This window comes from Oncorhynchus kisutch, linkage group LG30 (genome assembly GCF_002021735.2).
Source record: "Oncorhynchus kisutch isolate 150728-3 linkage group LG30, Okis_V2, whole genome shotgun sequence".
NCBI lineage: Eukaryota > Metazoa > Chordata > Actinopteri > Salmoniformes > Salmonidae > Oncorhynchus > Oncorhynchus kisutch.
The window spans coordinates 6511346-6583434 of NC_034203.2; the positions used below are offsets into that span (position 1 = coordinate 6511346).

General features: G+C 41.0%; 1 protein-coding gene and 1 pseudogene across 1 annotated transcript; both read left to right on the forward strand.

Moving 5' to 3' along the window:
• Positions 1–2843: 2843 nt before the first annotated feature.
• LOC109874504 (MAGUK p55 subfamily member 7-like) lies at positions 2844–57530 on the forward strand. Its single transcript, XM_031809667.1, has 16 exons — positions 2844–2886; positions 6791–6909; positions 7569–7646; positions 12493–12573; positions 15189–15340; positions 22156–22159; positions 22636–22832; positions 23337–23401; positions 25683–25694; positions 25893–25949; positions 30056–30226; positions 47151–47231; positions 49620–49713; positions 53266–53374; positions 53587–53730; positions 55384–57530. The coding sequence occupies exons 1-16, from the start codon at positions 2844–2846 to the stop codon at positions 55591–55593; spliced, it is 1617 nt and encodes a 538-aa protein (XP_031665527.1). The 3' UTR covers positions 55594–57530.
• A 5184-nt stretch (positions 57531–62714) lies between these two features.
• Positions 62715–72068, forward strand: LOC109875378 (homeobox protein Mohawk-like; annotated as a pseudogene).
• Positions 72069–72089: the final 21 nt, after the last annotated feature.

Genomic DNA, 72089 nt, shown 5'->3' on the forward strand with positions numbered 1-72089 from the left:
ATTTACTTTATTTTGATCCAATAGCTGTAGAGGATGGTTTGTAAAAAAATAAACAAACAAACTGTTAGGGATGGAAAAGCCATCTGTTCTTTTCATTAAGAATAAATTCAGCACTTTTGGTCACAAACAGTGTGCAGATTTCCTTAAATTCAACACAGTTCATCTGATTTATCAAGCACCATTTTTTGTTGTTTCCGTTCTCTTTAAAGTATTGAGTCATTTTCCACTCACACAGTACAATATTCATATTTTTATTGTCAACAAAAGTCACAAACTGACTCAGTTGCTTGCTAGTCAACTGCTTAGGAATATAGATCGCAGCCATATACTTGCTTTCACGTATCCCACAGATGCATTTGCTTGATCGGTTTCAGTGTACTTTCAATCGGTGTACATCAATCAATGATGTCACATGAAGGACAGAAAAGCTATGATTCTGTGGTGAGAGAGCATATACTTGTATAATTGGTTGGGAGAACTTACACTTCAATAACATGGCACTAGGTGGAGTGTAGAAAGAATGTGGACTATTGAAAGATTTGGTTTCAATGAGAGTCACAGATCTACAACTCACATTTCTATCTGAAATCAGTCTGGTCTTACACTGAACTACATAATAGATCTTCAAAAAAGGACATGTCAAATCTGCTAAATTGCAAACATTTGACCTATCTTATCCACTTGGTGGCAGTAATACCATATAACAGAACATGTTTTCAGACCATAGCGGTTTTCTTTTCTTTTTCTACAATTTTAAAGGCCCAATGCAGCCATTTTTTTAAAATCTCAATATCAAATAATTTCTGGGCACCTTACTGTGATTGGTTTCAATAAAAAAAAGTTTGAATAAAAAAAGAAACAAAATAGCTTCTTAGCAAGAGCAATTTCTCAAACAATAATTTTGTTAGGACTGTCTGGGATTTGTCTGAGTGGGGAGGGGAAACTGAAAACTAGCTGGTTTGGAGCTGTCTTTTTTATTGGTCCATTAGCTAATTTACTGCCTGGTGATGTCATAAGTCAGGCCACAACTCCTTCCCACCAAAACAGACTGAAATTTCAGGCGGTCTTTTCAAACAGCACTTACACCAAAAGGGCATTATCGTCAATTTCACAGTATTATTTCAACCTCATAGTGTGGAAATATATATAAAATACAGGAAATAACGTTTTTGACTGCACTGGGCCTTTAAGATTGTTGGACACTAGAATGAAATACTGAGAACAAGACATACAGAACTGTTTCAGTGTATGCTCCAGTAATTTTAGTCTCTTATACTAGGTGAGATCATAATTCTGTTGTCCTTTGTTTAGGATGTCGTGCCAGCCACTGCAACAGTCCAAGTTGGCAAACCAGTACATATTTAATACGTTTGTGAGGCAGCCAATTGATAATAAAAAAAAGGGCCTGCCTTGATAGAGAATTAATGGATGAGTGAATACAGGCCAATCTCACTACAGTATGCAGATATATACATTCTCACATTGCAGTGCTATTTTCCAATTATGGAAAAGTTATAGAATAATTTAACAACATTCTACCTGAAACTTGCAAATAATAAATATGGCAGAAAATACACTTACAAGATTCATAGAAGATTCTTGTATTCCTGACATAACAGAAATGTTGAATGTATTTTATATGCCTTCTAAGGTCTCACCAACATGAGACATACACATTTCAAGCACTTGGATCATAGTAATAGCAAGCTGTTGCATGTATTGTATGAAAAACATACAAGAGCCATGTAAGCTAAGCCATCTAAGGCAGAGGCGGCTCCAGGCACATGCGACATAAGCCATTTATTTTCGGAATTCAGTCTGGGCCTCAACTCACTGTTGAGAGTTAGAATAGTAGAATACACAGTGTGCATGTCAAAATACTGGGCTTGGTTAAAACCCTGGATGGGAGATCAAAGGCATAGCTGTAGATAAATCAACTGTCCAGTAGGAGGTGCTGCCCAGCCTTAACCATGGAAACTCATACCTAAAAATCTAAATGTATATGCAAATAATAAATTTTTCTTCGAGATATTGTCATGTTTCTTTTTATGTGTTGATTTATAAAAAACAATGTGAAACATATAAGGAATGCATTCCCAGAACATACTCAGTACATCAACTTTTCTTATAATATAGCCTTTTGGTGCCCTATGCGAGATTTGGTTGGGGGGCCACCCACCTTGTGACAAAACATTTTTGTGGCTGCCCTCTTGATGGTGGAGAGAAACATTTTAAGGTTAATATCCTGCAATTCCACACATTTTTCCATGGGGCGGAGAGAACATTTAGCAATATTATAACAAATTTCATGCAATTATACTAATTTTCCATGGGGCAGAGATAATGTTTTGCACTTTTAAAGCAAAACCTGTTTTGATTTTTGGGGGTAGATCAGCTTTAATATTGCAGATAGATTGTAGCTTCCATCAAAGTAATTGTCTGCATCATTTCTAATCCCCCATATACAGTATATTTTTTGTAAATATATGTCAGATAACAACACAAAACATTGTTACCTGACATGGCTAATTGAGTGACTGTGACAACAGAGAGAAACAGCTGATGAACAACCAAATTTCGCTGGTGTATTCTACTATTCCTACTCTCAATAGTAAGTTGTGAGTCCCCCCACCTTCTTATAATATTCATAAATTACTCATTTAATTAATATATTTTGTCTCAAATATGTCATATCATATCTTTGTAGGAATTGCACCACAATCATTCAATTGTGTATGTCATATAAGGTATACCTTTACATTTAAACACGTATACAGTGTACGTACTGAAAATGGCAGATTTGGGCACTAATAAGCTCCTATGTAGTGGCTGTACAGTATACTATGCATGACGTCAGAGCCCTGGCTCTGCGCTTCACAGCACCCTGTGGGTTTTGACTGACAGCTGATCGGAACTTGAGCACTGAGCGACAAGAAGTTGCCCCGATCCCTCCCGGTAATAAGGCAACTTTTGCAAATGTTTTGTTGTCTGAGTGAGGTAAATGCTGTAAATTAAGATGGCTCAATATATTTTGAAAGATAATATGTGGAGGATTATAATAAATACCGCTTGGATGTCATAAAAGAAAGCCAAACACCCATGAGTCCAAATGTGCTCTTCACATTTCCAAATCATAAAACTTGTGTCATATACAGTGTCAACATTTCTGACACTATGTTTGATGTACAGTTACAAGATTACATGTGGTCATACAGGTTGTTCTGAACAGAATGAGCATATGTTTGTTTATTGTGTCGATCAAAAAATTTGCTGCAGCACACACACTTGAATGCACTCATGACTCCTTTCTATGCGAACCCCAATTACGATCTGTTTCTCTGAATTGCCTTGTGAAAGCCTAACACTGTAATGTCGAATTTTGCAGAGATCTGTTTCCACTTGGCGACACCAAGACAAAAATATATATATATGTTTTGACTACCCCTCATTTTCCAGGAATAGTCATCATGTTACTGAATGTATGCAGAGTATATTTTTCAGATTTCGTTATCAACAAATGCGGCAAAGTACAGTAAATGTAAAATGCACATAAATCAACAGTGTAATGTTTGGATTCAGTCTTGTCAGGTGAACTGTTGTGTACTCACCTTTGGTCTAATATTTTTTCCCATTGTCTCCAAACCGTTCCCTTTCGATTGCTACCATGGTTGCGCATATGGTTTTCATATTTCCTCAGTAAGAATATATTTAATTTAGCCCTATACATATACAGTGCATTCGGAAAGAATTCAGACCCCTAGACTTTTGCCACATTTTGTTACATTACAGCCTTATTAAAAACATTTACACACAATACTCTAAAATGACAAAGCCAAAACAGGTTTCTATACATTTTTGCAAACGTAGAAAAATATATATACCTTATTTACATACGTTTTCAGAGCCTTTGCTATGAGACTCAAAATTGAGCTCAGGTGCATCATGTTTCCATTGATCATCATTGAGATGTTTCTACAACTTGATTGGAGTCTACCTGTGGTAAATTCAATTGATTGGATATCATTTGGAAGGCCTGTCTATATAGGTTCCCACAATTGACAGTGCATGTCAGAGTAAAAACCAAGACATGAGGTCGAAGGAATTGTCCATAGAGCTCAAAGACAGGATTGTGACGAGGCACAGATCTGGGGAAGGGTACCAAAGAATTACTGCAGCATTGAAGGTCTCTAAGAACACAGTGGCCTACATAATTCCTAAATGGAAGATGTTTGAAACCACCAAGACCCTTCCTAGAGCTGGCCGCCTGGCCAAACTGAGCAATCGGGGGAGAAGGACCTTGGTCAGGGAGGTGACCAAGAACCCTGTGGTCACTCTGACAGGGCTCTCTAGTTCCTCTGTGGAGATGGGGGAACCTTCCAGAAGGACAACCATCTCTGCAGCATTCCACCAATCAGGCCTTTATGGTAGAGTGTCCAGCCTGAATACCAAGAGACACTTCTGGAGGAGACCTGGCACCATCCCTACAATGAAGCACGATGGTGGCAGCAAAATGCTGTGAGGATACTTTTCATCAGCAGGGACTGGGACACTAGTCAGGATCGAAGGAAATATGAACGGAGCAAAGTACAGAGATCCTTGATTGAAAAACCTGCTCCAGAGCACACAGTACCTCAGACTGGGGTGAAGGTTCATCTTCCAACAGGACAACGACCCTAAGCACACAGCCTAGACATTACAAGTCTCTGAATGTCCTTAAGTGGCCCAGCCAGAGCCCGGACTTGAACCCAATCGAGCATCTCTGGGGAAAGCTGAAAATAGCTGTGCAGCGACATTCCCCATCAACCTGACAGAGCTTGAGAGGATCTGCAGAGAAGAATGGGAGAAACCCCCCAAATACAGGTGTGCCAAGCTTGTAGTGTCATACCCAGGAAGACTTGAGACTGGGATCACTGCCAAAGGTGCTTCAACAAAGTACTGAGTAAAGGGCCTGAATACTTATGAAAATGTGATATTTCAGTTTTACATTTTTTTTTATACATTTGCACAAATTTTGTGTTTGCTTTCTCATTATAGGGTGTAGATTGATTAGGGTAAAAAAAACTATCATCATTTCATAAGAAGGCTGTAACGTAACAATATGTGGAAAAAGTCAAGGGGTCTGAATACTTTCTGAATGCTCTGTAGGGCAATTCAGTGTATAGGGATAACACAAACATATACAAATACACAACTGAGATATAAGGAAAAACATACCAGATCCTTATTAGATTACTTCAATTTTAGTTTCATTATTCTTTTCGATATGGGTTTCCACAGACAAGGAGTATGCTGAGTCTTTCTTTTGGACCAGGAGGTAAGTTTGAAGGTGTGTGTTTGTCTGATGGAGCGACCTGCACATTATGAGTATTCTCCCAAAAAGTCAGGCCAGATCAGTGTTTGTGAAGGAAATGGAATAAAGGAAAGGAAGACATTGAAGACTATTTGGGCATACTGAAATGTAGATGTGGGAGAGTCTGTTTGGGAATACCTTATATGGGCTTCCCTATTTGATGTTTTCACCACACCCTTGGTTTGACCTTTGACACCTCTGACTCATCCCACATGACCCCTGACTTTGTCCTCTGACTGGCAATTTATGAACCTCCCACTGACCCTCTTGTAAATGGAGGGAGAGGAGTAGGTGGACAGCGTCTGTGTATCACGTCTACTCCCCTCCGGCGATCGACATCGCCGGTATACTAACCACCGGTCCTGGATTCATCATTACCCACACCTGGCATCAATCATTACACGCACCTGCACGTCATCGTGATACTCACCTGGACTCCATCATATTCCTGATTACCTCCCCTATACTGTATCTCACTCCCTTTTGGTTCTTTCCACAGTCAGTATTGTTTCTGTGTTTATGCTTAGACGCTACTGTTATGTTGTCTCGGTTCATGTTTGTTGTTTTATTAAACGTTTCCCCTGCACCTGCTTCTCGACTCTCAAGCATCTCCATTACAGAATACTGACTCACAACATAAGCAGCAGGAAAACAACATCTCCCAGACGGTCGATGAGCAGGGAAACCTAAGTCAACACCATGACCAGCTAGTCCAACTGGGGACAGCTATGGAAGAGGTTCTTCGCAGTGGGCAACATCGCAAAGAACACACTGGGTCGACTGGTTGTAGTGTCAGCACAACAGCCCATTCAGCAACCCGCTCAGGTCGGCGAAGCCTGCTTGTTCGTCCCGGATAAATATGATGGCACCCCATCTAAATGCTGGGGCTTTCTACTTCAGTGCTCCTTTACGCACAATATGGGAGCTCCCACCACCGAGAGGTCCAAGGTTGCCACAGTTATTTCTCTGCTGACTGGGCGGGTGTTGGAATGAGTTTGACAAAGAAAGAGTGTGATGGAGTGCTGCGTCAGATGACCTGGCCTCCACAATCACCGGACCTCAACCCATTTCAGATGGTTTGGGATGAGTTGGATCACAGAGTGAAGGAAAAGCAGCCAACAAGTGCCCAGCATATGTGGGAACTCCTTCAAGACTGTTGAAAAAGCATTCCTCATGAAGCTGGTTGAGAGAATGCCAAGAGTGTGCAAAGCTGGCATCAAGGCAAAGGGTGGCTACTTTGAATAATCTAAAATATTACATATATTTTGATTTGTTTCACTTTTTTGGTTACTGTATGATTCCATATGTGTTATTTCATAGTTTTGATGTCTTCATTATTATTCTACAATGTAAAAAATAAAAACCATTGAATGAGTAGGTGTGTCAACTTTTGATTGGTACAGTGCACATGTTTGTTAACTCCTTTCTCCTCTACTTCAGGTGTGTTTGAACTGATGTCCTTGGTGATCTCTGGGATGAAATCCATAATGGACAGAAATGAGGACTTTACATTTCTTAAAAGCATGATCATGGAAAGGAGATTCCATCTACTGGTCAAGGTGAAACTGGCTTTAACTACTGTGACGTAATGGCAATGCTACAGTTCTGTTATAGTAATGATATCTGAGAGTTTATCATGTACAATTACAGTATGTCATAGTGTGTAGCTATGGAAATGTACTGGGTAGTATTTACTAGGAACTAACCGGAAGCAAACGGTCCGAAACAGGGAGGGACTACCTGAACTTTTCAAAATCTAATTTTATTTGTCACATACACATGCAGATGTTATTGCGGTGTAGCGAAATGTGTTTGTCTCGAATTCCAACAGTGCAGTAATATCTAACAATGCACACAACCTAAAAGTAAAATAATGGAATTAAGGATTATAAAAATTAGGATGAGCAATGTCAGAGTGGCATAGACTAGAATACAGTATATACATATGAGATGAGTAAAGCAGTATGTAAACATGATTAAAGTGACTAGTGTTCCATTATTGAAGTGGCCAGTGATTTCAAGTCTATGTATATGGGGCAGAAGCCCCTGAGCCCCTCATATTCCTGAGTGGCCAAATTATAGTCGCCTTGTTTCCTCATTTTCCCTTGCAGAACGTTTGGCTGTGGTGTGCACTAATGAATACAACAGATGTACATCACCGGTGATGCACTGTAATAGTAACCCCCAGTGTCATAGCCTGACTCATTCTCTCTCTCAGATCCATGCGAGGTTGAGGCGGTTTGGATCAAGGAATCCTGTCCCGGTCCGCGATAACGCAAAGAGTCTGGCCTGTAACGTAAGTCTTTCTCTTTGCACTCTTCCTTAGGATGGATGGATGAATGGATGGCTGGATATAAATATAGATAAAGGAAGAGATATTTTGCACAAGTGTCCCTACATACAGTGCCTTGCTAAAGTATTCAGACCCCTTGGATTTCTTCACATTTTGTTGTGTTACAAAGTGCGATTTAAAATTGATTTAATTGTCAACTACACAAACTCTGTAATGTCAAATTGTATTTAAGGTTAATAACAAAGGAATTACTAAAACATAGTTGTTGCATACGTATTCAGCTCCTTGAGTCAATACATGTTAGACACCTTTTGGCATCAAATACAGTAAGTCTTCTTGGGTAGGCCACCTGGATTGTGCAATATCTGCCAAGATGTTGGGATTATGGCTAGACAGAAATGTTCATTTCTTGCCATAGATTTTCAAGCAGATTTAGTTCAAAACTGTAATTTGGCCACTCAGGAACATTCACTGTCTTCTTGGTAAGCCACTCCAGTGTAGATTTGGCCTTGAATTGTAGGTTATTGTCCTGCTGAATGGTAAATCCCTCTCTCAATCTCTGGTGTAAAGCAGGTTTTCCTCTAGGATTTTGCCTGTGCTTAGCTCTGACCCGTTTCTTTTTATCCTGAAAACCTCGCCGGTATTTGCCGATGTAAAGCATACCCATACCATGATGCAGCCGCCACATGCTTGAAAAAAAGGAGGCAGTTACTCAGTGACGTGTTGTGCTGCATTTTCCCCAAACATAAGGTTTAGCATTCATTTATTTATTCATTAATTTAGCATTTTCTTGCAGTATTACTTTAATGCCTTGTATCATTAAAGATACATGTTTTGGAATATGTTTTTATTCTGTATATTTGTATTTTCACTCTGTCATTGTGGAGTTACGACAATGTTGTTGATCCATCCTAAGTTTTCTCCCAATACAGCCATTGAACTCTGTAGCTGTCTTAAAATCACCAATGGCCTCATGGTAACATCCCTGAGCAGTTTATTTCCTGTCCTGTAGCTCAGTTCAGAACAAAGGGGCTGACACTATATTGTAGTTATGAATTTAGTGTTTTTTTTCTGTGTATTGTTCTGGCACTTTGACGTTAGTTTAATTTGAATCTATATAAAACACTGTCTTTTTTTGGTCAACAATCACACTTTGTAATAGTAAAGTGAATATTATTCATGACATCCATGGACTATGCAACTGAGGCAAAGCCTTGTTTTACAGTAATATTATTTTATCTCCTTTATACAGAGCGACATCATGGGACAGTTTTCAGCATTAAGGTGTTAAAATAATTTCACCCCAAGTGTAATGTTTCAGCCTTGAGAACTACCATTAATGTCAACTATATAAAGTGACACTGAGATTTGCCACTCTCCCATAATCCTCTACTTCACCCCTGCAATGACGAGACTGGTGACATCGTGTGGAAGCTGTAGGAATTGCACTCTCGGCCCCATTTAATTTAGTTTCCATTCAACAATATATGCAAGTGGCGCATTGATACTTTTTTCAGTTTTCAGTGACCAGATTTTCTTGCGCTTTTCGATGAAACACACACTCTGTTATAGTCACAGCCGTGATTTAACCAGTTTTAGAAACGTCAGAGTGTTTTCTATCCACACATACTAATCATATGCATATACTATATTCCTGGCATGAGTAGCAGGACGCTGAAATGTTGCGCGATTTTTAACAGAATGTTCGAAAAGGTAGGGGGTAGGCTTAACATTATTAAGTACTTCTTCTTATCTCACTCCCCTACCCCACTGTTCTGTAGTATGTCCAATGTGGGCATCCTTGTGTCTAACAGGCAGAGTTCAGTAAACCGGTGGAAAAGATACAGTTGTGGTCAGTGACTCCTCATTTAATTTCACTATAGTTCCAATACCCCCCCCCCGCCCCTTTTCCTCTTTCCTTATGCCCTGTCCTTGTTCCACCTCCCAGTCCCCTTACTCAAGGTCCTGTCTGAAAGCCACTCCAGGCCTGGTTTAAATCGTCAATGTCTACTGAAGGGGCCAAACCAAAGAGCTGTTTTTCTTCAACATGGCTTCTGTTTGCTCACAGCGGAAAGTAATGACCTTCAGGCAGATTTATGGATTCTTTGGTGTGTGTGCGTGCACATTACATCTTGAAGCACATTCTTAGAAAAGGGTTCCAAAACCGAAGGGTTCTTCGGTTGTCCCTATAGGACAGGCATTCCCTAACTGGGATATATGCGCAATGCCTTCAGGGCTATGCCAACATAAAAATGTGATTCACATTTGGGAAAAAAAAATATAATCTTTACATTTTCAAACAGTACATTTATATTTTCTAACTGGCTATATATATATATATATATATATATATATATATATATATATATGAGATTTTTTTCTCCTTGCCTGAACTGCCTCGTTTCACTGCCAAAAGTAAAATTAAACCACCTAGTGTTCAGCGAAATAACACAATGTCAAATAATTAACATCCAATCACATTAACCGTTACTCTCTCGCGGGAAACCTTAACTCATGCACAGACATTTAGAAACGAAACATGACCATTTAAAAAATAAGCCAAAGGAGTTTTTTGAGCGAGAATTAAGATGACTTTCGAGTAGTAAGACATGTATGAAAGCAACCGTTACCATTTAATAAGAAGGGGCTAGAAGCGTCTATCGTGAGCTACCGAGTGGCTAGGACAGGCAAGCCCCATACTATTGTGGAGGACTTAATTGTTCCTGCGGCTGAGGATATGGCTGGGACAATGCTGGGGGAAAAGGCCCAAAAAACTATACAGACAATGTCTTCATCAAACAACACTGTTTCACGATGCATCAATGACATGGCAGGAGTTGTTTTGAAACAATTACTGCTTCGCATACAAGCAAGTGAATTCTATGCGTTACAGCTGGATGAGTCAACAGACGTGCCTGGCACAGCTCCTGGTATATGTCCGTTATGTTTATCGGGGGTCAACTAAGGAAGACATCCTCTGTTGAAAACCACTAGAAACCAGGACATGAGAGGATATTTGTATAGTACTGGACAGCTTTGTGACATCAAATGGACTTTCCTGGTTAAGATGTGTTGGTATCTGTACAGATGGCGCAAAAGCCATGACAGGGAGACATAGTGGAGTGGTAACGCGCGTGCAGTTGCTCCCGATGCCACTTGGGTAGCATCTGTAGCACTGTGTGCATGTGTCTGTGTGTTCACCGAGGGGCTCTTGCTGACAAGGGGATGCCTGACAGCTTGAAAGATGTTTTGGACACAACAGTGAAAATGGTTAACTAAATGGTTAACTTTGTTAAAGCAAGGCCCCATGCACTCTCGTATTTTCTGCACTATATGGCAGCATTCATTATGGGCAGCAATCCTGTAACGCTTTTACAACGTACAGAAGTGCTGGTTATCAAGGGGCAAAGTATTGACACGTTTAAAAAAATTCAATAAGAGTCTAGCTTAATTTTCTTTACTGACTATTTTCACTTGTCTGACCGCGTGCATGATGAAGAGTTTCTCACAAGACTGGCCTATCTCGTGATGTTTTTTCTCACCTGAATGTTCTGAATCTAGGATTACAGGGACTCTCCGCAACTATATTCAATGTGCGGGACAAAATTGAGGCTATGATTAAGACGTTGGTGCTCTTTTCTGTCTGCATTAACAAGGACAACACACAGGTCTTTCCATCATTGTATGATTTAGTTTTTGTGCAAATGAACACAAGCTAATGGACATGTCAAGTGATATAGCGAAGCACCTGAGTGAGCTGGGTGCGCAATTACTCAGGTACTTTGCCGAAATGGACGACACAAACATTTGGATTCGTTATCCCTTTCATGCCCTGCCTCCAGTCCACTTGATCCACTGATCAAGAGAGCCTCATCGAAATTGCAACAAGCGGTTCTGTAAAAATGTTATTTAATCAGAAGCCCTGCAGATTTCTGGATAGGGCTGCGCTCAGAGTTTCTTGCCTTGGAAAATCGCGCTGTTTATACACGGATGCCCTTTGCAACCATGTACCTGTGTGAGAGTCGGTTCTCGGCCCTCACTAGCATGACATCTATGTATAGGCACAGACTGTGTGTGGAAAATTATTTAAGATTGAGGCTCTTTCCAATACAACCTGACATTGTAGAGTTATGTGCATCCTTTCAAGCACACCCTTATCATTAACCTGTGGTGAGTTATTCACAATTTTTGATGAACAAATAAGCTTTTCTATGTACGATGGCTGAATAACGAGCAACATGATTTATATTATTATTTGTGCCCTGGTCCTATAAGAGCTCTTTGTCACAACCCGGCTCGTGGGAAGTGACAAACTCACACTCATTCTTATGTTTAATAAATGTATCATATAGCAGGCTTACAATGAGGACAATGATGGCAAAAAACAACATTTGAGAGTGCGCTGACCCTGGTGCTAGAGGGGGTACGCAGCTGGAGGTTGAATGTTTGAAGGGGTACGGGACTATAAAAAGTTTAGGAACCACTGCTATAGGAGAACCCTTTTTGGTTCCAGGTAGAACCCTCTGTGTAAAGGGTTCAACATGGAACTCAAAAGGGTTCTACTTGGAACCAAAACGGTTTCTACCTGGAATCAAAAAGGGTTCTTCAAAGGGTTATCCTATGGGGACAGCCGAAGAACCCTTTTAGGTTCTAGATACACACCCCCCCCCCCCCCCCCCCCCCCCTGGAGGCTGTTCTTATCTGCTGTGGATGCATCTATGGGGAAACATTGCAACTGTCTTGAAGCAATAAGTTACAACAGTATCCCCCTAGACATCTTACCACAACATGCCATCCTCATTGTTATATCAGAGGCTGCATACTGTGTGCATGTGTCTGTGTGTCATAGTTGGCTGAGGAGCTGTGGACTCAAGTGGCTAGTGCTGAATGTTCAGAGTTGATCAGCCTGCTCTCCAACCCGCACATCAAGGTGAGTCTCCCATAAAGGATATGAAAGTAAATAATGTCAGACTGTCTCATTCAGTCAAACACACGCCTCATTCCGTTTCTTTTAGAGACACACATTAAGGCCAGGCACCACACCCTAATAAGGTATTTTTCCCCACCATAATCATTTCAAAATCAACTTTTACCAGAATGTGGACACAAATATAAACATTTTGGGGATTGCAATTCTTCTGAAATGTTGTATTAAAATGTGCAAAAATTGGTGATATCTGTATATACGGTATTTGCACATTACGCAAATACCTTTTTCTGGACACTAGATGAAGTCAGCCTAAATTTGTGTTTCATGTTGTCAAGACACTCCAGGACTGAACTTACACATAGCCGATTGTGGATAAGTAGGCCTACTTTTTTCAACTTTCTATCTGTATTTTAATTTTTTTAAGTTTAAATTGTGGGGAATGCAGATTCTTCTGAGGCTGAGAAAAATGAGTTGACATGAAAATTTGCTTTTAAATTATGTGTGATTCAATATAGCAAGCTTTGAAATGATGGATGTATGTCCATTTAAGTGGTTACAATTCATGACATTTTGATTTAATATGATAAACTAACAAAAGTATTAAAAAAGTTATCATTTTTACTTTTTGAAAATACACATTTTAATGGACCAATATAGAAAGAGTAAGTAGATGCAAAATATATAATTTTAGTCTGTGGTGCCTGGCCTTAAAGTAATCTGTTCCTCCTGCCAATGTTATTGCATGCATGGACACACCCACCCACCCACCCACCCACCCACCCACCCACCCACCCACACACACACACAACCTCTGCTGACTAATCAACAGGTGCTGTTGCAGTATAGCCTATAATTACTACTAACACAGCCCATTTAGTTCGTGAAAAATGTATCCAGGTGTGAAATGTAGTTTTGTTTCCCCCTCCCTTCATCTTCCCTTTACACACAGCTATTAACATCTTCAAATTAGCATCATTAGCAGCAAAGGTAACATAACCAATCATGTTCATTTTTGTCATTACAACTGCAGCCAGTCTGCATCGGGCAGAGAAAGAAACTGAGCGAATAAAGGGGCAATCTAGGATTGATGCAGCGATTTTTTGACTTTATTATATATACCTTTATATATAATATATACCAATTGATTCTTGAAAAATAACAACCTGTTTGAATCCCATATTGACCTTTTAATGCATGTGCTTCTATTCAATCCTATTGACAGTATCTCAGAAGCACTAATATTCTGGAACTGTTCAGTCTAATTAAAAAGCAGAGTGCCTGGTTTTCCAGGGCTGCAGTGGAGCTCCTTTATTAACGAGGGATTGTTGGCAGCCCAGGAATGCGTCCCAAATAGCACCCTACTCCCTATGGGCCCTGATCAAAAGTAGTGCACTATATAGGGCAAAAGGTGTCATTTGGGACAACCCAGGATTTCACTGCAGATTTATTTGGATAGCTTTAACGACCTGTTTGTTCCTGGCTCTCACTTGGTGGCTCACACGTATGCTTGTTACTGTTAACCTTACTGGATGTTGCTTTTATAAAACCTGTTATGAGCTGACCAGTATTGCATTGGCCTTTTTATTTTCAGACAGAGTGATAGATAGATATGTGTATTCTTTTCTTCCTACCTGGACCGACCGCCACTAATAGACACAGGGTGCAAAATGATTGACAGTGCAAAAATGAAAAGTATAAAATAAATCATTCAAATAATTGATGTGTGCTTAGGGTTATTGTCTTACTGGAAGATTCACTTGCGGACAAGTTTCAGCCATCTGGCAAAAGCAACCAGATTTTTGGCTAAAATGTCTTGGTACTATGTAAAGTTCTAGCCATTGATGCCGTTGACCTTAACAAGGGCCCCAGGAACAGTGGAAGTGAAATAGCCCAATAACATCAAAGATCCATCACCATATTTTACAGTAGGTATGGGGCTCTTTTCTGCTCATGCATTCTCATTTCCACACAAAATCCACCACTGGTGTGCGTGACTAAAGAGCTCTATTTTCATGTCATCTAACAAATGTAAACACCTGAAGTTTGCTAAACGGCATTTGCACTTGGATTATAAAGGGAAAGGTAAAGAGGGATACCTCGTCAGTTGTACAACTGAATGCATTCAACTGAAATGTTTGTTCCGCATTTAACCCACCCCCTTCTGAATCAGAGAGGTGCAGAGGGCTGCTTTCATCGACATCCACGTCTTCGGCGCCCAACTGGTGCTTTGGTCAGATGACATGAAAATAGAGCTCTTCGGCCACGCACACCAGTGGTGGGTTTGACTTCGAAATAAGAATGCATTATAGAAAAAGGCTCAGTGCCGTTAACCTCGCATGGTGAGGTATTGAAAACAAGGGTGTCAATCATTTTGACCCCTAAATGTTTGCGAAATACAAATATTACTTGTTAAACAAAATCTATTTCTCTGAGCAACTGTATTAGTATAAAATGATATGAATTCACATTTTTTTTTAACATGCATTATAGCTCAATATTTGACTTTTTTATTTTATGCAGTTCTTTTTGCTCATCTTTATCAAGGGTGTCAATAAATTCAGACTTCGCTGTATATGAAAAGCTACTCTTGATGTTTTCTAACGTCCTCTGTCCAGGGCCTTCTCTCTGTTCACGACATAGTAGCACAGAAAGGTTATGACCCCGAGCTGCCACCCCTACCTGATAACATCGAAGAAGAGGATGAGGACTCTGTGAAGATTATAAGCCTGTTCAAAAGCCAGGAGCCACTGGTGAGTGGATCATGGTCGTAGGGAAGAATCCTTAATTGAGATCTCTAGTTAGGATTGTGCTCATGCAGCCTGAAATCAGTGCCATACGTTGGATATTTGTGCACCTCCATTTAGTATGATGTATAAAAAATGTATTACGTTACAAATTAAATAAAAGGATGATGGTCGGGGATGATGGCTGGGAGTATAATGTGACTGTCTGGCAACACAAAGTTTGCGTGTTTGAATCTTGTCGGGGACAACTGTATGATCTGACCTAACCGTTTTCTAACCTTCCTTATTCTCCTAACCGATACGTGAATTCTCGCTACATTATCTGCTAACATTAGCCACAAATGCTAACAGCTAGCGGGATATACGCTGCACCAGCAAGATAGAATAGCACAGGGGGGGGGGGGGGGGGGGGGGGGGGGGGGCGCAGCGGTCGTCTGTGCATATTTGTAAGCAACAGCTGGTGCACAAAATCTTCGCCTGAAGTAGAGTATATTGTGTTAAATTGCAGGCCACACTACTTGCCTAGAGAGTTTCCAGCTATACTTTTTGTGGCTGTTTATTTACCACCACAGACAGATGCTGGCACTAAGATGCTGGCACTCAGTCAGCTGTATAAGGAAATAAGCAAACGGGAAACCGCTCACCCAGAGGCGGCGCTCCTAGTGGCCGGAGACTTTAATGCAGGGAAACTTACCAAATTTTTATCAACATGTTAAATGTGCAACCAGAGGGGAAAAAAAATCTAGATCACCTGTACTCCACACAGAGACGCGAACAAAGCTCTCCCTCGCCCTCCATTTGGTAAATCTGAACACAACTCTATCCTCATGTTTCCTGCTTACAAGCAAAAATTAAAGCAGGAAACACCAGTGACTCGGTCTATAAAAAAAGTGGTCAGATGAAGCAGATGCCAAACTACAGGACTGTTTTGCTAACATAGACTGGAACATGTTCCGGGATTCTTCCGATGGCATTGAGGAGTACACCACATCAGTCACTGGCTTCATCAATAAGTGCATTGAGGACGTTGTCCCAACAGTGACTGTACGTACATACCCCAACCAGAAGCCATGGATTACAGGCAACATTCACACTGAGCTAAAGGGTAAAGCTGCCGCTTTCAAGGTGCGGGACTCTAACCCGGAAGTTTACAAGAAATCCTGCTATGCCCTGCGATGAACCATCAAACAGGCAAAGCGTCAATACAGGGCTAAGATCGAATCATACTACACAGGCGCCGATGCTCGTCTTATGTGGCAGGGCTTGCAAACTATTACAGACTACAAAGGGAAGCACAGCCGCGAGCTGCCCAGTGACACAAGCCTACCAGACGAGCTAAACCACTTCTATGCACGCTTCGAGGTAAGCAACACTGAGGCATGCATGAGAGCATCAGCTGTTCTGGACGACTGTGTGATCACGCTCTCCGTAGCCGACCTGAGGAAGACTTTTAAACAGGTCCACATACACAAGGCTGCGGGGCTAGAAGGATAACCAGGACATGTGCTCCGGGCATGTGCTGACCAACTGGCAGGTGTCATCACTGACATTTTCATGTCCCTGACTTAAGCCTGTAATCAAATTGATTTATATAGCCCTTCGAACATCAGACTCTGATATCTCAAAGTGCTGTACAGAAACCAGGCCTAAAACCCCAAACAGCAAGCAACCAACATGTTTCAAGCAGACCAACCTGCCTAAATGACTACAGACCCGTAGCACTCATGTCCGTAGCAATGAAGTGCTTTGAAATGTTGGTAATGGCTCACATCAACACCATTAACCCAGAAACCCTAGACCCACTCCAATTTGCATACAGCCCAAACAGATCCACAGATGATGCCATCTCTATTGCACTCCACACTGCCCTTTCCCACCTGAACAAAAGGGACACTTATGTGAGAATGCTATTCATTGACTACAGCTCAGCGTTCAAGCTCATCACTTAGGTAAGGATCCTGGGACTAAACACCTCCCTCTGCAACTGGATCCTGGACTTCCTGACGGGCCGCTCCCAGGTGGTAAGGGTAGGTAACAACACATCTGCCACGCTGATCAGTCCCCTCCTGTACTCCCTGTTCACCCACAACTGCATGGCCAGGCACGACTCCAACACCATCATTAAGTTTGCAGACGACACAACAGTGGTAGGCCTGATCACCGACAACGATGAAACAGCCTATAGGGAGGAGGTCAGAGACCTGGCCGGGTGGTGCCAGGATAACAACCTATCCCTCAATATAACCAAGACTAAGGAGATGATTGTGGACTACAAGAAAAGGACCGAGCACGCCCCCATTCTCCTCAACGGGGCTGCAGTGGAGCAGGTTGAGAGCTTCAAGTTCCTTGGTGTCCACATCAACAACAAACTAGAATGGTCCAAACACACCAAGACAGTCATGAAGAGGGCACGACAAAGCTATTCCCCCTCAGGAAACTAAAAAGATTTGGCATGGGTCCTGAGATCCTCAAAAGGTTCTACAGCTGCAACATCAAGAGCATCAAGAACCTGACTGGTTGCATCACTGCCTGGTACGGCAATTACTCGGCCGCTGACCGCAAGGCACTACAGAGGGTAGTGCGTGTGGCCCAGTACATCACTGGGGCTATGCTGCCTGCCATCCAGGACCTCTACACCAGGCGGTGTAGACCCCAGCCACCCCAGTCATAGACTGTTCTCTCTACTACCGGAGTACCAAGTCTAGGACAAAAAGGCTTCTCAACAGTTTTTACCCCCAAGCCATAAGACCCCCCCCCAACCCCCCTTTTTCATGCTGCTGCTACTCTTTGTTTATCATATATGCTGACCAACCAGTGCTCCCGCACATTGGCTAACCGGAATATCTGCATTGTGTCCCACCACCTGCCACCCCTCTTTTACGCTACTGCTACTCTCTGTTTATCATATATGCATAGTCACTTTAACCATATCTACCATGTACATACTACCTCAATCAGCCTGACTAACCGGTGTCTGTATGTAGCCTCGCTACTGTATATAGCCTCACTACTGTATATAGCCTGTCTTTCTACTGTTGTTTTATGTCTTTACTTACCTATTGTTCACCTAATACCTTTTTTTGCACTATTGGTTAGAGCCTGTAAGTAAGCATTTCACTGTAAATGTTGTATTTTGCGCACGTTACAAATACACTTTGATTTGATTTGAAGCAACAAGCAGCCTGGCCTTCAATTAAGTGCTTATTGTGTAAATGTATATATGTTTTCAATAAATCTTTGGCGACGAAATATAGTTCACGTTGTCAATAATCCTTTGAAGTTGACAGTTTTGCCTCAAAGTTGCGCATGCATCGGTTTTGTTGCACCCGTCTATGTGTCTCCAATTTGTATGCTATTGTACGACCACTAGTCCATTCGTAATGTTATCTAAAGTAACCTATTATACTTAATGGAAGGACACAAATACCTACAGTATTTCAGACAGAATTCACAGTATGTTACCTGTAAAAAAAATCTGCCAATGTTTATATGACCCCGTTTCAAACAGTCCCATTTTTACCACTTTCTTGCCAGTATACCCCCTTATATACATCCCCATGTGTAACCGGCACTGAGGAGGGTGGGAGGGGTTGGAAACATGGGCAGGAATGGTACACCCAAGTGATCGTTGTGCGTCAGGATGTCGGAGTCGCAGCGCATAAGAGCCTAGTGTGTTCCAATGCTACTTCTCGATTATCGCTTTCAAGAATATACTGCAATCATGTCTACGTCCCTTGGCGTGTTTTACTGTACCGCGATTCTTACCCCCTACACCTTTCAGATATAAAGAAAAGGCGGTATAAAGAAGTTTGTATGGTAAAGATTGCAGGTTTTGTCTACATATAAAAGGGGTAAAATAAGCAAACCAAATCATACGAATTGCCCTGAGGCCAGGTTGGCTCATGTTGCAACAATATGGGACATTTGTTGAGGGTTAAAGCCATAGAAAATAGCTTTTAAGAACATTCCTATTGTCAAATTATTGTAGTCTACTTATAGCCTAAGTAGCTGAGAGTTTCTTGGTGCTAAGGTAAATTGTAGTCACACAACCTAGTCCATCGAAGCCACACATGTAAAGGTGTAACCAGGACAAAAGCCTCAAGTTGGAAAGACAACATAAGGAACAGGGTTACAGATAAACCTGGGGGCTGCAAAGTCTTTCCATACTAAAGCTTTGGAGAGTCAATTCTTCCATATCTTTGCTGCCATATATCTATAGTGACAGATTGCAGAGTTTGAGCATTGTTGTGTGTGGGTCTCTCTCTCTCTCTGTGTGTGTGTGTGTGAACAATCGTGGTTGGTTGGTATTTCCGGCCAATAATAGAAAACATACCGTTATGCAGACTGATAAGTATTACCAAACTTACACGTATGGATGTTTCGGGATCTGTTTTATTGATGCAATATGCCGCCATTTGTCTGAGCCCTAATGCAAAGTTCTCCACCTTGACGTGACCTGGTTTTTGGCAATGGCATGAGATGCTGTTTCCAATGTGTTTTTCCCCCCTTTGATAACATCTGGTAAAAAAAAAAAGAAAGTGCGATAACCTCTCCAGCTATGTGACTATGTCCATCACACACTCCCAAAATGGTTCTGTCTCTAAACAAATTACAGTTTCAAATTAAGTGACATTTAAGGCCTGGGGTAACAGCATCAATGTTCATGGCTTTATTAGAAGATTGCTAATTGGGAGCAGCAAACGGTGAGCAGACATGATTGTTTTCTCTGTTATTAACATCATTGAAGACCTTGTTGTACCATCCGCCTATCTTTTTGGCCCCCACTCACTTTCTCATCCCTCCTTTTTTTCTTCATGCTCCCTTTTGTTTATCCAGCTGTTTTCTCTCTCTCTCTCTCTCTCTCTCTCTCTCTCTCTCTCTCTCTCTCTCTCTCTCTCTCTCTCTCTCTCTCTCTCTCTCTCTCTTTCAGGGGGCCACCATAAAGAGAGATGAATCCACTGGAGCTATAGTTGTAGCAAGGATCATGAGAGGTGGTGCTGCAGACAGAAGTGGTAAAAATAATTAAAAAGTGAATTGATGAACAATTAAATTGTATCGCTAATATATTACATTGGGATGTGTGAAGCTTACTCCCCAGCCTGAAGTGTCCCCACTTGCGGCAGCAAATAGATAGCTTTTTGAGTGGCGCCAATTGGTAAGACACTTCAGGAGGGTGGTCACGTGTGCTTGCAAGTCAGAGGTCCCGAGTTCTTGCCAGGTATGGGCCGAATCAGGAGGAAATGGTACTAAGCAAGCAGAGTGATGTCCTTTACATATATACCATGTAATAGCAGTGCAATCATACATTTATAAAACGTTTCAGAGAATTTAGTGCTCTTTAATCAACGATATTTTGCAGGTCTGATTCATGAGGGCGATGAGCTAAGGGAAGTCAATGGAGTCCAAATGGAGGATAAGACACCGGAGGAAATCATTCCTATAATGGTGTGAGTGTGTGTGGTCTGTTTCAAGTCTGTAAGTCTGGCCAAGTGAGGCTAGTGTCTAGCTTAGATGTAATGTCAAAATGTAGATTTCCGCCTAAATAGACATACCCAAAAGTAACTGCTATTCATGTGTAATACATAATGCTGACATACCCAAACATGGTATAAGACATCTCGGAGATTTTGAGGAAATGATCAGAAGATAGATAAGAGTTACTTAGTTCAGAATACACAAGATCATGCACACACAAAATAACAGTTTTTAAAAAAGTAATCTTTCATTGACAAGCTATAAGTGAATTATTGATGCCCAGAGCTGGAAACACATCAGATGGCTTCCACAACATGTGAACAATATCAGAAAAAAACTGGGATTGATAGAAACGGGCAGATGTTTAAGTGGTGTCAGTGTTATTAATTCCAGTGCTATTACACATTTACTGTCACTAAATGCTATCTGTTCAGTATAAAAACACAATTTCTACCATATCAACCTCACTCAAACATTGTGGTGGTGTAATGGGGTATATGGGGTATATGGGGTACATTCAAGTGTCCTTTCAACCTCTCCAAAGTGTCTGCATGTGATAATTGCACTGTTTTTGCACAATGGATGTGCCTAAAAGTTATTGTTCACTATAAAAACTAAATTTCTACAACACCAACCTCTCTCAAACATTGTGGTGATGTCGGGGGACATACAGGGGATATCCAAATGTTAATCACATTTTTCATGCGCAAAGATATAGTTACTCAGTGGACATTCGATTTTGACATTAAGTCATACATCATCAGATAACATTGGCAATAGGCTAGAATTGTTCTGACCAACCATACCAACCATGTAGCTCCAACACAGACCAAATTGAAGCTTACCTTGTAAGATGTTTGGTGAAAATGTTGTGTAAAATAAACATTTTGACTCTCGGGGCTGGTGATCAATAACGGTAGGTCACAGGCAGACAAATAAGACCCTCATGGTCTGTGGAGTCCCGGCTTTCGGTGTGACTCAAACTATTCTGTATTTATTTTGTTTATGCTTTACAACGCTAACCGGAATGTAGGTAGCAGCCATCTTGAAGTGAGGTCATCGGCTTGGCCTGCCCTTATACATTCATATGCCCAAAAATGGTATTAAGATACCAAATATTTTAAGGCAAAGATCAATAGCCAAGATACTCAGCTTTCCGCAGACACCCTGCTTTTGCAGATAGGAGCTACCGTTCTCACACCAGACTGAATTGTATCAAATAAATCAAATAGGGTCCCCAAATATGGGAACTTTACATTTAAGAGGCTAGCTGCTTGTAAGCTTGGATCATTGTATGTATTTGCTTGCGTCACACATCCCTGATGTGTTTGTGTGGTCTAATGTGTACCTGTTTGTGTGTCAGTCAAGTCTACATTCTGTGATTATCTTTGTGCCAGGCTCAATCGCAGGGAGAGGTGACGTTTAAAGTGATACCGGTACCTGGCATCAAGGAAGAGCTGTCAGCCAATGAGACTATGGTAAAGCTATTGTGCTCTGCTTATATTGGTTCTTTGGCATTTCAGACAAATAACAGCATCTGAGTATGAGATAGCAACATGAAACCCATACACCACCTTCACAGCACTTTCTCCTAGGATGTTCAAGATGCTATTGTTGAATCATTGGTGGCAGGTAGCCTAGCAGTTAGAGCATTGGGCCAGCAACTGAACATTGCTGGTTCCAATACCTGAGCCCGAGATAAGGTGAAAGAGCTACCTAACCCTAATTTGATCCAGGGGCGCCGTACTATTATTGCTGATCATGTAAATTAACATATTTCATTGCACATATCTGGTAAAAAAAATTATGAAGTAAAGCACTTGTGTTTTTTTGTGGTTCTCAGTTATTTGTACGGTCGCTCTTTGACTACAATCCCGAGGAGGACCCTGCCATCCCCTGCAGACAGGCAGGGCTGGGCTTCAAGAGGGGGGACATCCTTCAGATCGTTAACCAGGAGGACGACACCTGGTGGCAAGCCTGTCGTCATGGTGACAGCAACTCCCGAGCAGGACTCATCCCCTCCAGGCAACTTCAGGAGAGGTGGGCCTCCATGTCCATGGGCAATCTATGCACAGACATTCATAACTACACTCACATCAGCTTTGTGTTAGTTTGGCTTATTATGTAGTTTTCTTAACTCCAATCTTAATCATTTTCTTAACTCTAGAAAAGTTATTTGACAGCAAAACAAATCGCTATTGTACGTCTATATCACTTTGAGATGACATCTCAAACACGAGAACAGTACATGAATGTTCAATTAGAAGATAAGAACACAGTAAAGTCCCCAGTTTCTATGGTCTTTTAAATTTGAATGTTTTCAGTCAAGCATGATGCTCCAGAAAGGTTTTAACAACAGTAAAAATAAAAATCAGTGAAGGGGGGTCAACCTGGAGTTCTGAACCCTTTGATAAATTGAAACTAGACAAATTGAGGTTTGAGGAACATTATTCCTAGTCTGATCCATTATGGCACCAAAATTGTTCACTCAGGTAAATTATACTCTATACAATGGCATAACTGTTCTCTTTTTCTTTCCTTTAGGAGAGTCGCTCTCCAGCGGCCCAAAGCCTTATTTAAACCTCAGAGAGTCCCAAACAAAGTGACAGGTGATGATCTCTCCAATAAACCCCCACCTGCAGGGAATAAACAGTCATTTAACACTCTCCCAGGACAAAGGCCGAAGGTCTAAGGTCATAGATGAAGGTCAAGGTGAAAGTCACATGTCAGGGACAAGCCACATGTGGAAGGGAATCCCTTAGGATCGCACCAAGGTCAATCCATAAAGCATCTCAGAAAAGGTCCTAGGAATCCTGTTAAAACCTGTTTTAAGACATAGCTTTTATTTTTACCCATAAGAGTATTCTCAGCACTTACAACCAATGTTCTATTCTGTTTGGATACAGGTCCAGAAATACACAATACTTTCAAATACTATACTGCAATACCATATTACTTATTACATTTTCACAAGGAGTAGCTCAGTTAATCAGTTAACATACTCAAGCACTATGTACTACATCAGTGTTTCCCAAATGGTAGCAACTGATGGGTCTTGAATAGTTAATCTAGAGCAGTGGTCCCCAAACTTCTTTGAGCCGAGATCACTTTCTGAGTCAAAAAGAAGACTGAGATCTGACACTCAGATCTTTTTTAACATGACTTAAAAACAGTTCTGTAGCAGTGATGTTTGTAGTAGGCTTATATGCCCAGTACATTATCACTGCATATTGGATATGCTTGAATTGCCCTGACAATGTTGTTCTTCTTATACCATTTAAAAATGATATTTCAAAACTTGAGGTATATTATCACACCGGTAATAGATAGATCATCATTTGTTGTGTTACTTGTGAGGCAAAGTTGAGTAAGCATACATTTAAATGATGTGCTTTCTTTATTTTACTGGACTGATTGTGTCTGCATCTGATTGCCAGTCTCAGCGGAGAGGGAGAGCATCAGAGGGTCCGCCTCTCACCGTCGGACCGCCCCTCAGCTCTCTCCTCTCCATTAATAGTGAAAGCGGCTAGGCGAACCAAACAAATGAGCTTGCATACTCCCTTAAGAGCTACACTTGAAAAAAGTGGCAATAGTACTGTTTGTCCATCTTGAGATGCCATAGCCAGTATACACTTCCTCAAAGTAGTCAGAATTATTCTAAGATAACTCAATAAATCTGTCATTAATTTTGATGCATCTAACTAAGATGTTTGGTGCAGTATTTCTCAAGTGAGAAAATGTGTATGGAAACAAGTCGTCTATCGTTGAATGACAACAAATGCTTAATTGAAGAATCCTTACTGTTGACCAATGACCGACGAAGGGGCGTAGACTTCAGCTCCTGAACTTCAGCTTGCCTCGAGAAAATATTTTGTGTGCACGAACAACCAAAAAAAAAATCCCTTGCCAAAGACTAAAACGAAGAAACATGTCATCACAATATAGTTTGCATGAACTGTTCCGAACTGTTTCGGATGGGAAGCATGCGGGCGCTTGCACAAATGTATGTTACTTATTTGACCAGAGAAAGTAAAATAACACTTGATATTAAAAACACATAGCCGTTAATAATAATAACGCAAGCCTATCGGTACACTTTGCTGCTCATTCATTGAAGCTGCAATGCTGGATGCAGCATGAGTGGAGGAGCACATTTCATGGCTTATAAAAGTGTTGAATAAAAAGTGTTGACAGTGAATAAAAACTTAAACATGAACTCACTCACAAAAACAGCAGCTTTTTGCTGTATTCCTTGACAGTCTGTCTCCAGTCAAGGTTTAAGACGTTTGTAAATCACATTATCAATTTATTTTGACACTGTGATCTAAGCAATCTGATTGGTTAGTGCTAGGTCTATAGGTGCACTTGATTTGCTCTCCGGGCACGCTGAGTAGGCAGAGTTTGTACCTTCAGACACATTAATTAAATGGTTCAAAATGCCAGAGCGAGTGGTTGTGTGCCGGGAAAATAAATATAATAATTTCGACACCGCAAATTGAACATAACTAAGCCCAAATGAGATTGTATTTGAAAATAACAATTTTATAGCTTGATTGAGACACGATCACATATCTCTTTTTTATTTTGTGGGAATACTTGGGAATGGGTTTCCTAAATTAAACACATTTTAAGCTGTATTCCTGGTGATTTTACAGTCTTTTTTTTACCCAAAACATTTGTATTATGTTTTTTACTAAAAACTTTGGGCCCCCCCAAAAAAATCACTCGTGGGCTGATTTTGGCCTGCGGACTGCCTGATGCCAACCCTTGCTTTATGGGTCTATTTATGAACCACTGTTTTATAAGTATTCCTTCCTTCATCTGTGTAGAGACATGACTAACTACTGTCTCCATGATTCACTTGTCTTGTTTTGTATCCATGCTTCTCAGAAAAGGAGGAAGGTACTGCTTGCTTGTCATAGTTGGTCTTCTTTCACTTTATTGTTCTATCAAACAATGTAAAAAAAAAACTATTTAAACCCTCTGTTCAAAATAATAATATAAAAAAAGTAATGTACTGTACTGATTTGTTTAGGAATTAAAACTATGTTCTGTTCCTTGATCCATCCTTTTCTCTCCCTCTCTCCCGTGTTCTGCTAGCTCTCTCTACAGTGGTGGAGGATGCAGACTATGGAGCTATTACTGGAATCCACATCGGTGAGATGTTACCTTTTCCAGGGATAGGGATGAGGGAAATGTATCATCACCTTACTACCAATAAGATCCAGACACGGAATGAAAAACCAAGCAGGGGTTGAACTTGAGACGGACTAGAACCATAAATCGACCCGGGCATTTCTAACATACCTGCCAATTTATTTATTTTTTCTAACATACCTGCATTTCTAACATACCTGCTAACATACCTGCCAATTTTTAGACAGACCCATCAGGTTAAAGATGGACCAGCCCATCTGGCATTTTCCCGAACTGCCATATGGTCAGTCCGTTTCTGGTTTGAAAAAAAAGCTCTATTTACAAACCAGATTATTCAATCAGTATGTGCTCCCCAGAGCTATAGGGGAAGCCAAGGAAAGACTATGAGTTTTAAACAGACAGATAATTTTCCCCATTTCTTCAGATCCCTTGGATGTGTTTGATGCCGGTTTAGCAATAGTGTGTGTGTCAGTGCGTTTGTGTGTGTGTGTGAGAGAGAATGTGTGTGTGTTTTTTCTTTATCGAAGCTTAAAATGCATTTCCCAGACAGAATAATAGCAACAATGGGTAGCTGTCTGATCCTTGTTCATGGTCACCGGTGCATTATTAGGTTTCAAGCAGCAAGATCATGAGAAGAATCGATACCTGCATATTTGAATAGCTACCCGCATATTTGATGTCAATGGAATCCTCGTATATCATTTTGCACTCCTGCTTCAGGTTTGACTGAGTTAAGTGTCAGGTGTTGTTTATTATTGGCTAGTGAAGTTACAGCATGTCATATATTTGTGCTTCGCATGTGTAGTGTCTGTCCAGATTCCAGAACAGGATGTGGTAGCGCTCTGTACTTTTTCTGAGTCTCAGCTCCAAAGTGATATTGATTGTTTAATGGATGCCACACGACTGACAGCACACTAGCTATCAATCAAATTTATTTATAAAGCCCTTTTTATATCAGCAGATGTCACAAAGTGCTATAAAGAAACCCAGCCTAAAACCCCAAACAGCAAGCAATGCAGATGTAGAATCACGGTGGCAAGGGAAAACTCCCTAGAAAGGCAGGAACCTAGGAAGAAACCTAGAGAGGAACCAAGCTCTGATTGTGGCCTGTCCTCTTCTGGCTGTGCCGGGTGGAGATTACAAGAGTATGTGGCCATTTAAGATTATTCTTCAAGATGTTCATAGATGACCAGCAGGGTCAAATAATAATCACAGTGGTTGTAGAGGGTGCAACAGGTCAGTACCCCAGGAGTAAATGTCAGTTGGCTTTCATAGCTGAGCATTCAGAGGTCGAGACAGCAGGTACGGTTAGAGAGGGAGCGAGGGAGAAAAAGAGCCAAAAACAGCAGAATTTGGAAGAGGAGATACTGGAGAGGAGCAACTGGTGTGCTACATGTGAAGTGCACTGAAGTACTCTAGATTATTTAGAGGGAAAAGGAACGTAGGTAAACTTCAGAGTGAAGGAGGATGTAGTGTGAACTTCATAGTAGTTTAGTGCTGTAGGAGGAAGTTTGAATTTGAGAGTGAAGCAAAATAATACACGCACTGACTGCAGGTTTTAGTATGTTAGAACAGTACTATATGGAGGGTGTTTGGCAGTGCAGCTAGGAGAGAAACACATAATTATTTTTCCTATTTTAGATTCTGTCGATAATTTCAGACTGACTCTTGGTGACAGTGTCTTGGAGATTGTTTTCAGCATGCTCAATATCCTATTTCCTTAAACTACATGAATATGCTGTTGTCAATGTAATCAAATTAATCAAATCTGATATTGGTTTAATTCAATCTCTGCCACCCTCTTCCAACTGTGCTGATTGATAAAGTCGGTAAAACTCATTCTTTAAAAGTGAAGTCAACACAGACAAAATGAAAGTAATTGTAGCATGCAACAAGGAAAACAGGCCCAAATTCCTGTTATGCTTACTGATTTAAACTGGAACTGATGTCATAGCAATGTAAGACCCACATCTATAGCAGGCAGTTACACCATGGAGGACATGCCAATCCGGGCCAGACCGCATACACATGGCATAAGCTCTGTTTTCATTCAAGCGAATGCCTGAGAGAACATTCAATCGTATGTTGTCCTCTCCTTAGTCTCCTCAAAGTGGTGGAGTTGAGCTGTTGAGATGGTCGACATTGCTTGTCAACAGCTTTGGTGGTGAGACTGGTGACAGTTCTGTGTGATGCTCTTTTAAATCTCATACACATTTGCCTGTCTGCAGTTCTTCCTTCTCCTCATCGTCATTGCTGTATGTCATCATACCCAGCACTTGAGACGCTTTTATTTTGCTCCCTGTTTGTGTAATTGCGGACATCTATTAGTCTGCTCATCTTACATTAAATATGGTGACTATATGCAGTAGGATTCATGTAAGACATGTACAGTACCAGTCAAAAGTTTGGACAAACCTACTCATTCAAGGATTTTTATTTTTATTTACTATTTTATACATTGTAGAATAATAGTAAAGACATCAAAACTATGAAATAACACATATGGAATTATGTAGTAACCAAAAAAGTGCTAAACAAACCAAAATATAGTAGCCACCCTTTGCCTTGATGACAGCTTTGCACACTCTTGGCATTCTCTCAACCAGCTTCATGAGGAATGCTTTTCCAACAATCTTGAAAGAGTTCCCACATATGCTTAGCACTTGTTGGCTGTTTTTCCTTCACTCTGCGGTCCAACTCACCCAAACCATCTCAAATGGGTTGAGGTTGGGTGATTGTGGAGGCCAGGTCATCTGATGCAGCACTCCATCACTCTCCATCTTTGTCAAATAGCCCTTACACAGCCTAGAGGTGTGTTTTGGGGTCATTGTCCTGTTGAAAAACAAGTGATAGTCCCACTAAGCACAAACCAGATGGGATGTTGTATTGCTGCAGAATGCTGTGGATGCCATGCTGGTTAAGTGTGCCTTGAATTCTAAATAAATCACCAAGTGTCACAAGCAAAGCACCATCACACCTCCATGCATCACAGTGGGAACCACAGATGCAGAGATCATCCCATCACCTACTCTGCGTCTCACAAGAACACAGTGGAAGGAACCCAAAAATTCACATTTGGACTCATCAGACCAAAGGACAGATTTCCACCGGTCTAATGTCCATTGCTGTTTCTTGGCCCAAGCAAGTCTCTTCTTCTTATTGGTGTCCTTAAGTAGTGGTTTGTTTGCAGCAATTTGACCACGAAGGCCTGACGCATGCAGTCTCCTCTGAACAGTTGATGCTGATGTGTTACTTGAACTCTGTGAAGCATTTATTTGGGCTGCAATTTCTGAAGCTGGTAACTCTAATGAACGTATCATCTGCAGCAGAGGTTACTCTGGGTCTTCCTTTCCTGTGTCAGTCCTCATGAGAGCCAGTTTCATCCTAGAGCTTGATGGGTTTTGCGACTGCACTTGAAGAAATGTTCAAAGTTCTTGAAACGTTCTGGTTGACTGACCTTCATGTCTTAAAGTCATGATGGGCTGTCGTTTCTCTTTGCTTATTTGAGCTGTTCTTGCCATAATATGAACTTAGTATTTGACCAAATAGGTCTGTCTTCTGTATGCCACCCTTACCTTGTCAAAACACAAATGATTGGCAAAAACACATTAAGAAGTAAAGAAAATTCACAAACTTTTAACACCTGTTAATTGAAATACATTCCTGGTGACTACCTCATGAGGCTGGTTGAGAGAATGCCAAGCGTGTGCAAAGCTGTCATCAAGGCAAAGGGTGGCTACTGAAGAATCTAAAATGTAGAATATATTTTGATTTGTTTAACACACTTTTTGGGTAACTACATGATTCCATATGTTATTTCATAGTTTTAATGTCTTCACTATTATTCTGCAATGTAGAAAATAGTAAAAATAAAGAAACTCTTAAATGCGTATGTGTGTCAACTTTTGACTGGTACTGTAGCTGCCAACTGCGTAACATCTAATACTGTGTTATTTTGCTCTGTTGCATGTGCTGCCTCTGGTGAGACATTTGATTTGACTGTTAGAACACACAGACATTGAAATTAACATTCACACACCCCCACCCCCACACACATGCACATGCACACAGTGACAGGTGTGTGACAGGTATCTCTTTCCCTGCAGCTGGTCTGAGAAGGAGTTTCCGGCTGGGCAGGAGGGGCAGTAGGAGTGGGAATGTTGAGTCTAAAAGGAAGAGCCAGGAGATGGGAGGAGCCACACAGACACCCACCTACCTGGAGGTGGCACCGTACTGCAGGGACCATAAAGAGGGACGTCGGCTGGTCCTGCTGGTTGGTGAGTAGGAGACAAGCATATACCAAGAAATACAGCCATCTAAAGACCAGTACAGCAATCTAAAGACCACCACAGCCATATGAAGACCACCACAGCCATATGAAGACCACCACAGCCATATGAAGCTTGTTCATGCTTAGGTATACAGTGCATTCAGAAAATATTCAGACCCCTTCTGTTTTTCCACATTTTGTTACATTACAGCCTTCTTCTAGAATGGATTAAATTAACTGTGTTCCTCATCAATCTACACACAATAGCCCATAATGAAAAACAAAACAGGTTTTTAGAAACCTTCCATTGATACGGGAAACAAATAATTTAATCCATTTTAGAACAAGGCTTAATGTACCAAAATGTGGAGAAAGTCAAGGGGTCTGAACATTTTCCAAATGCGAACTTTCCTGACTGCTTTTAGCAACGCCGAGTGGCACAGCGGTCTAAGCGGTTCGAATCCAGGCTGTATCACAACCGGCCATGATTGGGAGTCCCATAGGGTGGTGCAAAATTGCCCCAGCGTTGTCCGGGTTTGGCTGGTGTAGGCCGTCATTGTAAATAAGAATTTGTTCTTAACTGACTTGCCTCGATAAATAAAAGGTTAAAATAAAAATACAGTAGTGTTGCTCCCTATTGGGTTGAAAAAAAAAACTGAACAGTCCGGGTAAGACAGAAGTTAAATTAAATTTCAACTTACTGTGCCGGTGGGCAGGACTATTGTTCTTTAAACAGTGCGAATTTGAGACAAAAGATCTAAAGGTCAGTCTTATTTCCAAAGGTGGGTTTGTTGAAGACCAACTTACTCTTTGCTTACCTCATGTCAAAATAAAAGTCCCCTCCAAGTTATTTTTTTTGTGCACATATGGCACACCTGCAGGATTTTTTTATTTAACATGAGGTAAGCAGAGAGGACCACGTTTTGGAAAGCCTGTTTTTAATAATACGTTCCTTTAGATATTTTGACTCAAATTTCCGCCGTTTTAAGCACCAACCTTCCTGCCCACCGGCACAGTAAGTTAAAATGTAATTTTATTGAACTTTGTGTTCCCATGGACAGTTTGTATTTAACCCAATAGGGAGCAACGCTAGAGTAAATACACCAAAGTTGCTAAAAGCAGCTATGGTATAGCAGGCATCAAACGGCGTGAGCGATTACAGTGGAATTGGAATGAAATTGTAACATGCTCACTCCAAAATAGTTATATGCCTAAAGCATAGGTGTCAAACTCATTTTTCCCTGAGAGCCACATTCGCTCTTCAACGAGATCCGGAGGGCTGCACTGAATTTGTCATGAAAAAATAGTCCTCTATCCATTAGTTTGCCATTTTTTTTTTAATGCTTCCTGGTTGTCTCTAGCTTTCATTTCGGTGATTATAAGCGAGCGGAACATAGTCAAGAAACTATGAATGTAGGTCCATTATAATTTCTACACGTTTCGATTTGGTTGTAGTAATTTTGAAGTATACTGAAGTTGTCTCCCCCCCCAAACAAAGGATATATATCTAATAATAAATACTGGATAAAAAAAAACATGAGCTGGCACACACCCAGAATAATAGTTTGTGTGGAGGTGCTGACTAACGGCGAATGAATTATCGAAATAAAGTCGCACACTCCACGTATAATCTCCCAGCAATTTAATTAGTATTTACCAACGTTTCGTTGTCACTGTGCCTTCCTCAGGGTAATGTCATAAATACTTGAACCAGGTTATGTAGACACACAGTGCAATTAGTGTAACTAATGACAGTAGTGAGGGGTGTGTCATAATGATTAAGTTAATTAAAATCAATTAGTGAAACTGTTAAAAAATAGTATATGGCATATTAAATATATTACGCTATTGTTATCATATAAAAACATAATGGAATATTGTACATCATATTAGCATCAACATACATAATTGTTATATTCAATTTCACATAATTTCATTTTTATTACATGTAATCTTTTGGTTCAACCTTAATATATAATGAGCATCATCAACAGGGGGAACAGGAAGCAGGAAGCCTCCAGTGTGTGGGATGTTAGTGTACAAGCTCTCCACATCCAAAGTGGCCAGCAGGGTGCCCTCTGGTATCCTTCCTAAGCCCTCTATCAATGAGATCAATTGAAAAATTATTTTTACAGCTTATTAGCGTACACCTGATACAGTGGGGCAAAAAAGTATTTAGTCAGCCACCAATTGTGCAAGTTCTCCCACTTAAAAAGATGAGAGGCCTGTAATTTTCATCATAGGTACACTTCAACTATGACATATGCTATATTGCACTTGTGATATCATGAAAATTAAATATTTTTGTTAATTTAATTTGAATTTGGTGCGCTGCAATTCAGCGGATGTTGATGAAAATGATCTCGCTAATGGGATGGGTGCGTCAAGAAGTTAACCGGAAGAATATCTATTGTCAAAATTAATATATGGCCATGGCTGAAATTCTGTAGTTAATTTCTACCCTTCTGTCTATTGCGATAAAATCCATAGCGCGGTCTCAAAATGTACAGTATATGGCAAGGTAAGTGAACCCAGAAAAATTAACAAACTTGCAAAGAGTGAAAGACATAGGACTCTTCCTAACAATCTTTAAATTATATTTCCAGGCATTAGCATTTCGTCCCATCCTAAATTGGTTTAAACATGATTCTTCCACTCCCTGTCTGAGTATGGAGACAAATATGGTATCTCCAATTTCCCTGGAAGAGGTGGTCTTCTCTGATATTTCCCTCAAACAATGTAAACTACACTTTGGTCTTATTATTGCTCACACAATTTCTATTTGACGCAAAAATATAAAAACACTAACTGACAATCAAAATGGCATTTCCATTAGAGGTCGACCGATTATGATTTCTCAACGCCGATACCGATTATTGGAGGACAAAAAAAGCCCATTTAAAAAAATAATATATATATATATATATATATATATATATATATATATATATATATACACACACACACACACACACACACACACACACACACACACACACACACACACACACACACACACACACACACACACACACACTGGGCCAAAAAAGTATTTAGTCAACCACCAATTGTGCAAGTTCACCCACTTAAAAAGATGAGAGGCCTGTAATTTTCATCATAGGTACACTTCAACTATGACAGCCAAAATGAGAAAGATAAATCCAGAAAATCACATTGTAGGATTTTTAATGAATTTATTTGCAAATTATGGTGGGAAATAAGTATTTGGTCACCTACAAACAAGCAAGATTTCTGGCTCTCACAGACCTGTAAGTTCTTTTTTAAGAGGCTCCAATATCCTCCACTCGTTACCTGTATTAGTGGCACCTGTTTGAACTTGTTATCAGTATAAAAGACACCTGTCCACAACCTCAAACAGTCACACTCCACTATGGCCAAGACCAAAGAGCTGTCAAAGGACACCAGAAACAAAATTGTAGACCTGCACCAGGCTGGGAAGACTGAATCTGCAATAGGTAAGCAGCTTTGTTTGAAGAAATCAACTGTGGGAGCAATTATTAGGAAATGGAAGACATACAAGACCACTGATAATCTCCCTCGATCTGGGGCTCCACGCAAGATCTCACCCCGTGGGGTCAAAATGATCACAAGAACGGTGAGCAAAAATCCCAGAACCACACGGGGGGACCTAGTGAATGACCTGCAGAGAGCTGGGACCAAAGTAACAAAGCCTACCATCAGTAACACACTACGCCGCCAGGGACTCAAATCCTGCAATGCCAGACGTGTCCCCCTGCTTATGCCAGTACATGTCCAGGCCCGTCTGAAGTTTGCTAGAGAGCATTTGGATGATCCAGAAGAAGATTGGGAGAATGTCATATGGTCAGATGAAACCAAAATATAACTTTTTGGTAAAAAACTCAACTCGTCGTGTTTGGAGGACAAAGAATGCTGAGTTGCATCCAAAGAACACCATACCCACTGTGAAGAATGGGGGTGGAAACATCATGCTTTGGGGCTGTTTTTCTGCAAATGGACCAGGACGACTGATCCGTGTAAAGGAAAGAATGAATGGGGCCATGTATCGTGAGATTTTGAGTGAAAACCTCCTTCCATCAGCAAGGGCATTGAAGATGAAACGTGGCTGGGTCTTTCAGCATGACAATGATCCCAAACACACCGCCCGGGCAACGAAGGAGTGGCTTCGTAAGAAGCATTTCAAGGTCGTGGAGTGGCCTAGCCAGTCTCCAGATCTCAACTCCATAGAAATCTTTGGAGGGAGTTGAAAGTCCGTGTTGCCCAGCAACAGCCCCAAAACATCACTGCTCTAGAGGAGATCTGCATGGAGGAATGGGCCAAAATACCAGCAACAGTGTGTGAAAACCTTGTGAAGACTCTGTCATTGCCAACAAAGGGTATATAACAAAGTATTGAGATAAACTTTTGTTATTGACCAAATACTTATTTCCCACCATAATTTGCAAATAAATTCATAAAAAATCCTACAATGTGATTTTCTGGAAACAAAATGTTTCATTTTCTCTGTCAGTTGAAGTGTACCTATGATGACAATTACAGGCCTTGCACAATTGGTGGCTGACTAAATACTTTTTTGCCCCCCTGTATATGGTAGAGATACATAGATGATGTCTTTGTGCTCCGGGAAGGAAGTCAGCAGTAATTAAATTAATTCCAAACTCGACTAAACGAGAGCTCTGAATACCTCAGATTCGCCATGTACACTGATGAGCGAAATAAACTACCTGGCTTTGTGGATTATCGAAGAGGAATGACGCGTACACACAGACTTATACACAAAGCCCACAGATCGCAATACCTTGCTATGTGTGGATAGTATGCATCCCCTTAAGAATGGTCTACCATATAGCCGGTTATGCAGGGTTAAACGAATCTGTGGCCACCAGTCAGATTTTGACAACAATGCAAAAAAAATGACAGAAATTCAAAATGAGAGGCTACAAGGACAAAAGTCTTGATGCTGCCATGATGAAAATATCTCAAAAACCAAGAGGAATTACTAAACTCAACCAAAGAAGAAAAGCAATGCAACGTCTTTTGCATTAAGTACACCAAGAGTTCGGAGAAAATGAAAGCAATCCTGAAAAAGCACTGGCAAATTATGCAATCGGACAAAAAAATGGCACACCCCTTCAAGGAACCCCCACTGGTGGTCTATAAGCATTGTCGCAATATTGGAGATAGTTTGGTGAGATCTGACACGCCCCCTGAGCCTACTCAAACACTCTTGACACCTATCCCAAAAGGGAACGAATGTGGCTCATGCGCACAGTGCAATAGCACTATAAAAAACGTCTTTCTTCAGACACCCACATACAGGTTGAAAGATCCCTGCTAGGGGTATCATCTCATGCAAGACAAAGGGAGTAATCTATCTCATCACCTGTTCATGTGGAAAAGCCTACGCAGGACAAACGAAGAGACAATTAAAATATTGCATAGCTGAAAACGCAGCTCAATCAGGTGTAAGAACATTGACTATCCAGTAGAAGCTCACTTTGTTGAAGCTAACCATCCCATCTCCTCCCTCAAATACACATGCATTGAGCATGTTGCTCTACCAAGGAGAGGAGTTAACATTGAGATCCTACTACTACGAAGGGAGGCTTACTGGATATCCTATCTAAAAACATTGACCCCTAGTGGTCTGAATATTGACTTTGATCTCAGGTCCTTATGAACAAATTTTCCTTTATGAACAAGTCTTATGAATGTAAAAATATTTTTACAGCTTATTAGTGTACACCTAATATGTTCTCCCTGTTGATGATGCTTGATATATATTAAGGTTGAACCAAAAGATGACATGTAATAGAAATGAAATGAAATATGAAATTATGTGAAATTGGATGAAACAATAATGTATGTTGATGCTAATATGATGTACAATATTCCATTATGTTTCTATATAATAATAATAGTGTAATATATTTAATATGCCATATACAATTTTTTTTAACAGTTTCACAAATTAATTTGAATTGACTTAATCATTATGACACACCCCTGGTTACACTAATTGCACTGTTTGTCTACATAACCTGGTTCAAGTATTCATGACATTACTGATGCCAAAACGTTGGTAAATACCCATTAAATTACTGGGAGATTATACATTGGAGAGTGCGACTTTATTTTGATAGTTTATATTAATATATACTGAACAAAAATATAAAAGAAACATGCAACAATTTCAACAAATGTACTTACTTACAGATCATATAAGGAAATTTTGCTAGCTTGCTAGCTAACGTTACGTGTATGACCTTATTATTCATATCTTAGAGCCATTGTCTTAGCTAGCTGTAGCCTAATGTTACCTAGCTAACATTGAACCTGGTTGGTTAGCTACATGCAGGGTAGTAACGTCATGAGTTGTGATTATGCTTCATTGTTTTCCTAGCTAGCTAGCTAACATTACATGTATGACCTTATTAAATGTATCTCAGAGCCATTTGCTTAGCTAGCTATAGCCTAATGTTAGTTAGCTAACATTGCACCTGGTTGGTTAGCTACCCGCATATTCATGCAGGGTAGTATAACGTCATGAGTTGGGATTATGCTTCATTGTTTAGCTAGCTAGCTACATGTCTTAACAAAAGACACCACTATGCAAGTCACCATTTTGGGTGCGTTCGTAAATTCAGTCTGGCCATCTACTCCAATTTCAGAGCACTCTCGTCTGAGTGTGCAAGAGAGCGCAGAACAACTGAATTTACAAACGCTCAACACCCGTTGAATATGGCAAGTGTCAGTAAATGTTAAATTGTTGCCAGCAGCACAGTTCTATTAACCAATGCTCTGGATAACATGAAAACAGCCTGCTAGGGTGAGTAAAATGATCAGAGTGGGGAGTTCTCTCATTATGTGTCTGGAATTAGCTAGCAAGCAAGCCAGTGTTAAGCCAGTTAACTTGGGTGCTTGACTGGATCGGATCAACCCTACTCGTCGGCCAAAGCGTCCAGTGAATTTACGAACAGACAATCTGACAGCACAGTTGCAGTCATCAACGCTCTGGATAACATAAAAGCCTAACCAGCCATGCTAGGACGAGTTATGTTCAGTGAGCTGTTCTCTCTCTCACTTAGATATCTGGAAGTAGCTAGCAAGTTAGCTTGGGTGCTTGACTGCTGTTAGTACATTCGGATCAACCCTTAAAGGGATGAGTGGGGTTAAAGCTTAAGATGGTGTGAACGATGCAGAATGGGTGTAGACAAAGGACTCTCCAGTAGTAGTAACAAAACATTCAAAGGCCATTTTCTTAGTCTACCAAGTTTCAAAGCAAAGCTACTTTCCCATTGTTCAACTGTAGTGTATGATATACCATTTTGTAGCTCTGAGTCTACTTTTATCCATTGTAAAAAAATATATATTAGAAACATTTGCTACATAAGACCAATTTCAGTGACCAACCGACTCTATTCGGTCTAATGTAGCAAAATTTGAAATGCCATTTTTTTAACGGGATAAAAGTAGAGATTCAGAGTTAGAAAATTGTATATCATACACTAGAGTTGAGGAGCAATGGGAAAGTAATTCTGCTTTGAAAGTTAATACACAATCACTGGTAAAAGGTGAGCCCATTGAAATAGTGGAGGAGTACAAATACCTTGGGATAGACATTGACAACAAGCTGTTTGGGAACAGTGTACTGGCGCTATTTTTAAGAAAGGCCAACAGACTGTATTTCCTAAAAAGAAACAGAACTTTTATAACATTGATCTAACCACCATGGTCCTCTTTTATAAATCATTCATTGGGGGCATTATGTAAAGTAGTAGCTTGACCTGCTGGTTTGAGAATATCAAGTTTGCACAGAAATATTGGTTGGGAAAGATAGTCAGGACAGCAGCAAGAACTGTCATCTCTCTACCTGGGGTGAGCCAATAAAATAGAGGTTGACTCTTCCCATCCACTCCACCCTGAATTCCATCTCCTTCCCTCTGGATGCAGGTAAAGACTACCTAAGGTTAAAAAAAATAGGGCCAAGTACTCTGTTATTCCGAATGCAATTCTGCAACTGAACAAATGTTGGACTAATTGCACTTAGCACTTGCACTATGAAATTGCACTTACCCTGCCTATTTGTTTGTAAATATCCTTTACAAATTATTTTATATTTTTAGATGTTATATGTTTTATGACTGCTGCAAGATGAATTGCCTCTCAGGACAAAGTTTTCTGAATCTGAAAACCTTGAATGGCCCCACAAACCGGGGACTCTTCAGGAACCTCCTAAGCTCCTGGTTCCTCCTCTCCACCTGCCCGTTGGACTGAGGCTATACCCTGATGTGAGGCTAACCGTGACACCGAGCTTCTCCATAAAGGCTCTTCAGACCCGTGATGTGAATTGGGGGACGCGGTCGGAGACGATGTCCTCCTGAAGGCCATAATGCTGGAATAGTGCCCCAGCGAACTGGAGAGCAGTAGGGAGACCAGAAAGAGGGATTAAACGACAGGATTTTGAAAATCTATCCACAAACACCAAAATGATTGTAAAACTGGCAGAGGGGAGATCAGTACCAAAGTCAATGGATAGATGGGACCAAGGACGCTGAGGCACAGGAAGGGGAAGGAGTTTCCCTGCTGGAGCGTTCCAGGGGGATTTGGTTTGGGCACATACGGAACAGGACTTGACCTAGTGAGTGACGTCCTGCGCCACTCACTAGTGGTTGTGGGCTCCATCTCCAGAGCCTGGTGAATGTCCACATCTACGTCCCAGACCACAGGAGCTACGACTCGGGAGGATGGGATTATGGGTGTATTCCGGACAGGAGCCTCTCTCGAATCGTAGAGACGGTACAGGGCATCGGCATTCGTGTTTTTTTTAACCTGGGCGGCAGGTTAGTGTGAAGTCGAAACTTGTGAAGGAAAGGGCCTACCTTGCTTGGTGCAGATTCAGCCTCCTCGCTGTCCGTATGTACTCCATGTTCCGGTGGTTGGTGAGGATGACAAATGGTTCCTTGGCGCCCTCCAGCCAGTGTCTTCACTTCTCTAATGCTAACTTCACCACCAGGAGCTCTCAATCACTGACATCGTAATTCCTTTCTGCAAGGGATCTGGGTGTTTGAGCAATGGGGTGGAGGTGAAACGTCCCTTGAGTAGATGGAAGGCCTTGTCGAATGCTGGGCTCCACACCAACCTTGAGCCCATGAGGAGAGAGGTGAGAGGGGCGGCGACGGAGCTGAAGTTCCTGATGAAATGGCGGTAGAAGTTGGTAAACCCCAACCATTGTATACCCTTTATGGTGGTTGGGACTGGCCATGACCTGACCTCATCTACCTTCTTGTCGTCAATCGTCACTCCCTGCGGGCTGATTCGGTAGCTTAAGAAGGAGACAGCCCTCTGATGAAATTGGCAATTTTCAGCCTTGATGAACAGGTGGTTCGACAGGAGGCATTCCAGGACTGCTCAAACGTGAATGATGTGATCATCCAGGGTAGCCGGAGTAGACCAGGATGTCATTGATATAGATGACCACCTGGTATCCAAGCATGTCCCTGAACACCTCATTAATGAATGCCTGGAACACTGATGGAGCATTTGGCTACGCCAAATGGCATCACCAAGTACTCGTAGTGGCCAGACATCGTGCTAATTGCAGTCTTCCACTCACCCCCCTCCCGGATGCGGATGAGATTGTATGCACTCCACAGGTCCAGTTTGGTAAAGAACCGGGCCTGTTGTAGCTGTTCGGGAGAGGGTAACGGTACCTCGTGGTGATTTCATGGAGTCCTCTGTAATCAATACATGGACGTAACCCTCCATCCTTCTTGGCTACGAAGAAGAAACCAGTCGATGCAGGAGAAGTGGAAGTGCGGATGAAACCTTGTTAGAGCTTCTCTTCTCTAATCCTCCATGGCCTGGGTCTCAGCCACCAGCAGAGGGTAGATGCGTCTGCGCGGAAGCGCAAGAACCTGCCATTAAGTCGATGGCACAGTCCCAAGGGTGATGATGAGTAAGACAGGTGGCGTGGGTCTTGGAGAATACCTCCCGCAGTTCTTGGTATACCTCCGGGATGTTGGGCTGAAGGGCAACCACAAGACTCTCAATCGATATGGAACCACATGGGATGGGGAAGCAGGTACTCTGACATTCGGGTGACCAGTCTGTGATTCTTATTCTCGACCATGAGGTGGTGGGGTTAGGCGTGGAAGCCAAGGGAGGCCGAGGATGATCTTGTGAACTGGTGCACTGGTGATGAAGAAAGGGATGCTCTCCTGATGAATGGGCTCCACAGTCAGGGTGAGTGGTTGGGGGATGTGTGTGATGGTTCTGAATCCTAGTGGCTGACTATCGAGGGCTTGAACCGAGAAAGGAGAGGAGAGCGGGTATGAGATGATGTTAAGAGAGGAGGCAAGGGTCTTGTTACCGGAATCCAGTAACGCTGTAGACACAGTACACGAGGAACAGTCAACTAGTCTGATGGACATCAAAAAGAGTTTAGTGGAAAGTGATGAAGATGGAATACTCACTCCTGCCCCAGGACGTGGAAGATCACGTGAACATCCCTTTGCTCTTGAAGATCCTGGATTAGGAAGTGCCGTACACCGCTGGAGCTGGTGCCCTCCTTGAGCACAATACAGACAGAGCCCCAGCTGACTCCATCTGCGTTGCTCCACTGCGGGGAGGCGTGTGAGCCCTACCTCCATGGGTTCAGGCTCTGATCCGGCTCTGAGTGTTCACTGAGGGAGGGAGAGATGCGATGAGAGTACCGATGCTCCCGAAGTAGGTTATCCAGATGGATGGCCATCACAATGAGTGCATTCAAGGAGAGGTTGTCATCTTGACTGGCCAGTTCCCTCTGGACCTCCTCGCGCAGACCTCTCGTTCCATCCACTGGATTCTGCTACTGTACGGAAGGTGAGTGTGTACTCGGCAGCTGTCTAGTCCCAGCCATAATTGGAGTAGGTGCTCACCACCCTCTCTGCCCTCTGGGGGATGATCGAAGATGCATTTGAACAGAGTCATGAACCCCTCATATGAATCTAGCTCCTCCTCTCCTCTCTCCCAGACGGCCGTGGCCCATTCCAATTGGACCTCTCATGGTGGGGGCTCCCATCTGGTGCGTAAAAAAGAGGGAGCACTGAAGTAGGAAGCCACAGCATTTACATGGGGTGCTGTCATATTTATCCGGGAGAGACAAACAGGCATTGCTGACCTGAGAGGGTTGCTGAATGGGCTTTTGTGCTGTTTCGACTGAGTATCCTCCGCTAGTTGACAGCAACGCCTCCCGGGTGTGTTTGAGACATTGCACACTGCGAAGAACCTCTTCCATAGCCATCCCCAGTTGTGCCAGCTGGTCATGCTGTTGACTTAGAAGGTATCCCTGCTCGTCGACCGTCTGGTAGATATTCTGTTTTCCTGCTGCTTCCATTGTTGGAGTTAGTATTCTGTAACGGAGACGCTGAGAGTCGAGAAGCGGGTGCAACGTTTAATAAAACAACAAACATGGAATGAGACAACATAACGGTATCGTCTACACATAAACAAAGGAACAATACTGACTGGGGAAAGAACCTAAGGGAGAGCCAGATATAGGGGAGTTAATAAGTGAGGTAATGGATGGTGTGCAGGTGTGCGTAATGATTGATTGCCAGGTGTTAGTAATGGAGTAGACGTAACACTCTTGGAGCGTTCAGAGCGCACACTGAATGCTCTGACCAAGGAGTAGAGTTGATCTGAGCATTCTGACCTAACAACAGCAGTTACCCAAGCTAACTGGCTAAGGTTGGATAGCTTGCTAGCTATTTCCAGGCACAAATGAGAGAACAGCTCACTCTGACCATTTTCTGACCAAATTATAAATGTATAATATCTGAAAATGTAGCTAGCTAGACTATCTTACCTGTATACATGGATGGACGCTTCTCCCTCTCTGTCACAGATGCCATGGTTGCCCATAGTTTGAATATGTAATCTGTAAACAGGCGTTTTATACAACAGCCTTCTGTGTGTTCTCTTTTCGACTCCATCTGCATATTTGCAATCAAATAGCAGAATTTTCTCCATCTCCTAGCTATCATACTCTAATTCCATTGATTTAAAAACTTGTTCCTCCAGAAAGTGGAGAGCAACACTTATGCAGTTCTACTATGTGATATCTTTAAGAAAATCAGCACTACAAATGATTACCTGCACATACTGACCAGCTCATGTTGTAGCTCATGGCTAGGGGTAATGTTTCTTCCTTTTTCCGTGGCTAAACCAACTAGGCTCGTAATTTAAGAATTGTATTTGTATTTACAGATGGCATACAAGTTTGTTAATACGACACATGAAAGCTCACGTGTTCCAGAAGGCATTTCTGCCAAAAACGTGTAGTCACATATATATAGATATTTTTTTGTTAAAACTCGCGGGCCAGGCTGTATGTTTGAAAACCCTGGTCTAAAGAATGGGTTGCTGGTTCTGTGTAACAACATGGCAACTCTCCAAATTTGGAGAGTGCTAAGTTTGCTAAATGTGTTGGTGTAGCTAAGCAATCCAGACCAAGTACCAAGAAGTTAAAACATTTTTAAATACAGTGCCTTGCGAAAGTATTCGGCCCCCTTGAACTTTGCGACCTTTTGCCACATTTCAGGCTTCAAACATAAAGATATAAAACTGTATTTTTTTGTGAAGAATCAACAACAAGTGGGACACAATCATGAAGTGGAACGACATTTATTGGATATTTCAAACTTTTTTAACAAATCAAAAACTGAAAAATTGGGCGTGCAAAATTATTCAGCCCCTTTACTTTCAGTGCAGCAAACTCTCTCCAGAAGTTCAGTGAGGATCTCTGAATGATCCAATGTTGACCTAAATGACTAATGATGATAAATACAATCCACCTGTGTGTAATCAAGTCTCCGTATAAATGCACCTGCACTGTGATAGTCTCAGAGGTCCGTTAAAAGCGCAGAGAGCATCATGAAGAACAAGGAACACACCAGGCAGGTCCGAGATACTGTTGTGAAGAAGTTTAAAGCCGGATTTGGATACAAAAAGATTTCCCAAGCTTTAAACATCCCAAGGAGCACTGTGCAAGCGATAATATTGAAATGGAAGGAGTATCAGACCACTGCAAATCTACCAAGACCTGGCCGTCCCTCTAAACTTTCAGCTCATACAAGGATAAGACTTATCAGAGATGCAGCCAAGAGGCCCATGATCACTCTGGATGAACTGCAGAGATCTACAGCTGAGGTGGGAGACTCTGTCCATAGGACAACAATCAGTCGTATATTGCACAAATCTGGCCTTTATGGAAGAGTGGCAAGAAGAAAGCCATTTCTTAAAGATATCCATAAAAAGTGTTGTTTAAAGTTTGCCACAAGCCACCTGGGAGACACACCAAACATGTGGAAAAAGGTGCTCTGGTCAGATGAAACCAAAATTGAACTTTTTGGCAACAATGCAAAACGTTATGTTTGGCGTAAAAGCAACACAGCTCTTCACCCTGAACACACCATCCCCACTGTCAAACATGGTGGTGGCAGCATCATGGTTTGGGCCTGCTTTTCTTCAGCAGGGACAGGGAAGATGGTTAAAATTGATGGGAAGATGGATGGAGCCAAATACAGGACCATTCTGGAAGAAAACCTGATGGAGTCTACAAAAGACCTGAGACTGGGACGGAGATTTGTCTTCCAACAAGACAATGATCCAAAACATAAAGCAAAATCTACAATGGAATGGTTCAAAAATAAACATATCCAGGTGTTAGAATGGCCAAGTCAAAGTCCAGACCTGAATCCAATCGAGAATCTGTGGAAAGAACTGAAAACTGCTGTTCACAAATGCTCTCCATCCAACCTCACTGAGCTCGAGCTGTTTTGCAAGGAGGAAGGGGAAAAAATGTCAGTCTCTCGATGTGCAAAACTGATAGAGACATACCCCAAGCGACTTAAAGCTGTAATCGCAGCAAAAGGTGGCGCTACAAAGTATTAACTTAAGGGGGCAGAATAATTTTGCACGCCCAATTTTTCTGTTTTTGATTTGTTAAAAAAGTTTGAAATATCCAATAAATGTCGTTCCACCTCATGATTGTGTCCCACTTGTTGTTGATTCTTCCCAAAAAAATACAGTTTTATATCTTTATGTTTGAAGCCTGAAATGTGGCAAAAGGTCGCAAAGTTCAAGGGGGCCGAATACTTTCGCAAGGCACTGTATATATTTTTTAACATAATGTCAAATGTTAACCATAAGGAAATGTTGAGGAACGTTACTTAATGTTTTCACTTATTTAGAATGCCTTTACGGTCATCCTTGGGTTTTAGTCTCGCATCGGCCTTGCCATAATCTTGGTGGGATAACTGTTTCCTGTCTGATCTATGGCTGTCATCATTCTTAAATTACACTCATATATATATATATATATATATATACTTCTGGCTCTGATCAGATGTTTATTTAATGTCTATTTAATGACTCGATCAATAAAATCTAGGCAACCAAATGCATGGTCTTTGTCAGAAAGCACTCCAATTCTCTCCTTTCATACTAATGTAAATATTCTCAGACAGATTATATTTGGAACTCACCTTCAGGACTTTCCTATGGCCAAGGAATCTAGTCTGGTGTATGTATCTTTTACTATGTCTCTCTCTATGGGGTTCAGACATAGGCTTTGCTGAGAGCTCTTGGTAATGTAATCTCTATTGGCAACCTCTGGTTGTAACTGAAGAGGGAATATTATTTTGCGTCACCTACAGAATAATTTACTTTGAGCCTGTCTGGAGCGCCACTTTTGGGACTATTCCATTGGTTCCATTGTGCCAGACAAGCTCAATCGAGCTCAGTTTCTGTAAGAAAACAAATGCTATTTGAACCCAGGTCTGGGCTGCACTGTGAATAGGATCACAGATAATGACAGGCAAGCTCATCATCCAGACATACAGTAAGGGATGTAAAGAAAATTTTTAAAAAATTAATCCAATTTCACCCTGTAATTGAGTTGGACCAACTCCACCGCCGGTTTCCGTTTGATGTCATGTAGTCTCCATCCACCATTACCAGAAGTCATCATTGGGGAGGGAGATAAATGAGCCATATATATCTCTTATGAGTGGGGAGACCTTGCCTGGGCACTAATCCACAAGTGACACATTTATTGATGGATCAGATTTGCTAATTAGGTGGACGTTTTGCCATTTGTTTCATTTAGATATTTATGAGCAGATACATGCACACGTGCATACACAAGCATGCTCTCACTTTCTCAATCTTTCTAGCTTCCAAAGTAAATGGCAGCGTTCGATTAAGCTGAACCTCGATGCTCCGGTCTATGGCCCATGATGTGAACGGGCAAAGTGTTGAGGGAGGAGCATCCTTTGCAAATGAATGCACCTGGTGCAAACTCCTCCCACCCGGGGAACCTGGACCAAATAATATAGTTCCCTCATTGCTTGGTGCTATAGTTTTTCATAACAGACAAGATCATCTTACTATGAATCAGATATGTGAGGGAGGAGTAAAATATATTTTCCATGCTCGTTGTTCCACCACCTTTTTAAGCGGTTGTGAAAAGCATAATAAAAACCTTAAACTGATCTGCAAACTTAAGACTGCGTGTGCTGAAGTCATGCAACGGGTGATCGAGATGGCATGTATTTCTGGAATCTTACTTTGAGACACCACTCGGTGACTTGGGTAGCATTCAGTAGGGCACAGTGTTGTGGAGAGCTGAGATGTAAATATTTACATAGAACAAGACATGCCTCTCAAACATGTACAGTAAGAAATCATGTCAGCTTTATTCATGGTTTTTCTATCTGCAATGTTCAGTAGAGCACAGCGTTGTGGAACTATCAGATAGAAATACGTTACATAAAACAGTCATGCCTCTCTGACATTGTTGAGGTAGGTTATCATTCCAGCTACTGTAAATTCATGGCATTTCTATCTGAAATTGTCACACTGGTATAAAGGATTTGGAGACAGGCGCAGGAATCCATCATCTGGGTTTTTAATACACCCAAAACAAACACATATACAAAATACTGGGATGTACCCAAACAAAAGAGCGAAGGTAAACCTCATAGAACAACACAGGACTAGACCCGTAATTCAAAATGCAAAAAACACACAACACAAGCAGAGACAACGCATAGATACTCACACGACAAACAGACATGGGAACAATAATCGACAGCCCTATGGGGGAACAAAGGGCACATTCATACAAACACAATCCGTGAGGAATTGGAACCAGGTGTGCGTAATGACACAGTTCAGTGCAGCCTAGAAGGCTGGTGATGTCGACCTCTGGAACTGGTGAACAGAATGAGCAGCAGTACCTGGGGGATCTGTGACAGAAATGCTCAGTACGTTGCACTCTACTACTTTCCTGAGCGCAACCCAGATCCCTAAAGATGTTCCCAGATGCTGCATGTGCGTGTATGTAATCCTGTCCAAAGACGTGCCATGACATTGACATTATGTGGAGTCATTGATGGAATCGCATCAGTTCATCTAGATCGGGCGATATTGCTTTTCCAGAGCATCTGTGGACAGATACTGAACCACCTGGATAGAGAAGCAGGGTCTTTGGAGCAGTATAGTCACACTCTAAAATCAAAATAGCATCAACCTATCTTTTTCACGCACGCAGGCGCACACACACACACACACACACACACACACACACACACACACACACACACACACTTATCCTCTCAATGATTTGAATCACAGCTGTATCACTAGGATAAGGGACTTATTTCATCTCGAGGGTTGTTCATTCTGATGTTTTTATGTGAATGAAAGGAGGGTGGTATTGTGGAAGAAAAGTGCAGGTTGACAATATGAAAGGTGAGAGCGTTTTTGTACAGATTATGCTGACTGTTGTTATTAAGTGCTGTTGATATAATGTGTTGTGGTAATTAACACTTTATTATGGCCCAATGAAGCTGCTCACCTTTAATGTGTTGTGGTTAACCCTTTAGGTCCCAGTGGAGTTGGGCTGAGTGAGATGAAGAGGAGACTCCTGCTCTCTGACCCTGACCACTATGGTGTCACTGTTCCACGTGAGTTAAAACACCTAAAAATCTGAGCCTTTTGGATTTGGGGGGAGGTGTTATACTAAGCTAACATATGGAATTATTTTAAGATGATCATATTGTGCATCATGTTGCTGTTTGATTTAGAATTTTTGGACCTCTGTAGGCATAAAGAAATATCACATTTTTATTTTATTGAACTTGACTTTATTGCTATTAGCCCATAGAAACGCATTGAATAACATTCATACATGACAAAACAGATAGTCAAAAGGAATTTTGTTTTGAAGTGTCTGTCCAACTCTATATCTGAGCGATATAAGAAAGAGCAGGAAATTATTATGTTTTTTTACCCATATTTAACACCTTTTTCTGGAACTAAACTATTTCCATATACTGTACTTCCATTAATTTCCATTAACTGGTACTGGGCTACCTTCAGACGAGTCTTGTGAGTCATGTTGGCGTCCTAGAGCAAAACAGCTGACATGTACAGTACCAGTCAAAAGATTGCACACACCTACTCATTCAAGGGTTTTTCTTTATTTTTACTATTTTCTACATTGTAGAATCTAGTGAAGACATCAAAGCTATGAAATAACAGATGGAATCATGTTGTAACCAAAAAAGTGTTAAACAAATCAAAATATTTTTTATGTTTGAGATTCTTCAAAGTAGCAACCCTTTGCCTTGATGACAGCTTTGCACACTTTTGGCATTCTCTCAACCAGCTACACCAGGTAGTTACCTGGAATGCATTTCAATTAACAGGTGTGCCTTGTTAAAAGTTAATTAGTGGAATTTATTTCCTCCTTAATGCGTTTGAGCCAATCAGTTGTGTTGTGACAAGGTATTGTAGGTGTGGTATACAGAAGATAGCCCTATTTGGTAAAAGACCAAGTGCATATTATGGCAAGAACATCTCAAATCAGCAAAGAGAAATGACAGTCCATCATTACTTTAAGACATGAAGTTCAGTCAATCTGGTTCTTCAAGTGCAGTCGCAAAAACCATCAAGCGCTATGATGATCTCTCATGAGGACCGACATACAAAAGGAAGACCCAGAGTTACCTCTGCTGCAGAGGATAGGTTCATTAGAATTAACTGCAACTCCGATTGCAGTCCAAATAAATGCTTCACAGAGTTCAAGTAACAGACACATGTCAACATCAACTGTTCAGAGAACTGCATGAATCAGGCCTTCATGGTTGAATTTCTGCAAACAAACCACTACTAAAGGACACCAATAAGAAGAGACTTGCTTGGGCCAAGGAACACGAGCAATGAACATTAGACCGGTGGATAGCTGTCCTTTGGTGAGACGCAGAGTAGGTGAACGGATGATCTCAGTGTAGTTCCCACTGTGAAGCATGGAGGAGGAGGTGTGACGGTGTGGGGGTGCTATGCTGGTGACACAGTCAGTGATTTATTTTGAATTCCAGGCACATTTAACCAGCATGGCTACCACAGCATTCTGCAGCGATACACCATCCCATCTGGTTTGTGCTTAGTCCCACTACCGTTTGTTTTTCAACAGGACAATGACGCAAAACACACCTCCAGGCTGTGTAAGGGCTATTTGACCAACAAGACTGTTGGAAAGCATTGCAGGTGAAGCTGGTTGAGAGAATGCCAGGAGTGTGCAAAGCTGTCCTGAAACAAAGGGTGGCTACTTTGAAGAATCTGAAATCTAAAATTCACTTTTTTGCTTAGTACATTATTCCATATGTGTAATTTCATAGTTTTAATGTCTTCACTATTATTCTAAAATGTAGTAAAATAAATAAAAACCCTTGAATTAATAGGTTAGTGTAAACTTTAGACTGGTACTGTATGTGTTCGTGAGAGTCTCAACTTTCGCTGGTGGGGTCATATTACTGTGTAGCCCAAACTTTTCGTACGCTACAGACAGAAGTTGGTAGACCGGCAGTACCGACAGATGAGTCCCATGATGCTTGTGGGGGTCGTAGAGCAAAACAGAGAACACCATCGTGTTCGTGAGAGTCCCATAGAGGGGTCATATGAGTTTGTAGCCCAATGGGGGCTCTACAGACGTTTTTGTGAAAAGACAGATTTTTGAGATGTCTCCTGGTCTGCCACTTTCCACTGCAGGCGTGGACATCAACTCTAGTGGGGATTTATTAAACCACGTTAGGGCCCAGAAGTTTTCCTGACCTTTTTGATCTGTAAAAACTCTGGATCCTAAACCATGTTTCACTCTACTGCTCCTAAGGCCAGGATCTAGGGTCAGGGTTGTTTTTGCTCTCCTAATGGTCACGGTGAATTGGGGTATGGCGAGCTGATTCTAGAACTGTAATTAGGGTATTTTAAATTCCGCTCTATTTCTTCCCCACGGTGATGCTTTTTTCACAACATTACTCCACAATGTAAATGACAAATGACTCCCTTTTTAGACACCACCAGAGAGAAGAGGAAGCAGGAGAAAGATGGGGTAGAGTACCACTTTGTCTCAAGGCAGACGTTTGAAATGGACATCGTCAACCACAAGTACGTATTTCTTGATGGGAGTGAAAGTAGCCAGTGACCTTTACTGATTATGCTGTTCATTAGGCAGTGATCACCATATGGTTAAAGGCAGTTACTACATTAGTATATTGTTAATAAGTCATACCCTTTTTCAATAAAAAATGGTGGTACTTTTTACCCCTTTTTTTTCTCCCCAATCTCATGATATCCAATTGGTAGTTAGTCTTATCACTGAAACTCCCATATGGACATGGGAGAGGCAAAGGTCGTGAGCGATACGTCCTCTGAAAACACGACTCCGTAAGCCGCGCTGCTTCTTGACACACTGCTCGCTTAACCCGGAAGCCAGCCGCACCGATGTGTCGGAGGAAACACTGTACAGCTGTGAATGTGCCCGGCTGCCACAAGGAGTCACTAGAGCATCCCAGCTGGCCAAATCCTTCCCTAACCCGGACAACGCTGGGCCCAGGGTTGAACCCGGATCTGTAGGGATGCCTCTAGCACTGTGATGCAGTGCCCGAGACCTACGCGCCACTCGGGAGGCCCCAGTTATACCCTTTTGAGTAAGGTGTTAACATGCATATTTGCATGTTGAGTGCAGTGCTACCACACAAGCATTTCATTTGTTGGCATTCCATTTCACTAGAGCCTTGGATAAGACACATCCAGGCATCTAGTCATTGAACAAATAAACAAGCAGGTGGTTCCCATTTAATATGCAACAAGGGAGATCAGCTGAAACGCAAACATTCTAAGATATTTGGAACAGTCAGGACTCTTAAATGAAAAACTCACCAGAAGCAGGTTGGCAGAGCAAGCAGAGTGAGGTGGATGGGACAGGCAGAGCAATGACCGTATGCTAGCAGGATAGTCAAAATCTCCAATCATCTTTGCAGGTAGCAATGTTGTGTTTCCTCAAGTGGATGAATTGTTCTAATTTAGCATTTATGGTAAAGCCTCAGCCCTGACCTTAGATCCTTTTTATGTTTCTGTTTTGGGCATTCTATGTTTTGTGTTCTATGTTTTCTATTTCTTTGTGTTTGGCCGGGTATGGTTCTCAATCAGGGACAGCTGTCTATCGTTGTCTCTGATTGGGAACCATGCTTAGGTACCCTTTTCCCACCTGTGTGTGTGGGAGGTTGTCTCTGTTTAGAGCACTTTGCTTGTGATCTTCACGGTTTGTTTTTGTAGTGTTTATTGTTTTGTTTGGCGTCATTTTGCTTAAAATAAAGAAATTGTACGCCCACCACGCTGCACCTTGGTCTTCAACCTTCAACAGCCGTGACACTCAACCCTTACCTACCTTCATCATTTGTATAGCGATAAAAATGCAAAAATAGAGACATGTTCTAATTGAGGGATGCGTCAAAGCGGACATCCCGCCCACCTTATTTCGGTTAGGTTATTATAATTCAAAACAACGCATTCTAAAATAAATCGCACACATGCCTTGCATGCTTGCCTTTTGGTAAGTTTAGGCCATTGCTCAAAGAGAACTAGTGAACCTGATATTCCGATGTTTTCATGGCATTTACTATCTCTAATGCTGAACCAGGACAGGAGATGAAGAAAGGAGGTGACGTGGCATTCCAATAATGCCCTGGGATGGATTCCCATTTTTCTCATCCTTCTTTTATTTGTATTTTAATGCAAAGACATCAATGTAGGCAAGTATAAGGCATATATACAACCAAAACTGGTAGCAAGCGACAGGGAACGAGAATTTGGGATTTTTTTCTTAATTGGGAATGACATGTTATTAAAGAAAATTCCAATAGTTAAAGGGATAGTTCAGCGATTTTGCATATTTGGTTTATTTTGAAAGCTGTCTACGAACAAAGAAGGACATTAGCATTTTGGATCAATTCCCCATGTAAGTGTCCTCTGTTTAGCATGTACATTTGAAGCCAGAAGTTTACATACAGTTAGGTTGGAGTCATTAAAACTAATTTTTCAACCACTCCACACATTTCTTGTTAACAAACTATAGTTTTGGCAAGTCTTTTAGGACATCTACTTTGTGCATGACACAAGTCATTTTTCCAACTATTGTTAACTGACAGATTATTTCACTTAGAATTCACTGTATCACAATTCCAGTGGGTCAGAAGTTTACATACACGAAGTTGACTGTGCCTTTAAACAGCTTGGAATATTCCAGAAAATTATGTCAATGCTTTAGAAGCTTCTGATAGGCTACTTGACATAATTTAGAGTCAAGAGTCAATTGGAGGTGTATCTGGGGATGTATTTCAAGGCCTACCTTCAAACTCAGTGCCTCTTTGCTTGACATCATGGGAAAATCAAAGAAATCAGCCAAGACCTCATATTTTTTTGTAGACCTTCACAAGTCTGGTTCATCCTTGGGAGCAATTTCCAGGTACCGCGTTCATCTGTACAAACAATAGTACGCAAGTATAAACACCAGGGACGACGCAGCTTCCAACCACTCAGGAAGGAGACCCGTTCTGTCTCCTAGGGATGAACGTACTTTGGTGCGTAAAGTGCAAATCAATCCCAGAACAACAGCAAAGGACGTTGTGAAGATGCTGGAGGAAACGGGTACAAAAGTATCTATATCCACAGTAAAACGAGTCCTATATCATCATAACCTGAAAGGCCGCTCAGCAAGGAAGAAGCCACTGCTCCAAAACCGCCATATAACAGCCAGATTACGGTTTGCAATTGCACATGGAGACAAATATCTTACTTTTTGGAGAAACAAAAATATAACTGTTTGGCCATAATGACCATTGTTATGCTTGGAGGAAAAAGGGGGAGGCTTGAATATCCAAAGAACACCATCCCAACTGTGAAACACGGGGGTGGCAGCATCATGTTGTGGAAGTGCTTTGCTGCAGGAGGGACTGGTGCCCTTCACAAAATAGATGGCATCATGAGGACGGGAAATTATGTAGATATATTGAAGCAACATCTCAAGACATCAGTCAGGAAGTTAAAACTTGGTCGCAAATGGGTCTTCCAAATGGACAATGACCCCAAGCACACTTCCAAAATTGTGGCAAAATGGCTTAAGGACAACAAAGTCCAGGTATTGGAGTAGCCATCACAAAGCCCTGACCTCAACCATATAGAAAGTTTGTAGGCAGAACTGAAAAAGTGTGTGCAAGCAAGGAGGCCTACAAACTTGACTCAGTTACACCAGCTCTGTCAGGAGGAATGAGCCAAAATTCACCCAAGTTATTGTGGGAAGCTTGTGGAAGGCTACCCAAAACGTTTGACCCAAGTTAAACAATTTAAAGGCAATACTATCAAATACTAATTGAGTGTATGTAAACTTCTGACCCACTGGAAATGTGAAAGAAATAAAAAGCTGAAATGAATCATTCTCTCTTATTATTATTCTGACATTTCACATTCTTAAAATAAAGTGGTGATCCTAACTGACCTAAGACGGGGCATTTTTACTAGGATAAAATGTCAGGAATTGTATTAAATATATTTGGCTAAGGTGTATGTAATCTTCCGACTTCAACTGTATGAAAGTATTCCATTAAGTTCATATTTGTTTGGCTCAATTTTAACTAGTGTTTCTGTACGGTTTTGTCTCAGGTTTTTAGAGTATGGGGAGCACAGAGGGAACTACTACGGGACCAGTCTGGAGTCAGTGCACAAGGTCATAGGGGAGGACAAGGTGTGCCTACTGGATGTGCAGCCTAATGTGAGTGGCGGGCCAGCAGGCCAATCACAATCCCAGATCAGTAAATGACAGGTCAAGGAGCCAATGATTTGATTTATTAGATTTATTGGTCTTCTTATGATCACATCATGAAAATGGTGACATGGGGCCTAATTTGTGTGCTTAACTCTAATTGAATTATGTCTCTCTCTCTCCCTCTGCCTGGCTCTTTCTCCCTCTTTTCAATAGCACAGACTGTACAGCGCTTACACACAACTGAGTTCAAACCATGTGTTGTTTTTGTGAAGCCACCATTGATTCAGGAGCTACGTTTTAGCCGGAGGAAAGCTACATTAATTTCCACCCAAGATATGACGAAACTGACAAAGACATTTTCGGTAATGCCAAGGCTGGGTGAAACTGTTTTTGGTAACAGTTTATAATAACTTTCAGTAACAAACCATTTATAAGACATTTATAAATAGTTTACATCATTTATTAATCATTACTCCTACATTTGTAAATGAACGGGTTTCTCTTTACTTTGAAAGCTAGTTATTCACACATGCATTAATAATTCCTAAGATCAATCATAAGATGTTTAATATAGATCCTTCTAAATCATTTTCCTAATCGTTGTCGTTGTAAATAACTCGCTTACTAACATTTACAATGATTAATAAATGGTGCTCAAATTGTTTAAATGCATAATAAATGTTTTACCCATTTTTATTTTTTTTTTATTTTTATTACGTATGTTTGAATGGAAACGAATGGTTGAATGGTTTGTTTTTGCTGCAATGTAGTTTTCCTACACGTCATCATTGAGGTGGAGGGGAATACTGAAAAAAATGTTTCTGTTCTCACTTGTCGTATACACACACATGATCAAACGTGTTTGTGTCCCAGGTCTTGTAACATGGCAGCATCAGGTGGTGTGAGGTTACACATAACTCAGTTTAAACATGGTTGACCCTCTGACTTACAAGTGTGGCCAAAAGGTCACAAATAAAATGGCTGCGGGGTGGGCTGCATATACAGTGGAGTCCAAAATGATTGGAATCCTTGATAAAGATGAGCAAAAAAGACTGTATATTGTAGGACATTTTACATTTTTCTGCCAGGACGCTGACACTTGGCCGCAAGACAATAACCCCAAGGACACATCATAATCCACAAAGAAATGGTTAATTGACCACAAAATCAACATTTTGCATTGGCCATCTCAGTCTCCTGACTTGAACCCCATTAAATACCTGTGGTTTGAATTGAAAAATACAGTCCATAAGCACAGACGAAGGATATCAAGGATCTGGAATGATTCTGTATGGAGGAATGGTCTAAGGTCCCTCCCAATGTGTTCTCCAATCTCATAAAACATTTTAGAAAAAGGCTATTTTGTCATCCTCGCAAGGGGAGGGTGCTGGAGTACTGAAAACAAGGGTGCATAATTAATATACAACTTAGATGTCATTTAAAAATGTGGTTGTTCATCAGCCGTCAGTCAATTATCCCATGTCAGCTAATTTTCTTCTGATTTGTAAGTCAGCGTAGCGGCCAGCTATCTAAACTTGTAGTAAGCATGGTTGAATTATCGACTGAGGTAGGGCCCATTTGATCATAAGTTATCATATTAAAAACTGCAAACATTTGTCTCAATCCTATGGCAAAATGTGTTGAATTGCAGGAAATTAACTGTAACACTGCTCATTTTTCTCTCCGCCCCAAGGCAAAATGAGTAGAATTTCATGAAATGTGGGTACACATGATGGGTTATGTTTTATGTAGCCCGCACCGCCATCAAAGTCGCCCATCCCTGCCTTATGTGATGCTGGTCTTTATTGGCCACGTGATGTGATGTTTTCAACATAAACCCCTTTGCAGCTAAAGGCAGGATCCCCTGACAATGAGTGATAAAGGTCATGTTTTTGGATGGAAATACCCATATTACCATCCTTTCAAAGCATGACCTACAATTGGCCTACAGATGAGAACTCAGCTGTTGAATGTATGAACTCAGAATTCACACATGTACTTCCTGTTTCTCACAGGAAGAGGACTTTGAAGATATGATTAGCTCAGCAGAAGCCATGGATAGCCAGTACGGCCACCTGTTTGAGATGGTCGTCGTCAATGGCGATTTCGCCATGGCATTCAACAAACTGAGGGCGGAGCTGGAAAAGCTTGAGACGGAGGCGCCTCAGTGGATTCCTGTGGAGTGGACCAGTCACACCAAACAGAACACAGAGAGCGTGTGCTGAACACACTAGGAGGCTGGTTATGCATGTCTCATTCACACTCACAGGAGGCTGCTGAGGGGAGGATGGCTCATAATGTCTGGAATGGAATTAATGGAATGATATCAAATACATGGAAACCATGTGTTTGATGTGTTCGATACCATTCCATTTATTCCGTTCCAGCCATTACTATGAGCCGGTCCTCCGCAATTAAGGTGCCACCGGCCACCCGTGTTCACACTATAGTGTCAACCCGTACTGTGTGGGGTCAGATATTTTGTTTTCACATTTTCCTTTACAGCACAGTTCCAGCCACTTTGATGGATGCATAACCAGGCCAACCTAGTATAGCTAGGCTTGGCCCTATAGTGTGATTCAGGCAACAGCGACTGAAGAAATGTAGGGAGAGAGAATTGCACATCCATTTTTTCCTCCATAAGTTAAACTTACTTCATCTTTTGACGCACATAAAAAAAACTGATAGATTACACATGGCCGTCAACTGTTTTTAGTCAAAATTGAGAGTGGTTACATTTCTCAAGTCCCATCCCTTACCTGTGGTGTGACCACTTCGTTGTTGTTTGAATCCTAGATTTCCTCTTTTAAACTGGAAAAGGACTCTTCTGCCAAAACAGAGGAAATGTCAAGGAACATGGTCACACCCCTAAAGGAATACAGAAGTGTAAGGGGAACCACTCAAGGCAGAGAAAATAATGTACAAACTTTGACTAAATCTAAAATACTATAATCATTATTTATATGTGTAATATGTAGACAGAGTCTAGACAGCCTTCATGAGAAATAACTAGTCCCAACTTCAAGTTAGTCACAGAGCACGGCTCTTAAAGAACTATAGGAATCCAAGTCCCTACGCCTCCTGTCTGACCATAGTACTTACATGTCCAAAACAGTGTTATTGGTTCCTGCCGCCTACGTGCCAGCTTTTCTTTTCTTCGAGTTCGCATTTCTACATTGGCAATTAGGGTCGAAACATAAAAAACCTCCAAAAGCTTGTGGTCACACAGACCTTCCCCCTGCCAAGTTACAAACACGAGCATGTAATTACTTTGACAGCTGCAATACCTCAATTAACGGTAATGTATCCCAGAGCAAATATTACCCAGCCCAAACACTCACCAACACTAACAACATGCTGCATATAGAACAAGGAAACAGTGCACACAAGCATAGTCAACACTTAACAAAATATATGAAAAAAGTGTTAGTGAAACTAAACGAATTGAAGATATTTTGACAGGGAAAGGTTAACAAGGGAACATGGACAAGATGAAGCAGATTCATTGCTTTTGATGCTGAAATGGTAATAAAAAAATGAATTGCACAGACATTGTGGGAGGAGTGGTTGACTGTGAAAGGATTACGTTGTAAGATAACTCATTCGAATTTGTTTCTATTCATGTGTAAAGTTAAGTATGATTTCAAAGTCGTAAAGTGTGCACTTGTCAACATTTCATAATTACAGACAATGTCAGAAAATTGTCATAAGTGACATCATTGACAAACATTTCCATTCAACAATTCCATATTTCACGGTTAATGAGGAGAATGACATACAGCACACAACACGCCCAGTAAATCTTTAAGTGATTCCATTTAATGAATGCATTCCTGTGAGTACAGGGGGATTTCCTTCCTCTTTTGGATCATGCTGTCAATTGGGTGTGAAAGAGTGTAAATGTGTCCATCATGTCTTAAAGACGAAACCACCATCATGTGAAGTCAGTTTTGTGATTTAGGCTCTCGAGCCACCTAACATGCTGACCACACCACTCGAGCGCACTTGCATCTGCGTGCGCCATCGCGAGCATTTTGATTTTGTCCACCCTCACCAGACGCGATCAGGACACGCTGGTTGAAATGTCAAAGTAATATTAGTTGGGGGACAGGTCGAAAAGCATTAAACATTTATGGCAATTTAGCTAGCTAGCTTGCTGTTGCTAGCTAATTTGTCCTGGCATATAAACATTGGGTTGTTATTTTACCAGAAATGGTCCTGTACTCCGACAATTAATCCACAGATAAAAGGGTAAACCGAGTTTGTTTCTAAATGCAGCAAAAAAAGAAACGTCCTCTCACTATTAACTGCATTTATTTTCAGCAAACTTAACATGTGTAAATATTTGTAAGAACATAACAAGATTCAACAACTGAGACATAAGCTGAACAAGTTCCACAGACGTGACTAACAGAAATTGAATAATGTGTCCTTGAACAGGGGGGGGGGGGTCAAAATCAAAACTAACAGTCAGTATCTGGTGTGGCCACCAGCTGCAATAAGTACTGCAGTGCATCTCCTCCTCATGGACTGCACCAGATTTGCCAGTTCTTTCTCTGAGATGTTACCCCACTCTTCCACCAAGGCAGCTGCAAGTTCCAGGTCATTTCTGGGGGGAATGGCCCTAGCCCTCACCCTCCGATCCAACAGGTCCCAGACGTACTCAATGGGATTGAGATTCGGGCTCTTCGCTGGCCATGGCAGAACACTGACATTCCTCTCTTGCAGGAAATCATGCACAGAATGAGCAGTATGGCTGGTGGCATTGTCATGCTGGAGGGTCATGTCAGGATGAGCCTGCAGGAAGGGTACCACATGAGGGAGGAGGATGTCTGCCCTGTAACTCACAGCGTTGAGATTGTCTGCAATGACAACCAGCTCAGTCCGATGATGCTGTGACACACCGCCCCAGACCATGACGGACCCTCCACCATGACGGACCCTCCACGCTCCAGAGTGCAGGCCTCAGTGTAACGCTCATTCCTTCAACGATAAATGCGAATCCAACCATCACCACTGGTGAGACAAAACCGCGACTCGTCAGTGAAGAGCACTTTTTGCCAGTCCTGTCTGGTCCAGCGACGGTGGGTTTGTGCCCATTGTTGCCGGTGATGTCTGATGAGAACCTGCCTTACAACAGGCCTAAAAGCCTTCAGTCCAGCCTCTCTCAGCCTACAGTCTGAGCACTGATGGAGGGATTGCGCGTTCCTGGTGTAACTCGGGCAGTTGTTGTTGCCATCCTGTACCTGTCCCGCAGGTGTGATGTTCGGATCTACTGATCCTGTGTTGTTACACATTGTCTGCCACTGCGAGGACGATCAGCAGTCCATCCTGTCTCCCTGTAGTGCTGTCTTAGGCGTCTCACTGGCCACATCTGCAGTCCTCATGCCTCCTGGCAGCATGCCTAAGGCAAAATCACACAGAGCACATTGAGCAGGGACCCTGGGCATATTTCTTTTAGTGTTTTTCAGAGTCAGTAGAAAGGCCTCTTTTTTTGTCCTAAGTTTTCATAACTGTGAACTTAATTGCCTTCTGTCTGTAAGCTGTTAGTGTCTTAACAACCGTTCCACAGGTGCATGTTCATTAATTGTTTATGGTTCACTGAAGAAGCATGGGAAACAGTGTTTAAACCCTTTACAATGAAGATTTGTGAAGTTATTTGGATTTTTATGATTATCTTTGAAAGACAGTATCCTGAAAAAGGGTTGTTTCTTTTCGTGCTGAGTTTAGTAATCTCTCCTCCTTCAGGCTTCTTCTTCTTTGGACTTCATATGATCGTTGGCACCAACTTTAAGGTGCATTACAACCACCAACTGGACTGGAGTGTGGACTTCAGTTCATCTTTCAATCACCCAGGTGGATATATGCTCCTAAAAACCAACGAGGAGATTGGAGAGGTGGGACTCATATCGCGTCAAGAGTCACAAATATAACCAAGTTCTATTTTAGCGCCTGACTACGCAGACACTTATGGACTTGCGCGAGCAGTGTTGGTGCAATGATTTAATAGCATGTATTTTGCAAAGCTAGCTGTGTGGTCAGCATGTAAGAGTTTTTAGGAACATAAAAAGCCATACTTTATTGGATGTGGAGTCTCGACAAGTAGAATTAGACTGAGATTACCAAATCACGGACCTTACTGTAATTGGTCCTGCTCACTTAGGAGTTAGGAATTTAGTAATTGTATAAGATTGTTGATTGTTTGATGAAAATATGTCTGAATCGTCCAGAAGCATTGAAATAAAAATATTAAGAGAAAATGTGTTGTCTTGCCATCAAGTCAATTATTACCTGGTAACTATTACAATGGAAATCATGTTATTTCATGCAAATATTGCTAAGTTAAAGATACAGGCTTACTGTTGGAAATTATTTGATGAGGAAATAGTGGTTTATGGTTCCTAATCTTGCAGACCGTCTAATACCAGACTTTTGGAAATGTCCGTGGCAGCCTTGCTGCTAGACACTAGCCATGGATCCATCTGAGCGTGGCAATATAATTTTATAACCACATTGAGCATCCACAGGCACCCTCTGACATCATAACAATCCTATTAAAAAGAGTGTAATGATCCAATGAAAATCCTTCTATTCTTTGTTTACAATGGCTTGCAGTTCACCTATGATCTATTTTAGAGGACAAAGGAATGTCCAGTGCAATACTTTACTTTAAGCATCCAGGTATAATGCTTTATAACTTGTTGTAAGGGTGTATGAGCCTTTATAATGCCTCTATAAAGTAGACTGGTCATTAGAACCATTGATTTCAGTAGAGTTAAATATACACAGTGATATGATCGATTCCTATTTTATAAACGTGCAATATTTTACAAGCTAAAAGTATACGATGCTTCTTTGAGGATCCTAACTAATAATAGAGGGCACTTGGACACGTTACATTTAGTTACATTTTCAGAATTGAACGAGTTGAAATGGAATTGACTCTGACCCTTGTAGACTCAATAATGTAACCGTGTCCGGGCAGGATAGGTCCTTAACGCTCTCAAAGCATACAGACAGTTTTAAAAAGTAAGGTAACCAATGTGCTTCGTTTTATTGTGGAACATAACAGCTCCAAGCTACCTAAAAGAGACAAAGTCAATTCCCAATGTGTTTATTCCACAGGTCTCCAAGCTACTGAATGAAGAAAGAGCAGTCCAATGTATCGCTAAGGGACAGGACTTTATGAGCTGTTATGCCATGTAATATTCTCGGACTACCGCTAAGGAATGCATGTGTGAAATGTATGGTACCATGATGGGAGATGCAGCATGTGTTTTTCAGCTTTGAGATGTTTAAACCGAACCTTCCCTGTTGTTGCTGAATTATGGGTGTCATGAGAAGTCTACCTGTACTTTGGTACAAGCTGCCCTATCATTCCAAGTGTGTGTGACAAGTAGCCTAGTGCAGAGACAGGGACCGTATAGTGTTTTGGTAATCTGGTCTTCAATAGGGTATAAAACTTTATTTTATAGCGTCAAACTGCAGTGGAAGGTATGCGCTGTCTGCAATACAGATTTGAGATTGAGAAAAACAATTTTTTTGCTTGTGTTGGGAGTATTTGGAAGCCTTTATTTGACTCTTTTTCATTTGAGGGATTACTGTAAAAGTTAAATGCCCAACATGTTGCTGGGCACAGAGCCTGAAGGTTGTCATAAAGTAACTCATGAACAGTGAAATGTCTCTCGCTCTGTTAGAGCGAGTTTTCATCACCACACAGCTGACTATCAATTATAGTGCTGCTTCATTTTTTTTTTTACACATAAGTGTGCTCACCACTATATTTACACTCACTCTTCTCTATCTCACTCACTCTCACTAATGCACACACACTGTTGCTTGGGGTGGGGTCGGTGCACCGATGTTGTAAAATAAAGTATATATATTTTTCAAATGTCTGGTAACACTACATTAGGTTACTCTTACCCCTGCGTAGTAATGCTGATATTACAGTAACACTGATCTTACATGGTACTTTAGTTACATGTGAAATTAGGAACCATCCCTATTACTCTTAGATCAACCGCTCCACTCTATTACTATGTAATTACTTTGGTACCATCTAACAACATGTTACAAATTGTTTCTAGTGCAATTACAGTGTTACTGCACAGGTGTAAGGGCAACTTAGTGTAAAGTGTTCCATAAAACGGTTCCTTTTCTACTGTCTTCATTGTGAGCGCTTAACATAACTACCTCTCACTCTTATGATGATTTATGTTGATCTCCAGTTATAGACCCAGTTGAGCTCATACAAAACAGAGCTGAGGGGTTTCAGTGGACATTAGAAACCGTGTCATTACACCTATACATTTCCAGAATCCCTTCGTAAAAAGTATATTATCTGTAGACATGGCAGTTGAGGAAAAACACAAGGTTTCGTGATCCTTGTGAAGTAAATTTCGGGAGCATGTGTCAGACGACTTAAGAATGTATGATAACCTACATTCTTAATGCTTACAAACGTCAAAAAAGCTCCGTAAAGTGCTCAAGATGTGCACAATCCATACACGCTAGTTCATCTATTGGCGTTCTTGTGGCATGGTATTCATCCAAAGTCTTGGTATGACATACAGTGAACAGCTACCTCCACAGAGCAGAGAAATCGGTTGACTTTAATTGGATGTTGAAAGAGCCATAGCCAGCCAGTTAGACACAGGAGAGCAGGTTACTTGAACTACCCAGACAACACTCTCTCATTGGTAAAGGCAAGACTGGCATCAGTGTCTGGTTTGTAAAGGTCTGGTTCCAAGGGGCTCCTCCAGATGAGCTGTCTTTTGGACAGGTGGCCTGAGTCCTGAGCGCACCGAGACCTCTGGGTTACTTCTCTGCTTGTATATGTCACAGTGAGGATGGAAAGCTACTGCATGTATTCGGATTTGAACTTCTGCAGTTGCGTCTGATGTTGTTTGGATAAAACGAGCAATCAAAAAATGAACAACATTGTTGTGAAGAGGTCAAATCAACAAAATATTTTGGAGGAGCGCAGGAGAAACGGTGTGGACTGTTTGGTAACAGATAGACAGCATACAGACTCACAACCATGCCAACAGGCAATAGAAGACAACCCTGTTGTTAAGTATAGGAGGTATGGGTAAGCACAATTTAAATTTTTTTGGTCATATACATCGCAATTTACAAAGGGCAAAATAAAAAAAAACTGTACCTAGGTTTCCGTCCAATTATGCACATTTTCCTACCAGTGGTGGGTTTCCACTAAATGTAGTGCACACAAAATGTAATTTTTCGCTTAAGTTTTCATGTACCGAATAAAAATATAAAGTTCACCATGTTTCCTGTGCATGTTCAAATCTAACGAAAGTTCTGAGTTTGAGTTAAATGGCAAATGGCCAAGACTGGTCTTAGCACGTACACTCTAGCCAACAGCTCGTGGATACAGATACTGATGAGAATATTATGGATAAGAGCGAGAATATTTCTATTTGTCAAATGGTAGTCAAGTATCGATCATCCTGTCACCAGAATAAGACCCTAAATATTTATTGTATAGGAGCATCAAGCTCCATCACCATAATTGATTTAATCTGTAGCCTAATAAACTGCACGGTTTCCTGAGTCGTAGTGGAACACACACCACATCATCGAGTGACTCCAAGTTTACTTCTTGTTATTATATCAATATTTGCGCATAAATTCCACCACCATTTCTCACATGAACTAATTTTACAGACACAAAAAGATCCCATCATGTCGAACAAACAAATTCTCTGTCAGCATTTCTAAAACTGTACCGACATCTCCTGTTTCCATCACAGCTGTCGTGATTTGTTATATACCATATGACTTTACTCTCATAAAAACTGTGGATGGAAACGTGATAATTGATCAGATGTATTTTTGCACAGCTTAAATATCTCCAGTGCAGCCCCATATTTGCATTTATATGTTTTTTTTCACACAAAAAAACACTTTATATTTTATGAAATATATTGAACATTGTCTGTAATGCTGCAAAAATGTTGTCATATGGAAAATAAATTGTAAGTGTTGTGTATGTTAGACATTACTTATTCAAATTGCAAGGAGATGACGGATATGATCATGATCAAAAAGCATGTTCAAAATAATTGGGAGAACCAGGTTATATCTGTATATTTAAGGAACCTGACCCATCACTGAGAGCAAACTTTAGATTGCTTACACAGCCCAACAGTGACATCTATGGATTCCCACCAAAAATACATTTACATAACGTTTACATTTGAGTAATTTAGCAGACACTTTTATCCAGAGCAACTTAGTGCATGAATCTTAAGAGACAACTACACATCCCATTCATAGAAAGTACATTTTTCAACTAAGTTATCAGCAAAGTTAGTGCTATGCGCGGGCTGATTTTTGGTCCTAGTGAAATATCAGGTATAGCAACCCTATCCTTGTAATAAACCATGAAATGATGGCAACTCCTCTCCCATCAGAAGAATAAGCATAGTTCTATCATATTTCACCTTACACACAGGTCTTGTCTGGGCGGGGTCAAAGTTTGCCACAAGCGCCAGGCGCTTCAGGACATGGCGAGGCCTCTTAAGCAGTGGCTGTACAAACACAAGGAAAACCCCTACCCCACCAAGACAGAGAAGGTCCTGCTCGCGCTGGGGTCCCACATGACTTTAGTACAGGTGAGCTAAGGCAAACCACACACCCCTCAAAGCAAGGTATGGGTTTGGTCACATGGATACTACCATGGAAGAAAAAAGCAGAAGCTAGTCAGACATTTTGTTAGCTGACAAGTTGAAGTTCTGAAATTCATCAAATTAATGTTCCTTTTTTCCTTTTATTATGCTTATGTTGCAGGTCTCAAACTGGTTTGCCAATGCCCGGCGGAGGTTGAAGAACACAGTGAGTCAGCCAGACTTAAGTTGGGCTCTACGGATCAAACTCTACAATAAATACATCCAGGGCAACGCTGAAAGAATGAGTGTCAGCAGTGAAGACACCAACTCTGAGGGTAAGAGAGACTGGGGGTAGGCTAAGCAGGGTTATAGCTGGGGATGTAACCTCAAACATTCTAAGTGTTCGTTTTAACACTCCCCAAGTGTCTATAGTGTCCCATACCACACAGAGTTAATGTTACACTTTTTTCATTTCTGTAACTGTAAAAATGAACACCAGCCATTAGCAAGAAATTCACTCTACAATAACACTGAAGGGTGTGAATTTATGCAGTGGTGGAAAAAGTACTAAATTGTCATACTTGAGTAAAAGTAAAGATACCTTAATAGAAAATGACTCAAGTAAAAGTAAAACTCACCCAGTAAAATACTAATTGAGTAAAAGTCTAAAAGTATTTGGTTTTAAAAATACTTAAGTCTCAAAAGTAAATTGAATTGCTAAGATGTACTTAAGTATCAAAAGTAAATGGTATTGCTAAAATGTACTTTAGTATCAAAAGTAAAAGTATAAATTATTTCAAATTCCTTATATTAAGCAAACCAGACAGCACAATGTTCTTTATTTTATTGATGGATAGCCAGGGGCACACTCACTCAGACATATTTGACAAACAAAGCATTTGTGTTTAGTGAGTCTGCCAGATCAGATGCAGTAGGGATGACCAGGGACATTCTCTTGATAAGTGTGTGAATTTAACAATTTTCCTTTCAATACGTAACGAGTACTTTTGAGTGTCAGGGAAAATATTTGGAGTAAAAAGCACATTATTTTATTTCGGAATGGAGTGAAGTAGAAGTAAAAGTTGCCAGAAATATAAATAGTAAAGTAAAGTACAGACACCCACAAAAATACGTAAGTAGTACTTTAAAGTATTTTTACTTAAGTACTTTACACCACTGAATTTATGTTATGCGAAATGAACTCTCTGTGTATTTTTTTTACTAATAGAGTTGCTGACCTTTTAACACTGCAATTGAAACTTAAAAATGTATGTTTGAGATGTTGAGCCTCTTTTGGAGACCAAAGGCAGTTGACGGAGGACCAACATTATTATTTTATATATATATTTTTTGCAGATGATGAGTGTCACTTACAAACTCCAGCTAGCCAACCAGAGCTCTCCAGGCCCTCACTTAAGAGTGTCATCAAACAGGAGAACAGGACTGATCCTGCCTTCAGTGACGACTATGTCTCTCCACCCCCCAAGTACAAGAGCAGCTTGCTGAACCGGTACATTAACGACACCCTACGACACGTGATGGCAACCCCTGATGACGTCACAAAGTCCCACCTGAGGAACCACTCAGGGTCGTTCAGCTCCAACGAGTGTGACGACGACCTTGTCTCGCCTTCTTCCTCTGAGGCAGAGGCAAACTCTCTCTACCATATGGGTAAGGGATTTCTTATTCTTTGGAGACACTTTACTTGAAATGCTGAACAAAGTCTACAGAACGCTGCCATATGCAGGATATAAGAGATGTCATATGCATATGCAGACATACTAGCTAACATACCATGTCACTGATCCACAACCGAGTCCAGTCATTGTAAAGCTACAGTATGTTAGCTAGTATGTTTACTTCAAGGGTTAACGGTAGAATATGCAGAAATAGCTCCACCATTTCCTGGTTGCTAAAATTCGAATAGTTTGCCTAATTTTAGTTTACGTGACAAAACAAGCAGTCATTATGTAGAGAATCATTGTATCGTCTAAACCAGGGATGGGCAACTCTGATGGGGGTGGGGACCACAAAGTTACATTTTATAGTTCATTTTGTACAATTCTGCACAATTTGCCATGGCGTTTAGAGAACATTTAGCTTTTTTACAGCAAGTTTGCTGCATTTCTACACATTTTGCTATGGGGCAGAGAGAAGATTTTGCAATTTTATAATACATTTCATGCAATTTTGCAAATTTTGAGGCGGAGGCATAGCCATGGGAAGATATTGTGCATAGAAGGGTGCTCTGAGGAGTAACCTAAGCATAGGAACAGATTTGGCAACAGTATCACTGCAGCCTAGAGTAAATGGAATTACATTTGCCAAAAATATATAATTACTCCTGCCTACTGTATACAGAAATAAAATTATTCAAAATACTTCACCAGAGAGCATGACTTCATTAGCTTATTTTAAAGCTTTATTGTTTCATACCTCAAGCGTGTAGGCCTATGCCTAGTTGGGAGGACCTCAATTTGGGCAGCGCGAGTGGCAATAGGTCTAGCTGATTATTAAGATGCGGCTGTCAGTGAAACACAATGCATCTAAAATATGTGAAGATAATGTGTCTTCAGTATAATTGGAAATGTTGTGACAAGAAGAAGGGGAGGGGTGTGTGTGGCAAAGATATAGGCAAGTCTCTCTCCAGATTGGCTCAGCTGTCTCCTGACAGTTCTCGCACAATATTGTTTTTTGCAAATTGTTTTCCCTTTGAATGTTTATTTTCATAAATTCCCCATTACACGTCACCAGTAGTACATTTATCGTTAGTCATTTGGTTACATTAATTTCTGTTAATGCATGGATTAAACCTCTCTAGGATAGGGGGACAGTCGCATCTCACTTGGCCAAAAGCCAGGGAAAATGCAGAGCGCCAGATTCAAATAAAATTATATAAAAATCTAACTTTCATTAAATCACACATGTAAGATACTAAATTAAAGCTACACTCGTTGTGAATTCAGCCAACATGTCAGACTTTAAAAAGTGTTTTCGGTGAAAGCATAAGATGCTACTATCTGATGATAGCACAACAGTAACCAAAGAGAGTCGCATATTTCAACCCTGCAGTTGCTACACAAAACGCAGAAATAAAATAGAAATCATGCCTTACCTTTGACGAGCTTCTTTTGTTGTCACTCCAATATGTCCCATAAACATCACAAATGGTCCTTTTGTTCGATTAATTCCATCCATATATATCCAAAATGTCCATTTATTTGGCGCTTTTCAAGTATTGCCCAACTCTCAACAGCGTTACCCTTTCCAAAATGGCCGTATTTCTTCATTGCACAAAGGAATAACCTCAACCAAATTCTAAAGACTGGTGACATCCAGTGGAAGCGGTAGGAACTGCAAACAAATGCCTAAGAAATATCATTTCCCCATGCGAACCCAATGAACAGACAGTGACCTCAAAAATAAATAATTCTGAATGGTTAGTCCTCAGGGTTTCGCCTGCTACATAAGTTCCTGTTATACTCACAGACATGATTCAAACAGTTTTAGAAATGTCAGTGTTTTCTATCTAAATCTACTAATAATATGCATATCTTATATTCTTGGCATGAGTAGCAGGAAGTTGAAATTGGGCACGCTATTTATCCAAAAGTGAAAATGCTGCCCCCTATCCCAAAGAGGTTTTATTTAGGCCTACAGTAATTTACTGTGAAGTTGGAGTGAAAGCGTCACAACCAGCTACACTTCTGAGAAACAAGTTTTGTTTGATTTCATACCATCATTTACGAGTTTTGTCAATGTTTTCATTGCATTTTGTTTGAAGCGCTCCATGTGAGCAATGAGCACATATCTGGTTTTTCTATCCTATGTTGATGGAGCGTGCGAGCATTAGCACACATAGGCTAACTGGATGTCTGATTTCTGATTGTCTTAACTCACCACTGCTAAAAAGCTGAGCTTCTCAGTAATTTTTTCAATAAAGTTAGTTTAAAAAAAATGCATCCATTGTGAACAATATTTGCTCACAGTATTTGAAAAATCTTTCCAACACTCTCCCCCTCGATAATCACCAGGCTTCGGTGTGAAAGACCAAAACGTCATGCTTCGAGTATCCCATATATCCAGTGGAAACCTCATAAATTAGCCTACCTGAACACGTTTCCTTTTGCGCAAAAACAGCTGTGTCTGTCCGGAGCTCACTGGTGTGGAAACTCTCAGGGTCCAGAATAGGTTAGTTGATATAATGTTGCAAGTATGCAAGCTTAGGGCTGGACCTTCATATACAGTCATTGGGCTGGACCCAGTAAGACAGATAGAAAGGTGACAGACAGGCGGAGTATAGAGAGATAAAAGTACCTGCATTTTCATCAGGATATTTTACGTTTTTATTTGTCAGATTTATGCATTTTTACTTAGTTAACAATAGAAGTTATAGGCCTACTGCTACATTGGCCTAGGCTGCCTCATTTATTTAGCTGCCAATGGATCATGGTGAACCAATGTGTCCATATTGCAGAGGTGGCACTTTAACTTTTAGATGTTTATCATTTTTATTCCGATTTGTATTATTAACCAAGTGAAAATGATTTTGAGAAACAAAAAGCACAGATATAGCATACATAGAACAGATCTACCGCTTCATAGACTTGCTTTCAATGAGAAGGACAGATCTATAACTCACATTTCTACGTAAATTTGGTCGTGTCGCCCAAAAAGTTGTATTGCAGCTTTAAGATTTGCCGCTTTAGGTTTGCAGAACTTCTGTTCATTCAGTTGGTCTTATCTGTCAATGTTGAAAGCTTTCACAACTAGGTTAGAGGGAGATATGTTTGACACTTGGGTGCACTTCAGGACCTGAAGTTAGGAGCACTGCCCTAAATCAGGTTGACAACTCTAAACTCCAGAAAGGTCCTGGAACCAAAGCAACAGCTAATAAGAACTTGTGCTGAAATCTAAATCCATTGCTTATAAAATCCTTGATCTTGTTGAGCCAAAGACAAAGTAGTAGACTACTTCATTGGTCCTATGATTTCCATGATCCATATTCTAGTGTGTTGCCTCCTTGCCATGGTGGAAAATAGCAGATATCAGGGTAAATTACAGAATGTCTGAGATTTTATTGTCCCCAAGGTGAGACATGAGGACCTTTGCCAAAGTTTCTGATACAAATGGCGTTTCAATGTGGATTTTTGCTTAGACCCTGTTACTAAAGCACCACAGACTTGCTTCTGGAAGTTCAAATAATTATCTCTACACTCAAAGTTGCAAGTATAGTTTCTCAAATTGGTTTATAAAGACATTACAGTATATATCACATACATTTCTTACCTCATTAGCCTATGTCACAAAATACCTAGTTTTAGGGTAGGCTACCAACAGAACATTGGTAGAACAGAACATTACATTCAGATATCAAGAAACATTTCAGATTTCTATACAGGCACACAGCAACTTTTTTGGTGTGTCCCTGGAGTATTTAGAGGGTGCTCAGAGCTTCTCTGGAATGGGAGTGGAGAGCAGTGCTGAACCTTGATGCAGTCACGAAAGAACTCAGAACGTTAACGCTTTTTTACACTGCACTGGGGAGGGGTAAAAGAGTCACTACGCCTATCTGGGACATGCTAATTAGTGTTGTTTCTTGGATGTCCAATATAACGACAGGTCATCAAACACTAAATCTGCCTGCCAAGTGAAAGTCTTCAGAAAGCGTCTACACACTGGGGATCTTGACGTTGAAATATGCTGTTAAACTATAACAAGTGGTCTTTCCCTTCAAGGAGCCAGAGACTAATAAATCTTACTGGATTCATGTTTTATATGGAGTGAGGACACTGCACCTTTTTTTAACCTAGTTTGTTGCAAAATGAAAACATTCATGGCGAGACAGAAGTTCCTCGTTTTCTGATACCCTAGATGAACAGTTATACTTCTTGGTAGCTTGGTTTCAATCTCTCTCAATTAGCAACTGATTTCGATCTGTAGTGCCAATCCAGCTCTGACTAACTTTGGAGGGCAAGTGAAAACTCTCTGCCCTGCATCCCCTTGAAGTCCAGGGTTGTGCAACACTACTTTATGAGTTCATGACTTCTATGATCAGAATGGTAATGTTATTTTCAGAGTAAGCAAAGGAATTTAATATTTGTTGTAGTTGATGTCCCAGGTCAGATGACTGGATAATTCTTGTAAAACATAAATGACGCAGAGAAAAACACAGCAGAGTACAATTTCCCCATAATGATTTACATGTGCATTTTTATTTAGTAATAGGTCTCCAGAAAGTACTGTTGGTTTTTTTTAAACATAAATGTCAGAACCACCAAAAAAGTGTAGAGACATTCAGTAGCAAAATGTGAGAGGCTGATTTATTGTCTGCCTATAGTTGCTCTTGGCCTGGGCCTTGTTATAGAAATAGGAGTCTGAGATGTTTCAGGCAGCGAATATTGAAAGCAGCATTTTGTATGCTCGCAATTGGCCTCTAATTTTCCTGCTCATAGCTCCCTGAAGAGAAATATATTTTGGTCCTTCTGACTTGTCTCAACAAAACAGATAGCCCTACTGCTGTGTTCACATGAAAAACGTGTGAGCAAACATGCAAATCAACACACTATTTCTTACTCATTTATAAACCGAATCATAAAAAATGATGATAACACCCAAACTATAAACAAAGTGCATTTTGTAGATTGATAAACCAACATTTGAGCTCAAATCAATATGTTTAGTGGAACCAAAGACACCCAGAAGGTGAGACACTGCCACTAAAGATCCATAGAGGGAGTATTACAGTACATGTCGCTCATTCACACAATACTCCCATACACATTTCTATGATGTATGATGATCTGCAGTCCTCAGCCAAACATAAAGGGAGAGGGCAGAGGGTGGATTGAAAAACAGTGAAATAACTTTATGGATGCAAACGAGCTCTAGAGACCTGGAAACAGAGTGTCTGCATTCATGACACTGCACAGATATTGTATTTTTCCATCTGAAAAGGCACAGGAGAAACATAATTGCATTTGTTTTGGCCGGAGTGCTTATGAGCAGCCAGACTGGAGTACTTCAGTGAGTTAAGGCCCTCTGGCGCAGTTAAAGTGCACATGTGCACACACACACACACACACACACATATGTAAATACTGTAATGCACACAGAAACTGAAAAATATGAATAGAGAACACAATGCCAACAAACACTCATACATAGTACCAGTCAAAAGTTTTGACACACCTACTCATTGGTTACTACATCATTCCATATGTGTTATTTCATAGTTATGATGTCTTCACTATTATTCTACAATGTGTGCAAACTTGACTGGAACTGTATGTAAATAAATATTTGCGAAGTATAGGTTCCAGAAAACTCCATACTTTATCATTAATTGGCCTTTCCTGTACAATAAATGTAAGTCTGGCTTTTTTCTATCCATGTTTTCAGACACAGTGAACTATGCATCAACTAGATGTGACAGGTAAGAGTATGTTTGTTTGTTTGTTTGTTTATGGACCCCTTCTATCCAGTGTACCATTCTTTATAGCGAGTATAAGCGCTCTAGATGCATAAGAAAGAAGACATATTCACTTCACAGTCTGGCATAAAGATTTAGTATTATTCATAAACATGTAATAATGCAACCTTTTGTTGTGGCACACCCACATTGGGATGAGCAAATAATGGCAGTCTAGGCAGATGCATTTCTATGGCTGTTGTCTGTTAGTAGGAAGTCTTCCTGTTGTGAATGATGATTTCATCTTGGGGAGTGTGCATTAATGATACGGTCTAGGCTCTAAATCTCAAAATCTCTCCTTTATGTCATTCGCAGTGAGGGGAAGAGTGAGAGAAGCCAGAGGAGGGAGGAGGCAGAGTGGAGAGAGATCCACGCTGCCATGGCTCTGACTAACTTGGCCCAGGGGCAGTGCTGCGCCACAGGGACTACCACCACCAGCTGCATCATCCAAAAGTCCTCCCACATCTCAGAAATAAAGACTGTCAAAGTGTCCCTGCCAAACAATGTCTAGACCATTACGGGGTGAAGTTTCTCTTGATCTAGCCTTCCCCTCCGCCAATCATAACCTTAACCATTAGTGGGGAAAACTCAAAACTGACCCAAGATCAGCATCTAG

What these genes read in the sequence shown, in the direction of transcription:
- LOC109874504 (XM_031809667.1), top strand. Translation starts at nt 2,844, where the DNA reads ATGCATGACGTCAGAGCCCTGGCTCTGCGCTTCACAGCACCCT. An exon ending in TATTACTGGAATCCACATCG is followed by an intron (nt 25,950 to 30,055) that starts GTGAGATGTTAC and finishes CTTTCCCTGCAG; the next exon opens with CTGGTCTGAGAAGGAGTTTC. An exon ending in TCGGCTGGTCCTGCTGGTTG is followed by an intron (nt 30,227 to 47,150) that starts GTGAGTAGGAGA and finishes TTAACCCTTTAG; the next exon opens with GTCCCAGTGGAGTTGGGCTG.